Here is a 61,114-nt window from a genome sequence, read left to right as displayed (position 1 = left end):
CCTGGATGCAGCCCTGCATCTCCTCTAATCCTGCCTGGTTCTGTTTAATCTCTGCCAGTAAATTTGCCAGAAATGGACTTCCAGGCCTTTCCCTCCATACTGAATTAACCTACAGCTCCTGTCCATGGAAGTGGAGCCAGCTGGTGAACTTTTAACAGAGCAGGATCAATAAAATGAATTCTTTGTACATCCCTTTGCCTCGGGGAAGCTGCCCAAAGGTTTCACTATAAGCAAACAGCACGTTTTTCTTCTTGGACAGAGGAAAACCACTTTATTTCTTTTATAAAGGAATTAATAAAGTATTTTCCTGGCAGTTTGATGCTGCTAGTACTTTAATTTGTGGGCAGTGCCAGGGGGGTTATGATTGAGGTGTCACTGCGGGGCTCAGGAGCTGTTCACCCAAAATCCTCAGCCCTTGGTGAGAGCTCAAATTGAAAAGCTCCTGGAAAGGAATAATTGACAAAAAACCAGGTTGGCTTCACTGGTGCACTGTGCAGACGTGGGACAATAATCCTTGGAGGTGGTTGAAGGGCCTGCAGGCTGAAACTGTTGTTTGCTGTGCTCCAGGGAACCAGTGCAGAGCAGGACAATCGCTTCAGCAACAAGCAGAAGAAGCTGTTGAAGCAGTTGAAGTTTGCAGAATGCTTAGAAAAGAAGGTGAGTGGGATGGGGGAATGGGGAGTCAAACTCACCAGTCAGTTTTCAGTGGATTCGCTGGGTATCAGGTGCAGCAGAGGAATGTGAGGAATGTCTTCCCTTTTAAAACCATACTGGAGGATATTTGGGATGTCCTCTTGAGCATCAGATGGAGCAGTGACATCAATGGTCTGCCTGATGTACTAAATACCACCAGCAGGCTTTTGTGTAACATACAGCTTCAGAAGAAGCCAGCTTTCCAGCAAATACTGGTTAATTTGAGATTCTAAGCATCCTTAAATGCAGCCCCCCCAAATTGCTGGAGTCTGGTAGGGGAAGCGGTGAGCCTAGATCAAGACTTCCTTATAATTCAGTTTCAATTCATTTAATTTCATCATTTACTTGGGAGTGACCAATAAATTCTACACAACACCAGTTCACTTTGGTTTTCCCCCCTCTCCTCCTGCTGGTACTTTATTAGAGTTTACTAGAAACTATGTTTTGACTTCTGTTATTATCTCTAGGTTCTATTTTTAGCTCTCCAAGAGAGGGAAGTCTATGTTAGGAGAGAAATAAAAGGGTATCCAAAGGTGTGCTTTGATCAAAATGTAACCTCTGTTGAACACCAGCAGAGTGATTTGAAACAAAACTAGGTAATTATGAAGCAGCACAAAATTCAGTTTTCAAGGAAGGAATTCAGGATACCCCGAGCTCTTGTATTTAGTGAAAATGTTGTGTTTCTCCTGGCCCTTTGATACAGGTGGACATGAGCAAAGTAAATCTGGAAGTAATCAAACCATGGATAACAAAACGAGTAACAGAAATCCTTGGATTTGAAGATGATGTAGTAATTGAATTTATATTCAACCAGTTGGAAGTGAAGGTAACAATTTTGTTGTGGATATTGTTTCTAAATGTGTAACATAATTATTTATGAATTCTATTGAATCTGTGAATTTCTCAAGTTCAGTTAGGAGGGGTTTTGTTACTTTGTATATTTTTGAAAGAAATTCACTGTGTAACAGCTTTAAGGCTGGAAGTTTAGTGAAGGTGCATAGTTTGCAAACTGCTCAGGTGAAAAATCAAACTTACTGTTTTAATTTTGCTGTTACATGTTAAGTTACTTTGACAGCAATTTTCTAATGATGATGTGATTTATGATTTAAAAGGCCTGAACCAAAATGGAAGTTATTCCTTGCGTCTGAAGTATAGCACCATCACCTTATTAGGTCACAGCAGAGTGAGTGTCCAATGTCGCTCTGACCCAACTCCCTTGATGATGCAGTGTGTGTTTGGAGGTGAGTTGTGTAAAGTGGCCGAACCAAAACATCCAGGAAAGAGCAATTGGGCAAAGCTTTACACTGCTCTTGAAATTACTGTAAAGTAGCTCAGGTTTTGTGTGCAGCATGAGGGGAATTCTGAATTGATCCGATGGTAATTTAATGGAGAGTGCTGGAGTCAGTGTAGACACCACATCTCTAGCTATGTTAATTTTTCCTTTTGCTAATTGCTGCAGGCAGTATTTACAAATAGTATTTCTATTTGCTGTAGTTAATCTTCAGACTGATACATGAGACCATTTAATGCAGTAAACTTCATGTGAAGGCTATGAATAGTATGAGGTGGTAATAAACTCAGTTTTTCTTAATATCTGCTGCTGTGCCACTGCAACCCAAGGGACAGTAAAAGCTGTACAATATGAATTATTGGCAAACATTCTCATGCTGATGTACTTTACACTTAATCTTTCTTCCTAAGAGTTCAACCTTGTGTTTTGAGAGAACAGTTGACATTTCAACTGATAAAGGTATTGCTGTTTAAAAAAAAAAGTTTAAATTTCGCTCTATTTTGAAGATGCTAATATCTGTTTAATGAATATTTAGATACTTTTATGTATAGAGAACAAAAAGGGGAACTAATTTTAAGTACTAAGCTAACTAAAGCCAGGGGTATAGGAAATGTTTTCTTATCATGTGTTAGTGTAATACAATCTGAATACTCATTTTAATTCCCCTTATACTAAGCATGATTAAAGTTTAGAACTTTTTTTAAAAAACAATCTTTTCTTTTTTTGTGGTTGTGTACTCATTATTGCTTGTTCGTCTTTTGCAATTTAGATAAATGATATAACATTAAACTCAAGGTGGTTGAGTTGCAGTAGGGAGTCGGAAGCAAGCCAAGGGAACATCTTTCTCTACAGGGGACTTGGCGATTCCAAACCCCCCAAGGTTCCAAGAAGAAACTGAAGACACCTGGAATCTGTACTTGCTTTGTGCTGTTGAGCTGTGCTTGTTATATGGACCTTGTTGCTTGACCAACAAACGACTTTAGAATATAAAAGCCCATTTTAACTTTGAAACCTTTTGACCTCTTAACCCTTTGTGGACATGACATTGGTGACATTGAGACAATCTGTAAGGCACCTACGTAGCTTGTGCTCCCTCAGGCAGGCAGAGCCTTAGTTTGGGAGAAAGTCAGAAAATGCATGCATGACTCTTGGCCTTTCACAGCAGGAGGAGAGGGATTAGCAGGCTGCCATCTCCAGTGCTAGGCACTGACGCAACTTCTGTCCCTTGTGCAGATGTTAAGAGAGAGATTTCTGAGCAAGCAGAATCAAAACCACCAGGAAAATTATGTTTAGGACATAATTCTGAAATCTTGTAGCAGCATTGTAATGGTGTGTTACATTAAAGGCCCCTGATTTCCTGTAGAGCAGCCACATGGTCCAAAAACTTACACAACCCACAAAGGATTAACAGGCCTTTCTGAATATTTATGGTAAGGCACAAAAAGAAAAAAAAATAATAGTACAATAGACTTACATTGATGAAAAATGACTAGGGAAAGATTTTTTTAAAGTAGTTTTTGAATGTATATGTATTTTAGCCCCCATGGTAGTTTTAATTTAAGTTTAATATAGACTGTCTGTTGTTTTTTCAGATAACCGGTTTGTCTTCCTGTCATATCTCTTTGCAGAACCCAGATTCCAAAATGATGCAAATCAACCTGACTGGTTTTTTGAATGGGAAAAATGCTAGGGAGTTCATGGGAGAACTGTGGCCACTACTATTAAGTGCACAAGAAAACATTGCTGGTATTCCAACTGCATTTCTGGAACTGAAGAAAGAAGAAATAAAACAACGGCAGGTAGGATTCTTTTAAATGGAATTGTGGCTGAGTTGCGAGCATGGGGCTGTTCCAGTGGACATTTTGGGATCAGCAGAACTCTGCTGTCTGGTCAAAATGTTCCAGTCCTGAAGCAGATATTTGCTGGTGTTGGACATGCATATTTGATAAGGTCTGTGTGCTGCCTCTGAGTTAAGTGCTGATATTTGGTTGCACAGATAGAACAGGAGAAACTGGCTTCAATGAAGAAACAAGATGAAGACAAAGAGAAGAGAGATAAGGAAGACAAAGACAACAGAGAGAAAAGAGACAGATCCAGGAGCCCAAGAAGGTAATGAAAATGCACAGGCTGCATATCAGGAGCAGAGGGAGGACACGAGGCAGAGAATAATTAATTGAGCTGTGGAAATACTCCCCTTAGCTATTGTAGCAGGCTGGCCTGACCTACTGCTGGACAGGAACTGCAAGTAAACCAGAGCAGCTCTGACAGGGCTGTTGTTTTTAGTGGTTTATCTGTTCCGGGCTTTGTTAGCTTTAGTTTTGAGGGAGTTGGGATTTTTGTTTGACACTTTAATTTGTCTGTCTGTCAGTCAGCAGCAGAAAGCGCAGTGCTGTGTGTGTTTGAACGCTGCAGGCGGTGCTGGGTGTCCCTGGGTGCAGGGGGCTCTGGGCTGGGGTGTCCCTGGGTGCAGGGGCTCTGGGCTGGGGTGTCCCTGGGTGCAGGGGGCTCTGGGCTGGGGTGTCCCTGGGTGCAGGGGCTCTGGGCTGGGGTGTCCCTGGATGCAGGGGCTCTGGGCTGGGGTGTCCCTGGGTGCAGGGGCTCTGGGCTGGGGTGTCCCTGGGTGCAGGGGCTCTGGGCTGGGCTGTCCCCGAGCTCTGAGTCCCTGTCTCTCCCCAGACGCAAGTCCCGCTCTCCCTCCCCGCGGCGGCGGTCGTCGCCCGTGCGCCGCGAGCGGAAGCGCAGCCACTCCCGCTCGCCCCACCACCGCACCAAGAGCCGCAGTGCCACCCCTGCCCCCGAGAAGAAAGAGGCCACTCCTGAACCAGAGCCCTCCGTGAAACCAAAGGAGACTGTTGTGCAAGAGGCAACTTCAAACAGGTGAGAGAACACAGCGTGTAGAGCCATGTATTGCCTTAAAAAATGGAATTATTATTCTAATACCTCACTGGAGCTTGGCTTGGGCAATGCCTGCTCCTCCTGTGCCCCTGCAACAGCCTGTGCATTTATTTTAGAATCTTTAGTGAGGTTTCTTTGCTCTGTGTAGAATTCTAAGTGCTTTGCTGCCACTCTAGTTTCATTGTCCTTCTCATCATTGACACTTGTGAAAATGTCGTCTTGACTTCCAACTGGTTGTCATCACGTAGCCTCTATGTTATTTATTGTCCTTTTTGAACCATTGTAACACATTCTAACTCTTTCCACAGTTCTGGAGCAGTTTGTCAGAGAATGGGCAGGAGAATGTTTGTTGTAGGGGAATAGCTTGGCAGCTTCTGAAATGTTGCTCTGCAGGCTGTGGTTTGTATATGCTTACAAATGAAGTCCTTATTTTTAACAGTGATGTCCCAAAAGCTCCTAAACCTGAACCACCTGTACCAGAAACTAAGGAAACGTCACCAGAACGTAATTCAAAGAAGGAGAGAGAGAAGGAGAAGGAGAAGACTCGTCAGAGATCCCCAACTCGGTCCAAGTCCAGGTCAAGGTCCCGATCCCGTTCTCCATCTCATTCTCGACCCAGAAGGCGCCATAGATCACGGTCAAGGTAGGGCTTCAGTTGCTGATTGTGAAGCTTGAGAATATTTTCTGCTGAAGGTGCCACTTAATGTTCTTGGTTAGTGATGTTTTTAGAGGTGTTGAGCTGTGGATGTTTTGGGCCAAATAAGAAGGATGCATTTGGTGTACAAATGTGTTTGGGAGTGTTTTATAATGATTTATGAGAAGCTGCTCACAGTGACCAGCACTGATCAGAGAAGGAATTGGGCTGCTTAATACTGATAATGAGAATTGTATAGCCTTTCTTTAGGACATGGGTTTGATGCTGAAAGTGCTGTAAAATACTTTCTTTACCTCCTTTTTTTATTATTCTACTACTTAATAGAGAGATGTTGTTAAACTTCAAAGCCCTGATCGTGTCTGTACATTTGGCATCCTCACCTAAATACAGCCTTAATACAATGCACTTGGAGAAAAGCAGCTGTGCACTCAGTGCCCGAGCATAGATTTCCTCAACTGTGGAAGTTAGATAGTTGCTTTTCACTGGAATTTCTGATTGTGACACCTCTTACTCCCCTAGAAGGCGACCCAGCCCGCGGCGCCGGCCGTCCCCGCGCAGGAGGAGCCCGCCCCGGAGAATGCCTCCCCCACCCAGGCACAGGAGGAGCAGATCCCCCGTCAGGCGGTAAGAGCCCTGCTTTTTGAGACAGCTGGAGGTGCTAAACCCACAAAGTTAAAGGGAGCTGTAGCTGTGTTAGCAAAATTCCCTCGTTCATCTCACCTTAGCACTGGCAGGTGTGTGATTAGAGTGATGGAAGAGCTGCAGTGTCACATTTCCTAAGTGTGTTGTGGGGGAACACAGTTGCAAATGTGAAATTATTTCTTCTGAGTTATGGTAGTGATGAGAATTCCACCTTTTTGAAAAGTGGCAATTTCAGAGCTTTTTTTCTTTTTTGCTTCTTCAAATGGTTCTGAGTAGATCCCAGCACAGGCTGACATGATCTCTTAGGGCTCTTTTACTTAAGTTTTAGTATTTTTCTTTCCTGACTGGGGAAAAAAATGAGAACAAGTTGGGAATTTTACTCGTTGGGAATTTTTAATGATGACTTGTATTTCTAGCACATAAAATTAAATTTGGACTTGAAATATGTTTCTTCTTCATGTTCTCTTACTTAAGATTCTTCAAGATTTGCCCTCTGGTGTTGAAATGCACATTTTTCACAGCATAAGAATTGCTCGAGAGGCAAAGCTCTTAGCTGCCTTGCAAAGTAAATGATGTGCTTTTGGCAGTGTCAAAATAGACATTTGTCTTCATGGAGAGAGAACAGATTCTGATCCTTTTCATAGGAAGAGAATCAAAGTGATGCTTCTTGTGTACAGCAGTTGTTTTTGAGGAAGCAACACTTCCTTTCTGTGACAAGGTGATGACTATTTCCTGAGTTTGTCAATATGTTCATTTCACACAGTTACTGGGAAAACTGTGAAAAGTATCGAACATGTATGTTGCAAAATGTACAAGAGCACCCTTTCAGCAAATGTTTATCTCACTCAAGGTAGGGTTTCTTTTTTCCAGGTTCTCAGGAATTCTGCAGCCAAAGGTGGATTCTGCAGGTACACAATTGCAACAGAACTTGCCACAAATTTTGCCGCAGAATTCTGAGGCCCTGCCTTTTAAATTTGCAAAGTAAAGATGAAAGACTAAAACATAAGGATGGATAGATTGATTTTGAATTGTTAAGTTGTTAAATTGTCTGAAATTTTCACCTCCTGGTGTAAAACATTTTAGTGTCCTTGCACACTAAGCTCTTACCAGATCTGCTCTGGAGATCATTAAGTCACGTATGCTAACACAGACAATTCTCTTAACCACCCAGAAGTTAGAGAGCCCAACCAAAACTAATTGTGTCCAGGGGCAAAGCTTAGCTGTAGCCTGTAGATTGACAGAAAGCCAGTGAAGGTGACACTAACAATTTTTGCTCACAGTTGTAGTTAAGAATAACTGTGAAAGATTGGTTGTTATCCTCCTCTTCTCCAAACCGAGTGTTGCAGGCAGTCCACCATGTTTGGGAAGTGCTGTTGTCTGTGGCTCAGTGTCTGTGCTTGCAAACAACTGCAGTTCTTTGTTTTTTGTGCTGAGATGTTCCCCGCTGTGGCCGGGCAGGACCTGATGTGGGCTTTGATTTGCAGGAGAAGACGCTCCTCGGCCTCGCTGTCCGGCAGCAGCTCCTCCTCGTCCTCGTCGCGCTCCCGCTCTCCACCAAAGAAGCCTCCCAAGAGACCCGTGTCCAGCCCTCCCCGCAAAACGCGCCGGCTCTCCCCCTCGGCCAGCCCGCCCCGGCGCCGCCACCGGCCCTCGCCCCCCGCCAGCCCCCCGCCCAAGCCCCGCCGCTCGCCCACCCCCCAGCAGTCCAACCGCGCCCGCAAGAGCCGCGGCTCCGTCTCGCCCGGCAGGGCTTCAGGTGAGGGACACCGTGGCGGCTCAGCTGCCGCTCGGGGCTTCTGTTCCATCAGAGAGCCCGTGTGCGGTTCGTAGGGACAGAAGGGCGTGAAGGAGCGGTGTGAAGTGTGGCTGAGCTGTTCCGTTTTGTCTTGTAGCACCCAAACATAAGAGTACTGAGAAAAGAGAGTCTCCTTCGCCAGCGCCCAAACCCAGGAAAGCAGAATTGTCGGAATCAGGTACGGCTCTGGCTACCCAGCTCTGCTTCTGGGTGTGGGGTTTTTAGTCAAAAATACTCGGGCAGTGAAGTGCTGGGCCCTCCTGGAAGTCTAGCATTGAAATAAAGAGTTTTCAGGACTCCAAGGGTGATCACTCCTGCTGCCTCAGTCTATCCAAGATTGCTTGGGATGGAAGTTCAGCTACAGTATTCCAACCTTATGCTATCTTAAGATTTGAGTGGAGGAAAACCCCATACCTGATGGTCTGCTCTCCATAACTTTGCTTCTGCCTGCATAAGGCAAATCTGTATCCTTGTTTTAAGTGCTCTGTCCTTGTGTGTTCTTTCAGAAGAAGACAAAGGAGGCAAAATGGCTGCAGCAGATTCTGTCCAACAGAGACGCCAGTACAGGAGGCAAAATCAACAGTCTTCATCTGGTATGGAGCAAAGAAGTTCCCTAAAACTGGGTTGTAGTTTCCTTTTGCAGGAAGTAGCTTAAGTTCAAATACAGATTAAAACTATTTGCTCTGTGCTCTGCAGTGCTATTGTAAACTTAATTACAGATTTGCCACTCATAATGAGGTCACTAATTATTGCTCAGGAGGAATAAAAGTATGACTTTTAAAGGTCATTACATCTTTTGTTAATGGGTTTATGTCTTTAAAATTGCACTTCTAAACTCTCACAAATGTTGTAAGCACACACAAATGTTGTGTGCTGTGGATTACATCATCTCTCCTTACTTTGGACTCGTTTATGCTTGAGATCAGTAAATTCACCTGGATATTTTTGTCACGTTGCTTCAAAAAGTAGCTGCAGTTCACCTTTTAAATTATCTGTCTAGACAGATTTTATAGGAACAGTTAGATCATTGCAAGTATTTTTACCCTTCCCCAGTAGATTTATATATCACTTAAGTTCAGCCAACACCTTCAGTTGATCTGCTTTTAAATTTCGGGTTCTCATTTTGCGGGAGATGACGTTGGTTTGAACTGCAGCATTACCCTGTCAGTAATCGGTGTCACAAGGATCATTTTCCGGAGAGTGATTGTTTCTACATTTGCAGATTCTGGTTCTTCATCTTCCTCAGAAGAGGAGAGGCCCAAGAGGTCGAACGTGAAGAACGGGGAGGTGGGCAGGCGCCACCGGCACTCGCACTCACGCAGCCCCTCGCCCCGCAAGCGCCAGAAGGATTCCTCCCCTCGGTAACTGCTTGAGCTTAGCTCATCCCTTCTTGTTATTTCATGTCTATCTCTGCAACTCTCACCAAACACACATCAAGTCATGCCCACTCTGCCCAGTCTTATTTCAAGGTTTTCTTCCCATTACACTCATTTGGCAAAAATTGCTCTGACCTTTCTTTGATCGTGTTCATTTTTGCCTCAGATCCGTGGCAGATAGATCTGTTTTGTTTTGTTTTCCCTCCACTGCTCTCAGGATGCAGATGGAAAAGAGGTGGCAATCACCAGTGATGAAAAGGTTGGTTAGAAATTCATCTCTTAAACAGGCGGTCATTTATTTTGGCATGGATAAGCATTTGCCATGCTTTTGTCCTTTAGATTTGCACACTCCAGTAAGGGAAATTCAGACTGATGTCTCCTTCATGTGTTGGACCGGGAATCATTTCACTGGCAAAAAGAGAAGGAACAGCACCTACTCTGTGTCCTCACTGTTAACCCCTTGTTAATTCGCATCAGCCTGTGACATCAATAACTTTGTTACATCCCACTGATGCCTGAAAACAGCTGAACACTTGTGTTCCTCAGGGGCTCCTCGCTCCAGATGCCCAGCTTTGGGTGAGCAGTGGTGGGTTCCTGCTGCCACTGACTCAAAACCCTCCTGCATACTTGCAACAAGCAATTAAGATCCTGATCTTGTGGGTCAGAGATGATTGGAGTTTTCAAAACTCATTCCTCAGTTCATGAGATATTTGGAAATACTGGAAGTAGAGGATCAGTGAAACAGCAGTGACCTTTTTATTTGTGACACTTTTTGCTCTCTGTTGATCTAGAAATTTAGAAAGGTGCAGGAAGCTTGATGGGCTTATTAATTGGATGTAATGACCCTTGAGCAGGCTGTAATTAAGCCCTGGCTAGCAGATACTCACAGCACACATCATGATGTAGGAGATAAGGATGATTCCCTCACCAATGCAGACCTTCCTAATTATGGATCCTGTCAAACATTTCTATGGAAAACAGGTTGGGATTCAAAGGCTTTGATCTTGTTTTGCAACACACTAAATTCACATACTGCCTGTTGCATAAATACATGTTTAATTAGGACACTTAGTACATTTGAAGACTGGGGGTTTTTTGGATCATAAAAGAACATTGTATTTTGGAGCAAAGTCTTATCTATAAAAGTGTGTTTCATTGCCTTGGAGAACAATACCCAGCATATTTGAAATCAGATCTCACTTCATGTAAATGAGCTGCTTTGCTTTTTAATTGCTCTCAATTTTCCCTTATCCAGTCATTTTATCTTAATTGCTTTTTTTAAAAAAAGAAATATTTCACTTTACCAATATTCCTCTCCTTTAAAATTCTATGCAAGAATGTGTTGGATTAAAATTCCCCCTTCCAGAAGTCTGTTGTAAACCCCGCAAAACAGAAAATGGCTCATTTGGTGAACAGTTTTAATCCAGAGAGCTGCAGTTTAGCAGCTAGTCTGTTTTTTTTTCACTGCATTGCAAGAAATAAATAATTTTGGATTTCAGATGGAGCACAGTTTCACACTGTGAAGAAAATGAACTCCACCCAAGGCAAAATCAACATGTGATCCATCACTTATTCCAACCATTTGGTCTTTTCTCTGGCTACAAGGTGGTGATGGATCAGGTTGTGCAGATGTGGAGTTGTGTCCTGGCTGATGTGGTGGGCTCATGGTCACAGTCAGACACCTGTGGTGGGCTCAGGGTCACAGTCAGACGCTCACCTTCAGAAAGATTGAAGTACATTTCTTTCCATCCGTGCTCCCAGTAGAATTCCATTTTAAGGTGCATGAAGGAGCAGATTTTGTGTAGTGGAAGCAGAGCACAGAGCAGCTAGTGGCTGAGCTGGCAGTTTCCTGACCAGTGCCTGTTTTCTGCAGCAGGAGGAGGAGGAGCCCCTCGCCGCCCCCCGCGCGCCGGCGCCGCTCCCCATCCCCGGCGCCGCCGCCCCGGCGCCGCCGCTCCCCGTCCCCGCCTCGCCGAAGGTACCGCACCGGGCATCCCTGCCTGCCCTGGCCACGGGGAAAGGGCTCTGCTCCCAGTTCCTGCCTCACTGGGAAGCTGCGGGGGCTGTGTTGTGCTGGTGAGGTTGGGTGTGGCAGGTGCACGGCCTGGATGTCATTGGGCTGCTGCTGGAAATGCTGAATCGGAATCACAGAACCGTGGGATGGTTTGGGTTGGGAGGGACCTTAAAGATCATCCAGTTCCACGCCCTGCCATGGGCAGAGACACCTTCCACTAGCCCAGGTTACTCCAAGTTTTGTCCAGCTTAGCCTTGGACACTTCCAGGGATGGGGCAACCATAACCTTTCTGGATACCAATTAAAGAGTTTTATTTCAAACTCTTACAACCTCTAAAGAATTCCTGGGTAAATTTTGAGAAGTTTAAAGAACTCTAGAGGCCTTTTCCCCCTCTTTGGGTGCACTGCACGCACTGCTAACTGTTTGCCATGCCTGGGTGGCCCCTGAACATTTGTTTTCTTTGCAGGTCTCCATCACCACCCCCGCGCAGACGTTCTCCCTCTCCACGGAGATACTCCCCCCCAATCCAGAGGCGATATTCCCCATCTCCCCCTCCCAAGAGGAGAACAGCTTCTCCTCCTCCCCCTCCCAAAAGAAGGGCCTCCCCTTCCCCGCAGTCCAAGCGCAGAGTCTCCCACTCCCCACCGCCAAAGCAGAGGAGCTCCCCTACTGCTAAACGGCGCTCCCCTTCCGTATCTTCCAAGCACAGGAAGGGGTCTCCTCCCAGCAGATCCAACAGGGAAACACGTTCTCCACCACAAAACAAAAGGCATTCACCTTCACCACGGCCTCGAGCTTCCCACCCCTCCTCTAGCCCTCCGCCGCCGCGCCGCGGAGCGTCGGCGTCGCCGCAGAGGAGACAGTCACCCTCGCCCAGCAGCAGGCCCATCAGGAGGGTGTCCAGAACGCCAGAACCCAAGAAAACAAAGTAAAAAAACCCACCTTGTCTGCTCTGGGGTTGATGGGGGGGTTGTCGTTTAGTTGTAATGCAAAGAAAGTAGTTAAGCAATCCTAGAATCCCGGAATGGTTTGGTGGGAAAGGACCTTAAAGTCCATCCAGTGCCACCCCTGCCATGGCAGGGACACCTCCCACTGTCCCTGCTGCTCCAAGCCTGTCCAGCCTGGCCTTGGGCACTGCCAGGGATCCAGGGGCAGCCCCAGCTGCTCTGGGCACCTGTGCCAGGCCTGCCCACCCTCACAGGGAAGAAGTGTTTCCCAGTATCCCATCTAACCCTGCCTCTGGCAGTGGGGAGCCATTGCCCCTTCTGCTGCCTGCATAAAAAGCCCCTCTCCTCCTCTTTATGAGACCCTGAAATGCTGCCACGAGGTCTCCTCAGATCCTTCCCTTTAATTGCTGACTTTAAAGAAAACTTAACTTTGTCTTTAAACCTAACTGTGGAATGGGACCAACACTTCTGATTAGCTCAGAGATAATTCCATAAGTGACCATTCACAATAAACTGCTAAAATTGTAAATATTTTTGTCTTTAGTGAGATGCTGCTTTTCTGAGCAGACTGTGAGAAGTGTGGTGCATGGCTTATGAATTTTTTCAGAAGGAAAATGTAACTGAATGGAAAGACTTGCACAATTAAATAGCATTGCTGTTCTCTTGATATTTAATGTGATTATAACTTAGTTAAACCAGAAAGGCAGCAATCAGTTCTGAGCAGCAGCAGGGCTGTTAACAGCTCTTTGGGCTGCATTATCCCTCTGCATTATGGATCCACTCTGCTACTGGATTGTTTTGCTTTTTTTAATCACATCAGCAAAGCAATTAGTCTATTTATTTTTTAAATCAGTTTAAATCTTCTAAGTGCAGCCTGACCAAGTTAAAGCACAGGTGTTCATTTGGCTCTTGTGTTGGTATTCCCTTGTTCTGTCTCACCTCTGACTGTGACTCTTGTGATCCCCAGGGCTTCCACCCCCAGCCCCCGGCGCGTGTCCTCGTCCCGATCTGCATCAGGGTCACCTGAGACAGCTCCCAAAAAACACCAAGGACCTGCATCTCCTGCCCGCTCTCGCTCTCCTTCTGCAAACTGGTCACCTGCAAAAAAGGCCAAGAGCCCAACTCAGAGCCCATCACCTGCCAGGGTATTTGTCTGCTCATGAAGCAGAGCTGCTTTTGATTCTGGGACAGGCTCTGGTTGGGAAGGCTGAGCTGCTGAACAGCCCCAGAGTTGTTCACAGAGGGGGAAACTGCTTGGGGTCATTCTTTATAGCTAAAAACTTCTAAAAATAATACATAACATAATTTTTTCAAACTTAACATCTCCAGGTGTGAAAGAAAATTATGTTCTATAAAAAAATCGGACTTCTGTCCCATTTCATGAGTGTATATGAGTTTTATGGTCTACAAAGGAGGGGGGCTTATTTATAGTCAGTATCCTCTGTGCAAACTCAGAGTATTCCCAGTGGGAAGAGAACAGATTGTTTGGTATCTTCACCTCCTCTTCTGAGGCGTTTCCCAGGGGCAGTTCCATTCTTTGCCAGAGAAGTTTGAAGCCTTAGAGATGAGTTGTAACATCTGTTGAATTATTTATTACAGAATTCAGATCAAGAAGGTGGTGGCAAGAAGAAGAAGAAAAAGAAGGATAAGAAGCATAAAAAGGATAAAAAGCACAAGAAACACAAAAAGCATAAGAAGGAGAAGGCAGCTGCGGCTGCAGTAGCCGCTGCTGTGGCTCCGGCAGACACCACCTCAGCACAGGGAGACCAGGAAGCAGAGACAGAACCCAAAAAGGTGAGGATTTGGGACTTTGTAAAGGGCGGGTCTGCACTGCTTTGCTGATGTTCTGACTGCCCTAATTCCAAAGTGAGATTCGGGGGGTGTGATTTCATGTGGGGATTTCAGTGCTGGGAGGGCTCAGCCTGGCCAGGCCTGGGGTGTTTGAAGCAGCTCTCTGTGTTTGTTTGAAGGAGACAGAAAGTGAACCCGAGGACAACCTGGATGACCTCGAAAAGCACCTGCGGGAGAAGGCCCTGAGGTCCATGAGGAAGGCGCAGGTGTCCCCCCCCTCCTAGGCCAACCCTTTGATATAATGTACATTTTATTTGGTTTGTACTCAGAATTCAATTTCAAATTGCTAAATGTGTTTGAGCTTTAGAATATAACATTTGTTGTAATAATTGCTAGGTTGAGGTTCACCATGTACAAAGGGTATGGATTTACATTACAAAAGGTGTCCACAGTGTACTAGTGACATTCTTTCATTGACAGCATAATTTCATTTAGAGTGAGACTTTAGAAGCAGTAGGAGTTTGTTTTGGAGGTTTGAAACATGACCGTCAGTTCCCTCGTTTCTTTGAAGTCCAGCAGAGCCTTGAGCAGAATTTGTGAGGGGCTCATTTGACTTCCTTTTTATCACTTACATGATGCTACTAACCTTTGTGGTTTGTAGGCTTGCCCAGGAGTAAAACCACTGCAGAATTCAAGAAGTACATCTCTATTTTAATGCTTTCTACTGTTGCCTGTATAGTCTCCATTAAAGCCAATCAAGAATAGCAATTTAGAGTGGTACATAAATGAAAGCATGTTATTTACCAGGACACTGTGGGTTTATATTGATGTAACATGTTGATTTGGAACACTGGAATTTCATTTGTATTTTTATGTTCTTTTTTTAAAGGGCAGTTTCCATGATCAGCAGACCCAGAAAAAAAAATAATTCCTTCAGTTCCATAAATTTTGTTTGTGAGCTGTCGTTGCCCCATTCATAAATCTTGTCTCGTTACGGTTCTTCAGAATGGTCTGAGCAACTTTCAGAGCTGTGTTCTTTGAAAGTTTAGAGGAACCTGAACTTTGGATATTGTCATGTTTTCACTGTTCTTTGTTTTTGTTTTTTTAACTAAAGCTATATAAAGCTTGTGGATTAAACAAAATAAATTTCTAAATTTAAACAGATGTTGGCTATTTTTATCTGGACGTTTACATTTGCTAATCAGCTTTGTTTTGTGCAGGGTTAATGGCTGCTCAGAGATGAGAAAGTGTTTGATCCACTGTGCTGGCTCTGGAAAAATTGGGGCTTTTAACTGGCCTGGTGGAGCAGGAAAAGCCCTTTAATTAGTGATGCTCCTGTGGAGTTCTTGTCAAGCAGGAGTCAAGCAGCCGTACCTGGGCACTGCTCTGAGAGGATGGAGAAGCTCAAACTCGATATTTGCTGTGAAAATTGCTGGTCAGAACAAGTAAAGTGTTTGAAGGCCCTGCAGGAAATGAACAGCAGGTTTGATTAACTTGGAGAAGGAGCTGCAGTGGTGTGAGAGCTCTTCTGAGGAATCCTGGGGGCTCCCTGCCTTTCCATAATCATGGAAACACAGAGTGGGAAGGAACCTTAAAAAGCACCCAGTTCCAACCCCCTTTTAATCCCTGGAAACTTGCTGGGTTGCTGCTGTGGAATTCTTGTAAAAACTCCAGCTGTGTTTGTGAAATGAGCTCAGTTCTGAAGCCTGAGGTTCTTCTGGAAGGTGCTTTTGAATTATTTTAGTGCTGTAGCTGCAGTAGCTGTGATGTACACGGTGAAGTGTGCAGCTTGGTGAGTCTGTCCTTGCCCTTGTGCAGGGTCTAACCCGAGGCAGGGCTGCTCCAGGTCCTGGCTGGCAGGGGAGGTTTCAGAGCAGCTCCTCCTGCACTTCCCTCTGTGCTGAGCCTTTTGCTTCGTCACACAAATGTCATTGTGTGCTCAAGTGCTTGTAAACCTCCTCCAGAGCTGGAATGCTGAGGATCACCTGTTACTAAAAATGTGTGATAAATTCCAAGAAGCTTCTGGGCAGAGGCATTTTACAAAGTCCATCTGGGTGAATTTGGTGCTTGTGGAGCCGCAGACGTGCTGATCCTCATTCACTTGGATTTTCCCTGGATGTCCTGCAGGGGTGCAGCTCCTCAGGGTTTAATGCCTCCTCCTTTATCATCCCAATCTTGCTTCTACCTGGGTTTAGTGACCTCTGAGTGCCTTTTAATCTTAGCACTAATAGAAGTTCTTTAAATACATTCAGGACCTGAGTCACTGCTTATCTTCCCTCACACCTATTTCCATCTCCTGCCTCCAGGACTGATAAAGGACCTGTGGATGGGCCAGACCTTCCCTCCACCTTTCCATCTCCCTTGGAGTTCCTATTGTTGATGTTCCCTCTGCCTTTTTTTTCCATCTATCCATAAAACATGGATAGGCTTGAAAAGAACAATTAAATGCAGTGTTTAAAAAAATATATAACTTCTAAATTATATTTAGCTTAGTATTTTAATTCCTTCCTATTTATCCATTCAAGTAGTAACATTTTATTTAAATACTAATTGGGATAATGAGCCCTCTCCTCTCCTGAGCTGTCCCTGCTGTTGCACAGACCCTTTTTAGCACAGAATCTTTGCTGGGCTGGGTTCCATCTGTGTCTCTGCTGTTCATGACACCACTGAATTCTCTCCTGATCCTCTGAGCTCCCCTCATCCAAACCCAAACTTGTCTGACCCCTTCCCCACTCCAGCTTCTTGGTTAACCTCTTCTCTCTGTTTTTAAATCCTTGTATTTGTAGTTCAGAAATGACCCTGCAGGTGCCTGGTGTGATGAGGCAGGAGCTACCTGGATCTCACTTCTTTTTATCCTGGATCTGCTCATGCTGAATTTTGGCTTCCTGACCCAGGCCACCCTCGTGAAGTGACAGACACAGGGTTTAGGTAAGGGGCTTGTTGCAATGATTGTGTCCAACTCCACAAACAGTTTAATTGGGCTGTGTAGTTGAAATGGAACTGAGTCCTCAGCAGTGAGTGTGAGGCTGAGGTGAGTCACAGGTCAGTCTCTGTAGCTGCTTCTGAAGAAAATGTGTTTGTTGTGTCAACAGGTGGGACAATGGCAGGTGTGTATGTACAACAGTTCCAAGCTTATAGAAACTCAGGGCTGGATTGTTAAATTTTTCCACTTGTGTGACTTTGGCAGTTTGCCTGGGAGTGCTGCGTGGAGCTTCCTGAGCCGAGGGATTTACTCTGAATTGCCCCAGGACACAGAACTGTTCTGCTGCTGCTCCCTGGGAGCCCAGGGTTAAATCCCAGCACCAGGGCAGAGTTCTTTGCTGGGAGCCATCCCAAAACCTCCCTCACCTGACACAAATCCATGCCCTGAGCAGTGAGGACTGCAGGGAGGGACCTGGGCTTGGCGGAGCAGTTGTGTGCTCTGACTTCATTTCTGCAGCACCAAATTCCAAATCCCTGTGTGTTGGTGTAAAAGCATCTGTGGGAGGAGCAGCTCAGCAGGGCACAGGGCTGTATTTTGGTGGAGTTCCATTCCAGCTGTTGTGTGTCATAACTGATGATCTGTTACAGGATCATCTCATAAACCCTTGATTTGTCTGCTTGAAGTCCACTGTGGATGTCACCAATGTCTCAAAGCACTGACAATTCAATGGAATTGTGTTTCTCTTAAAGCAGGTCTTACTCATAAATAACTATTGGAAGTAATTATATCTCTTCCAGGGTAATAAAAATATTATTAAATCTCAGCACAATGGGATGGGGAGTTGTGCCTTCCCAGACTAATCAGCAGTTTGACTTTTGAACTTCATGCAACAATCCTGAATGAGTTCAAAGAGGCTGGGACTGCTGGAGTCCCTTCAGCTGGGTGAGAAACAGCAGCTGGGGATGGTTCCCCCCCACTGGCTGGAGGCAGAGGATGTCCTGTACCAGCCACTCTTATCTGGGCTCCCTGTGGCTCAGGATCAGATAGTCCCTGTGAAAGTCCAACAGGAACTGGACTTCTTTGTGTGGCACTCAAGGGATGACAGCTCAGCTGCTCTGAGCCAGGTTCTGGGGGAAAGAAGTTCTTGGCTTTGTTATCACTTGTTCAGTTTTGTTCTGATGTGAGCCAGAGCATTTCCTTCTGCTGTGAGTGGAGCTCAGGGAGCTTCCAACACGGTTAGAGATCTTCTGGTCCACTTGTGATGGTTTGTGTTTGCTGCCTTTTTTTGTTTGTGGCTGGAGGCACTCAGGAGGTGAATTTTTCATTTGTCCTATACTGAGTGTGGATTAAGCCTTGGGAAGATGGCTGGGAAAAGTGGGGTTGATTTTAATTGCTCTTAAAGTAGGAGAACAACCTACAGAGGGAGATGGTGTTCACAGGGGTCCCCAGTTCTCACTGTAGGTTTGTACATAAACATCCCCAAGTGGCTTTCAGGATTTCACCAGGCTGGGGGTGGACTGGAAGCTGTTCTGAAGGGATGAGGATCACAGTTTGTTGTGCACCTGGAAAGGAGGGTTTGGGTTGTTCTTGCCTTTCTTCCCAATCTTTTATTTAAAATCAAGAGCCACAAAGTGCCTCCTCTGGGGTTTGCCAGTGTCTTGTGTAGGGGCTGTGTCTGAGCAGCAAACAGGAGTTGGGTCTGGGTTATTCTTGCCTTTTTTCCCAATCTTTTATTTAAAATCAAGAGCCACCAAGTGCCTCCTCTGGGGTTTGCCGGTGTCTTGTGTAGGGGCTGTGTCTGAGCAGCAAACAGGAGGTGTGTGGCTCCAGCCCATCTCCCAGGGAGAGAAAACACTGCGAAATTCTTCTTTAGCTGGGAGTGTCGGATTTTGTAATGGGAGCCGGCCAACTCCCGGGCAGGTGAGTCAGGTCTGGGTGAAGCTGGCACTGGAGCTGGGGTGGCTCCCTTGTGCTGTGCTCTGGGGCTGCGCCGAGCCTGTTTTGGGGTTTGGATAATCCTAAAGATCAGCGGGAGGGAACGTGCCACCTCCCGAACCAGGGCTGGGGTCAGTGAGGGGGGCTGGGGTCAGTGCCAGGAGTGCAGCTCCCCACGGGTGGGGTTTGCTGCAGGAGAGAAGACTGAGCCTTCAGTGCAAGGTGTTTTAATCACCAAGTCATTAATTATCTTCAACGTTCATATTGTGGCAGATTCTGTAAGAATTGTGCTTTATTCTCATTCAGGATCCATCCTTGGGGAATTGTGTGGTCAACACCTCCCAGGGCCAGGTGTGGGACTTGACCTCTGGGCCAGGCCCGGGGGAGGCTGCCCAGCCCAGGATGGGGTCAGGAATCCTTCTGAACTCCCACATCTGCTTCAGGAGCTGAAGGCAGGAGGGATGTGGGTCCAGAGCGTCCTTCCTCCCACACAAAGGCAGGATGCAGCCGCCCTGGGCAGCTCCTGGAGTCAGTGTGGGCTTTGTGCTCCAGGACCGGGCTGGGGCTGTGACCCCCAGAGCCAGGGCTGCTCCTGCATGGAGCTATTGAACCCCGGGAGAAACGGGGAAGGACCTTGTCCAGCAGATCCTGGGGAGCCCAGGTTGATTTGGCGTGGTCCTTGTGCTGATCCAGGCAGGGGGAGGATGATGCTCCGAATCCCAGGGAAGTGCAGGATCCTTCTGTTTCACTTGAAAGAAAACACGGAAAACGGCTGTCCTGGGAAAGCAGCCCTGGAGGAAGGGAATTGTGGGGAATTGTTTGGTTCCCCCACAGAGGCTTTGTGTTCAGTCCAGGGGCAGAGCTGCAGCTCGTGTAAATTGTTGTGGCTGTGAAATACGTGGAATTCTGCTGGACGTCAGCTGGGAATGGCCCCTGGAGAGGAGGGTCAGCGTGAGGGGCAGGACTCTCCAGAGCACGTGTGGTCCTTATCTGCCCAGCCAGAGCTTCCTCTGGGTTTGTCCCCTCCCCTGACCTGTGCTGAGTGTCCTGCTCCGGGCTGGCCCCAAGTGCACAAAGCTCTGTGGGGTCCAGCCCCTGACCCACACATGCAGTGGGAGAAGGGGATGGCTGTGGGGGCACAGCCTGGGAAGCTCTCAGGAGGTTTTTTACCTGGGGGGGCTTTTTGTAGTTCCTCACTCAGGCTTTAAAACTTGAGCTTCAGATGAAACCAAAGCTGTTGGAGTGGTTGTGAGAAATGTGGATCCCTTTTAAGAGTAACCCCCCCAGGCTTCCCCTCTCCAGGAGGGAGGAAGCTCCCATTAAAAATTGATAGTCTCCCTGTCAACTGGATTTTAATTCAGCAAGTGGGTTTGACTACTGATGTGAAAAAAATTACCTTTGTCACCGTGCTGATATTTTTTTAATGAGGCAGAAATGGTTTGGCACCTTTCCAGCTTATTAAAACCTTTGTGAGTCCACAGGCACCGGCACAAGGGGACGAGAAGGGAAAATTGCATTAAGTGCATGATTGGCAAAACAAAATTGAGCTCTTTTTTATTTATTTTTAATCTGTTACAAGCCTGTGAATGAATCTTCTATTATTTATGGGGGAGGATAAAGGGAGCCGTCCCTGTGGCTGCAGGCAGACTCCACTTTCAGTTCAACTCTTCTTTCCAGACAGGGAAAGTGGATACCTACTGTTATCCAGGACAGGGATTAGTGAAGAGAGCAGTGTGAAAAGGGAGAAATCCCCATGTTCTGTGGGAGAACAGGGCCCTGGGTTTGTGTCAGCTGTCTGTGGGTTCCCAGCTCACCACAGGGTGAATTTCTCCACTGGATAAAAGCCTGCTCCCCTCCCAAGGGGATCAGACCCTTTCAGCCACTGCATCCCACGAGCTGAGCCACCCCAGGGTCTCCATCTGCGCCGGAGCAGCTGCAGGAGCTGCTGCAGCCCCGAGGCTTTGCTGCTCTGAGCCCTCCCAAGGCCGGCCGCGTTGCCAGCAGAGATCTGGCCCCTCTCCAGCTCCTCTTCCTTCCTCCTGCCCCCAGCCCAGGCCCTTCCCAGCCCCGCTGCAGCCGGCGTTCATCCAGGCCCCTGCTCCCCGCCCTTCTCGGGGGGATCTTTGCGGGGTGGGCGCTGAGCTGGGAACGCTGACACACTGTGGGAATCCTCATGGGATCCTCCTCCTGCCTCAGTGTCCCCTCAGCACCACGGCTCAGCATTCCCAGTGGTGACGGAAGGGAGATTCGTGTTGATAAAGGGCTCATGAAGCTCATGTGATGAACAGCGTGCTGATAACCGAGACTTTTCCAGCAGCTCAGAGGCCACGTTGCTGCAGAGGGGCCGAGGAGGGGCTGGCACCAACCCCCGGGGAAGGGGGCTGTGGAGAGAGGGGTTCCCCCTGCTGCCAAGAGAGGATTTGGGTTTATCCTCTCCAACTGCACATCCCACTATTAATGAACAGCCAGGGTACCCTTTGAATTTTAATGACATCACAGATGCAACGCTGCTAATTGCTCATTTGCTTATCTGGAATTAGTTTTAAATCTGTGAAAGAAACCTGAATCATGGAAACCTCTTGTGCAGCTGATCAGGGCAGGGTCAGAGAAGCAGCTGTCTGTGCTTTAACCCACTCAGTGAAAATTCCTCCCCTTTCCATCCCATTGCCCACCTTGCTGCACTGATCAGCTGGGATGCATGGCTGGGATAAAAGCAAAGGACTTAAAAAGGGGAAAATCTCCACAGCCTTGGTACTCAGAGAGATGCTCTGAGAGCCTGGCTGGGTTTGGACATCCCTGGCTGGGCCGGGGGGCAGAGGGATGGCTCCAGTCCTCAATTATCTCTCCCAGGTTTGTGCCTAAGTTTTTGGCTCTAACTGGCTCTTATCGTTGCTCAGTAGGAGCCTGAAGAGCCTTACAGCAATCATTACACAGACAAACCACCGGGGTAAAGAGGTGATAATTAAAATTGCAAAAGCAAGGACCTGATGATCTGAAATACCAGAATTTCAGCCTCAGCAGGTCGAGCGTGTGCTGCAGATAAGGAGCAGAGAGACAGGAAGATTTGGGAGCTCTTTGGTCCTGCCCCGCAGGATTGTTGTTCTCCCCATCTGCAGGGCACAGTGGCTTTGCTGTGGACCGCAGCTGCTTTTTGAGTTGGTGACTCAGGAGGTTTGGGTTCAGTTCCCTGTCCTGCTGTGGGTATCCCAGGGATTTGGGATGTCATTCTCTTGGCAGTGCCTCAGGCTGCGAGGTTTGGAGAAGGTGGAGGAGTTTCTGTCCCTGTGTTTGGAGAGCTGGAGCGCTCTACATGCTGCTGCAATGCAAATAATTTTATCAGAAAGATTATTTCTAAATCCTGCTAGAGCTGCGACATCTTGGCCTCTTGTCCTGCCCACAATTCCTTTCCTGAGTACTTGGAAAAAAAATCTGGCTCCTTCCAGTGTGACTCAGATTGGAGGAAATAAACCCCACATTCATCATGTCACTGCTTGAGTCAGATCAGCATTTACGCCATCGCTTTGGAGCAGGGTGGCTCTGGGAGAGGTGTTCCCTTTGTTCCTTGGGATGAATGCCATCCCTCCCAGATGGGGACTTTGCCCAAGGAACCTCCTGGAAACTTGGGGGATTTGGGATGTACAGCTTCACCCCACAGGCAGAGCAGAGATGTGAAACTTCAGATGGTGCCCAGCTGTACAGAAGTGGTTTGGATTTGTGGAGGTGACAATCCTGCCCCAAACTGGGATGGATTATCAGGTGCCTGCACTGATGGAATCAGAGAATCATGGAATGGTTTGGGGTGGAAGGGACCTTAAAGATGATCCAGTTCCACCTTCCACCATGCCAGGTTGCTCATCCTTGGGCACTGCCAGGGACCCAGGGGCAGCCTGTGCCAGGGCCTCCCCACCCTCACAGGGAAGAACTTTTTCCTAATGCTCACAGCTTTGGATCAAGCCAGCCTGAAGATAAAAACTTGGGGTTTTTTGTGAATCTCTTTCTCTCTGATGTTGGGCTGCACCTCAGAGAGAAAATCGAGCATCTTGGTGTCATTGCTGTGACTGGATCGACCCCTGCAGATCCATGGGAGGGGGGCTGGAAGCTGTGAAGGTGCTGCTGCTTCCCTTTTCCCCACACACAGAGCCAGCACTGCCTTCCCTCAGCTCCCCTTCCCCGGGTCCCTCAGACCTGCAGCCCATTAAAAACCCACAGCAAACAGTTTCTGCATTTCAGCTCCGTGACAGAAGCCAGTCCTCGGAGCTGAATCCCAGCTGGGATATAATGGACAGGGTTCATTAGGGGAGCCCCAGCTACCGGCAGCTTCCAGGCTTTTCAGATGATGGGAATTCAGCAGGAAACCTCAGTGGTGGTGTTTGATTGCTGCTGCAGGGGACTGTGGCTGATTTAACCACTTAATCAACCTCAGCCAGGCAAAGCTGGGGTTGTTATTTTGGGAGAAGCAGGTTATGTAGTGCTTTTTTCTTCACCAAGTCTCCTTATCAGCCCAGGTGTTTGAATCACCTGGGGACTAACCTTAAAAGAAAACAGACAATACCTGAATTTATTTACTTTCAAGCAACTTCTATACATAAAGGTGGGGAAATACAGATTTTAATCAGGCTCACAAAACTAGTTTTTATTTTTCCCCAAGTAACTTTTCAAACCAGGAATGCAGTGGATTTGGGGTTTTTATTGAAGGACTCCTCGTGTGTGTGCATCTGCACAGTGCTGCCATGGGAAGGTTTCCCAGCACTCAGCCCCAGCTCCATCTCTGCCTCTTTATCCTTTCCAGGTCTCTTCCTGCAGAAGGAAGAAGCCCAAATCTTTGTTTCTTGATGCTCACAGCAGAGGACAGGCTGACACCTGAATTTGGAAAGTAGGGCAGCAAGAAACCCCGGGCAGAGCACAGCAACAGCGTCCTGCTGAAAGGGGAGAGTCAGGCATTCAATTACTCCTGTCGTGTGTGTGGTCCTGGGAGCCAACTTTCCTTTTCTCCCTCCTCGGGTATCACCTCCAAAGGCAGGGAGGTGACAAATACTTCAACTTCCCTGTGATCCAAAGGAAGTGAGGTGAAAGCTGTGCCTGTGTCAGCATTCCCAAAAAGCTGCCCCCGGTGCCTCTGTGAGGGGACCCACGGCAGAGGGAAACCTGCAGACAATGCCTGCTTTGTCCCCTCCCTGCTTCTCGGCCACCCTGAGATGCTGAGTCCAAACATTTAACCACAAAATGCATTAATTACCATCCAGCTCCCCGGGGAAAGGACCATATGCCAGTATCCAGGGGAAACAAAAAAGGAAGAAGCACGGAAAGGCCATTGATTATTAAATTACTCCAAGTGCAATTACTGCCACTGAAAGTTCTTGATGAACATTTCCTAGAATCGTCGAGTTCTCCAATCTCTGTGCTGGGAGCGGTGCTAACTTGGACCATGGAGCACAGGAGTGACCCAGAAATTGTGGGATGAGGTCACCTTCCCACATAAGGCCACGGGATGTGTCCTGTGCTGCTGTAAGTGCTCAGCCCACAGCACAAAGCTGTTTTCTGTGGATTTCTCCCCAGTGGCAGCTGTGAGCTCCGGGGCCGGCTCCACGCGTGTCCTCAGCTGCTCACTGCAGCTAATCCTAAAGTTTGGCAGCCACCCCGGAGGAAAATGAGCCATCCAGGGACAGCTGCTTGGGAATCACAGCAAACTGCAAACAGTCTGACACCAGCAGAAGCTGGGTTTCCCCCGCAATCCTTAGAAATCTGGCAAACCAAATCCTGCTTGATGCAGGGGCAAGAAAAGAGGAATGAGCCATAACAAATTTGTCCCTCTCAGGAGGCAGGTGACGGATGGAGCCCAAAACCCCTCTCGGTGCCTGGATGGGAGGGAGGAATGTGGAGCTCCTGGGATTTCTCTTCTGAGGGGGCAGCAGCTCAGCAGAGCATCTGTGACACAAGGGCTGGGCTGTGGTGGCTGTGCTTCCGCTGCTGCATCCCAGCCCAGGATCCCGAATTAGCTGTGGAATGGGAATGCTGGTATTTATATCCAGGGTGTGGCAGTCCTGCTTTCCTTTAATAGGTGTCCCTAGGCAGGTTCCTCTCCCAGCTGTGTCCAGCATGGCTTTCAGGAGCTCTAATGAACCCGGCAGTCAGGACAGGCTCCTGCTTCCAGCCACAGCCAGCACTCCTTCCCAAACCTCCTCAGCATCTTCCTTCTCACAGCAGTTTCACTGTAATTTAAAAAAATGGGATGTTCTTACATGTGACCCCCTGAGTGACAACCTGACCTTTGTGCTGAGCTCCTCCCGTGCCTGAAAAATTCCCTGTGGAAATAAAAACCCATTTTTGAGCCCCAGGGTCAGCGTGGTAGAGAATTCCACCAGAGGAACACGCACGGCCAGGGCAGGAGAGGGCCTGCTTTGATATCTTTAACATCTGATGCCTCCAGTTTCAAAAGCACTTGGAAAGTCTGAGATGGAAAAACTGCTGCAGAAAGGCCAAAACTGCCAGAGAAATGAAACAATCTCATGTTGTTTTGCTGCTCGGCCAAATGGGGACAAAGCTCCTGAATGCAGCATAAAATAATATTGAGGGAGTGACCCACTGAGCACACGTGGGGGGCCAGAGTTGCTTTGTTCCCACTCCAGGGCTTGGTGCAAATTTAGCTTTGAGTAAGTCACTGAACTTTCCTGACTCATTCCTTGCTGCTGTTAAAGGTGGGTGATGCTCATTTCCCTATGGATTGTTAGGAGCACTGGTGATTTATTATGTAAAGCATGGACAAATTCATTCTAAGTGTTCTAGAAAAGAAATAAATAAATCCAGAATAATACAAACAGCAATTACTGAAGAAGGAAAGAATTGAAAGCTTTCAGACTGAACATTGTTGGAGGTTTCACTTGAATGGGAAGCATGAGGGGTTTGGTAAGTGGTAGCTGGAAACCAGGAAAATGTCATCTGAAAGTGAAATAATTAAAAAGATATTAAAGCAGAGCCAGGGCTGGTGCAGCTGGGTATAAATGAAATAAGCTATTAGCTGCTCTGCGAGATATCAGCAGGGGAGAGCTTTTGTTGGAGCAAAAATGCAGCAGCAGTGAGGGAAAAACAGCCCTGGCAGCTCCTTTGTGGGGCTGGGAAACATAAAAAGGCCCCGAGAGCCTCACAGACCTCAAATTTGTTGCTCTACACCCACTTTTGCGGGCGCTGTGGGAGAACTGTTTCTTTGTGCTAAACCACTGCCTGTTCTCGAGCAGGTGGGTCTGTGCTGTGGGAAGCCCTGGGAAGTACTGCAAGTTTGACAAAACCCTGAGATTTTAAACTTCTGGTAGAGCAGAGAGGGAGGCTTGGTCCTTGGCTCAGTGTTCCTTGTCCTGGAATAAGGATTCAGCTCCTGCCTTTCCCAGCAGACAGAGGATCCAACTTTTCTTTGCCTCTCATTAAACCAGTCCCAGAATCCACATTTGGCCCTAACTGGTGCAAATTTCTTACTCTGCGTGCAAAAAAGTGAATGCAAAGCCTCAGACAGATGCTTGTGGAGTCTCTGGGACAACCTCATTTAAGGGAAGTTTCTTCCCTTCTGTTGGAACCCACGTTCCAACAACAACAGGAACAGTGGGACGGTGTCCTTTCATGGTACAGGCTGCAATTAATTAACGCGTAATTACCAAGGGAGGTTCCTGGCCAGGGCTGGACTGCACAGCCCCACATCAGTTTGGTTCCAGTGACACACCAATTTCCAGCCCAGGCTGTCCCACCCCATGAATCAGCGGGATTCCTTGCACTGTAAACCAGGCAGAGACAGATATTCCACTTGCTCCTGGGGAGCTGGGGCTGTCCAGAAGCTGCAGGAATGGGAATGAAAAGGACTTTGTCACATTGGTGGCCCATCCCTATCGGCTCTGGAGAGGGGCTCGCAGCAGTTTTTCCTGCTCCAGATGAATCCAAGGGCATTCAAAGCCGATATTTGCGTAAAGACATCCGGTTATGCAGAACCTGGAGAGACAGGAGGTTTTGTTCTTAGCAGCGAGCGCTCCGTTGGTAACCATTCCATGTGGAGGCATGGCAGGCTGCATTTGGGTACAAATTACAGGGACACAGACGGCATTGAAGTCACCCCGGGCCACCTCGGGGGATGCCACAGCCCCGGCCTGCCCTGGGAACGGCTCTGCCGAGACGCTCAGGTGCAGCTCCAGACTATTAAAAACAGAGTCTGGGCTTCCAAAAGAGCAGCGAGGACTGCGAGCAAGGGCGGGAGGCGCCGAGGCATGAAAGCCGCTCTGTTGTGTGAAGCCGCATGGGGAAAATGTGATCGTGGCTCTGCTGTTTCGGTGGAAAGCCTGGGAAAAGCGCGGTTTCCTCTCTTTCCGGCGTTTCACCCACAAATTTTTTTTTGTCCGGCTCCTCAGTCCCTGACCTTAATAGTGAGGGGAAAATTAGGCCGCAGACTCAGCTGCCTCTTGGGATGGATTTTTCCCCCTGCCAGGAAAGGAGCCGTTCGTGCTGCTCTGGTGTGGTGGGTCTGTGAGGGGGAAGTTTCTAGATTTTAAGTTTTCCACTTGAGGGTGAGGCGGGCTGAGCCGATGGCGGTGGGGGGGACACACACCCCGGGGCCGGCAGCACCCACGGGGCTGTGGCCCCGCCAAGGCCGCTCCCACGCGTTGTCACCGAGCACGGCAGCAGCCGCGGGCGGTGTCTCACACCCGGGGCCGACCGGGGGTGACCGCGGGGACCCCCATCCCTGAGGGGACGCCGCCGCCGCCATCATGGCCGGCGCTGCCCCTCAGAGCTGCCCCCTCGCGGCGGCCACGCCCCCTCGCGGCGGCCACGCCCCCCGCGCTGCCCAGCATTGTCCCCTCAGGGAGGCCACGCCCCTCGCGATGCCACTCAACCCTTGCCCCGCCCACCCCGCGCGGCCCCGGCGGGCTCCGGGCGCGGGGCGGGGCCGCGCTCAGTCGCGCGCAGGGCGGGCGAGGGGAGCGGAGCGGCGTCGCCGTCCCGGCTGTGGCAGCGGCGGGCGAGGCGGGGCAGGGGCTGCAGCAGCGAGAGCAATGGCGCTGTCCGTGCCGGTCAACGGGCTGAAGGAAGGCGACAAGGAGCCCGTCATCGAGCTCTTCGTCAAGGTACGGCAGAGGAGGGGAGGTGGGGCGGGGGAGCCTCGTCCCGTCGGAGCGCCGAGCGCGCGCGCGCCGCGACCGTTGGGCGCTGCCGCCGCTCCCCTCCCTCCTCCCCCCGCCTTCCCGCCCGCGGGGCTCCGGGTCCCCTCACGGATCCCACGGCCCCCGCTCCCCGCCCGGCACGGCGGGGCCAGCCCCTCCGAGCACCCCCGAGCACCCGCGGCGCTGCGCTCGGGGCGGCTCCCGGCACAAAAGCGGAGCCGAGGGCGTGTGCCCGGCGCCGGCAGGGAGTGCGGGAGCCGCGGTGGGTCAGGGCGCGCAGACGGAGCGGCCGATAGCGCCGGCGGACCGCAAAGCAAAGTCACTTGGTTGTTTTTGAGGGGGGGCTGGAAGATTCTCCGCCCGGAGCAAAGGGTGCCGCGGGTGCGGGCAGCACCGCTGGCACCGGCGAGCAGCGATGGATCGCCCATTGTGTGCCCGGCCGAGCGCTGCGAGGCGGCGAAAACAGCAAAAACACGAGTTGCTCCTCGCTCCCCGCCCCAAAAGTCTACTTTTTACGACGGGAAGAGACTATGTAAATTAACACTAGGTTTTTATACAAACTGGAAGAATGAGCATGTGTTGTACTGCCCTTATCTGGCGAAGATACCATATGGTATCTCCACATGTTTTGCATTCATTTATTGCTGTATGATGCAATATTTTGCATCCTCCGGGGCTCTGGTGATGCAGCATCTTACTTTTACTTTATATCAAAAGTAGCACCAATTACCTCGTGCAATCTTCTCTTTCTGTGTTTAAACGTCCTTTAATGAAAGCCTCTGCAGAAAAGTATTTAAATTCTTCAGATGAAGTTTCTTCCAACTGCAGCGAGAAAATAAGAGATCTCTTCATCTGGGAACTTGGGAATTGCTTTGTACAAAAGCAACGATGACAAACATGAAAATTTCCAGCTAGAGCTTTGGAAATAACTTATAAAATATCGATTTTATTTCTTAAATTATACTCTCTAAATGTGTTGAATTTTCCCTCTTTTCATACTTCTTAATAGTAGTATCAAGAGCTGGTAATGGGACCCCGGGGAGAGCGTTGCAGTGGAGGATTCCAGACCTGATTTTTGTCAGAATATTTAGGCTCTTAGTGTAGAGGTTAGAACTTACAACTGCAGCACTTAAGTTACAGATTACTTTGAATTATTTATAGCAGTGTATCTTTAATATAAAATGCCAATTTGTCTTCATCTGTCCTAAAGTTCGTCAGCTGATTTTTCTTATTTTTAAACAAATTCGAGCAGTGATTAATGGCACAATGGTTTGGGGGCAGAGGGAAATCAGCTTTGTGGGTGTGTTTAAAGATAATATTTCATGCGTGAGGAGTGGCATGGAAGAAGCTGTAAAAATAGTTTTGAGAGAGATGTGTTCATTCTGATTAAATAAGAATTGGACCAATAAATCTGTGAGATTATATGAAAGGGGGAAATCAGGGAAATTTTCTGTACTTTTCAATTGAAATTTCTTCATTGACATAGGTTTAAGAAGGCTAAATTTGGGGTTATCAGTGAGGATTTTTTCCCTCAAGGAAACCTTTCCCCATTGTTATGGATGACTGCAGCACACTGAGCACTGTCTGCCCTAAGGATAAAGTTCAGGTTAAAATAAGAGGTTATTATTGCCTGCCTTCATGATCTTCAGGTAAAGGTTATTTCCTATAAAATCCTTCAGATAAAGGACAACCCCCAACCCAGCAGACAGTCTAAAATTGTTGTTTCACCTGGGTGTTGCTGCCTGTCCCACACTTTATTGAACCTGTTGAGGATTGTCAAGACAGCATTTTTGTAAGGCAAATAAAATCTTGTTTTCTGACTCATTTCGATGCTCACTTCAGAAATTGCAAGCAGAATATGTTTATTAAAGAGAACCAACGGTGTCTGTCTAAAGGATAACTAAATTTGGATTTTAGTAATTATTTTTCCCTCCGTGAATGCGATGCTCACTTGGAGTTTTTCCACATGGTTGTGGAGGCAATCTAGAAAAAAAAAAAAAAAATTGAAGTTACTGAGAGCTTCTCCATGCAGATAATCACTTTTCAAGCCGTGTCTGGGATCTACCTGTGCCCTGTTAGCCGGGGAAGCGCTTCAGGCAGAGGTAGTGGGAAAAGTTCTGGACCAAACTCGAGCTCTCAGCCCAGCCCCGGCCCAGGGGCGGTGACTGCATGACCTGAGCACAAAGGATTGTAGCAGCCAGAACCCAGATGGAACAAAGGTAGGGATTAAAGCTTGAGAAACAAACCCGTGAAGCAGGAGAAAGGGTCTGGCTCTGTGCCCACACTGTGGGGTTTGAGCCTTATTAAATTGTGATCAGTAACAAAACAGGATGGGCTCTACTCCCGGAGGAGCACGCACATGGTCGGGAGTGGCTGTCACAGTGTTGTCACCAGCACTTTGATACGATTTTTCCCACCAGACAATGTATCCACCTACTGAAACCTGTATTTTCTTCGTCTGTGAGAACTCCCTGCAGGATTGGGGTACTTAGGTAAGAAAGCCTGTTACAGTGGTGATTCTGTTTCTAGGTGTCACGATGAAAACTTCCAGATTTATTTAATTCCAGAGCCGGTGGGCTGCCTGTGGTCTCTTTTAAACCAAGTGTAAATATTTTCCAAGTCTTTTCTCTTGAGAGCTGACTAGGACAGAACCAGTGATGTATCTGATTTCATTTCGTTTCCTTGTCTGTTCCGTGTTTTATTAATGAGGGAGGCTTCCATTGTCTGAGAGGAATATTTTTATGTGCCCTAGTGGCATTTCAGAGCAGTGAAGGCTGCATTGTGGTGAATATGCTCGGAGAAACCTGAGCTCTGGGATTTGAGTGCAACTCAGACAGGTCACTTGGAATAAGTTGATGGTGTGTGGAATTTTATTGTAAATAAAAAACATGGTGAAGTGACTTGGTCAAATAGACCCAGTCACCTGTGGAAGTCACAGGACAGAGTTACAAAACTGCCTGTGCAGTTCCTGCACAGGGAAGGGAGTGTGTGAGGATGGAGCTGCTGAAAGCTCAGCCCTGGGTGTTCTGGAGGACACTCAGTGATTGCATCCTCTGCTCATGCCAAGGCGAAGACACAGAGGGTCAACAAGTTCAGTTTTAAAGGAAACAAACAACAGACTCCACTAACGAGAAATTCAGATTATCCAGTAGATAATGGTATGGCATGGGTTGGAGCAGATGTAGGGAACCCGTGAGGAAGGTCTCCCCTCTCCACTGAGTAACGTGTGTGTACTTGCTAATTAATCAGACCCTGGATTTCTGGCAGCTCTCAAATAAGATGTTATTGCGAAATGGGGCACCTGTGCTGAAAATCAGAGTCTACTATCTGTTTACCTTTGAATTGTCTGTCATTACAAAAGAAAAAGCTGTGATTTCACATTTAATAAATCCCCCACTCTGGAGCACTCACAGTGATTGTAGCAGAAGCTTGTCCATGTTTTTGTGTATCTGAACCAGAGACTTAGCAGGTGAACTGTTTGTCTTCTGGGCTCAGGGTCTCTTTTGTTCAGTGCAATGCTGGGGCCGAGGCAGGAAGGGGATGTGAGCATCTCCAGCAGCAGCTCCACGGGATGGATTTGTGTGGATTCAGGTCTGCCTTTGTCTCACCCTGTGCTCATTCCCTTATGTAAGCTCTGCTGTGACACTGCAGCTCTGTACATTGGTGTATAGCAAACCATCCCTGAGCTTCTTTGTCATCAATTTTTATCTTTTTTTCACCCACAAAGTAACTGTGTGATTTAAAGGCACATCAGTACAAGGAAATAACAGGACTTGAGACATGCAGTGCTGCTTCTCAGAGATAGTCTTGGCAGGGTTATTGCTTGATAATCTTATTAGAGAAGTCTCCTCCTGATGCACCAGCTCATCCTTGGAGGGTTTGATGTAACCTCAGCAGCTGAGAACCTCCTCAGCCTTTCTTTGATACGTGTTTGGTATAGACAGCAAAATGTCATGTGAGGGTTATTTCTTGGGAGTGTTGTAAAGGAGCCCTTTGTAAACTGAGGTGTAACCACTTAGTTATAGCCTGTGCTCAGTGGGTATAAATCAGGTGTTTTCCTTCTCTGGCCAGCAAACTGTAATTCCTTTAAATTCTGCCTGGGAAAGTCCTCAGAGCCAAAAACATCCTCAACTTTTTTATTTGAGTCTGGGTGGTGATACAGGAACTGGTGCTCTTGGTACAGAGTTTAAAAGTATTGAGATGGTCTCAAGTGTAAATGTTAAATTTTTTGCAAATCATTGGTAAGTAAGCTTAAAGCCTCCTGGCAATAATTTCCAGAGGGATTGCACAGATGAGTTAGCTTTCCTTCAGTCAGGAATTGCTTCTGAGTAACAGTTCTATTCCCTGGAATCCCTTCTCTCCTTCCCAGTGATTCACATCCAGACAGCTCTGATTGTCAGGAGAACTTGTGTTTCACTTTGCAGCTGAAATGTGTCTCAGGCAATTTTCCTCTTTTCCCCTCAGAGGGATCTAAAAACTGTGAATTCCCAGATTTCAGCTGGTGGCCCTCCACAGGCTGAGGGTTGGGCTGTATGGTGGTGCTTGTGAGTCACTCCCTTCGTGGGACTCGTGCCATGGACACATTCCTGCAGCACAGATCCTGCTACAAAAGACAAGTCTGTCCTCAGCTTTCCCAGCTGGGGTTTCTCGGGGTGTGCACTGAGGCCTTGGAGTGGAAGGAAAAGCCTGTGATCAGAGCACACGTTGTGGGGCAAACTTTAGGGCCTGGAGGCTGCCAAAAGTCAGGGATAAAGGAACACTGAGGATCCAAGGCTTGTCCTGAGTTTTTGTGTCAGTCTGTGACAGGGTGAGTGTGCAATGATGAGTTCACCGAGAGGGAAGGGCACTGTGAACACCAGCATTCCTGTGAAAATGGGTAAAGAGAGTGAGATCCTCTTTAAAGAGAGGTTTGTGTGGGCATAAAGATGCTTGATTGTTGAGAAGTAATGAGATAGGAGAAATCCTTACATCGGTTTAGGGAGTGGGTGGGAGGCCCTCCTAATCTGGCAGTGGGCAGCCCTGGGACAGGATTAGCACGATGAGAAGTTGGTAATCACCCCCACCCAGCCTGGAGTGACTCATGGCACTGTCTGCTCCTTCCATGGCTATCCTGACCTCATCTTGGGCATGGAAAGAGTTCTTTATTCGAGGAGCAGGCCTGTCTGTCTTGGAATGGGGAGAGAAGTCGTTGGTTCTCTGCATGTTGTCTGAAGGCTGAGTTGTCCCTTCCAGAAATCTGTGCTTGGAAGAATCTAATTGGGGAATTCCTTGAACTCCAAGCTAAACAGTAAACTGTGTACTCTGGGAAGCGACTGTTGGACTCTAAAGTTTGATTTTTTTAAAGTGTGCAAAGGGACAAACAAAAAGCCCTGGACTGTTATTTTCTCACCAGCGTGTGTTCAGATTGTGTTTAAATGAAACATTTGTTGTGATGTGACAAACACAAGGCCTGGAAGCCTTTGTACCAGTGCCTGCATCAATCCCAGCTTCTGGCCAGGCTGGACATACCACTTAAAAATCCACAAGAACAACTTTTAAGACTGGATAACTGTACTTGGCAGTAATTGGATTTGTTGCCTTGTTTTGGTAGATGTTCTCTTTTCCCAGTGAACTGAGCAGTGCAGTTCTGTAAAGCCTGGACTGGACAGCATGGGAGAAAACAAGGTGGTTTTTGTCTGCCAGGGGAGGACTTGGTTTGTCTAAGACAACAAAATTTAATTAAGGTGGTGCTTGGTTGCAAATTGATGGTTCATGGAAAAATAGTTTACATCTGTATTTGTTATCCATCTAATTTGATTTTTATCTTCAAAGTTCTTGGTAAATAAGCTGTAACAAACAACTTATTGTCCTAATCAGGTCTGTTTTTTTTTTTTTCCTGCATGTTCTTCAGTGTGGAATAATATAGTTTTAGTCTTAAAATAGATGCTAGGTGCTCCTTTGTGGAATTAAGAGTTTGTGCATATTGTAGCAGTAAAAACACTCAAACCCAAAATTGTTACGTTATCTTCTCAGAAGTTTCAATAGAGGTTTGACTTCAGGAGCCTTAAATCCTATATTTACAATATTTTTCCCTTAAAAAAAAAAATGTAACAGTTAATATTTTTAAAACTTGCATTGTAGTTGGGGTTTTTAATTCAGGTCAGATACATTTGTGGCACAATCTGGATTTTTAGGGTGTTTGCTTCTGCTGAAGTGAAAAACATAAGGTAAACTGCTGTTAATTACAAACATCTTTGTGTGGGAATTCTCTGAGAGTTCAGACTTATTCCTTGTATTGTTGGCCAGACAAAGGGCAAAGAACTTACCCGAGGAAAGGAAATGACTGAGTTCTCCCCACTGAATCTCCATATTAGGTATAAACTAAATATAGCAGTGTAATCCAGGGGTGAAGTCATATCTGTATATTTTCCCTGAGAAGAGCTAATGGGATCAGTCAGTGCTACTGGGCCAGCCTCAGAGTTTTTTGGCTCTCTTGGAGCTTTACTATTTTGGCTGTCCTTTGGAGAGCTGCTTTTCTGAAATAAAGGAAATAGCTTTTTTACGTGGTTTGGTCTAAAAATAAAATCAAAGCAAGCCTAAGGAGAATTCTGTGGCCCTTCAGGGTGCTGCATTAGGTGAGACACGGTGTTCTGGAGCTCAGGGAGATCAGAACACAGGTCCCAGAGGAGAAACTCGGGTTCCATCTCCCAGGGGAGGGGGAATTCAGTCAGGGAGGTGCCTTTTAGTTGTGCATTGCTTGTGTTGGACAGAGAGCAGGCCTCCCTCAGTCCCATCACTCTGCAATAGAAACTCCAGCCCCACTTTTCATCTCAGGTCATGCTTTTCCTCCCCAGAGCTTCTGAATGTTCTGCTGGCAGGGGAAAACAGGTTCAGGACTGCAATGACTTTTGAGAGGCTGCTGAGAATTTGGGCGGTTTGTGCCCTCCCTGCCACCTCCCTCGTGGGCACTGCTGCTCAGAGCCCAGGCTGAGGCAGCTGCACATCCTGTGTTTTGCCAGGCCTTGAAGCCCTCAGCTGGCACCTTTTGGGCTGGGATTTTGGCATGAAACTCCTCTGGGTTTGCTGCTCCTCAGAGGGTTCAGTCCAAGCCAGCTGGGCTGGGATGACCTGGAGGAGCAGGAGCAGCCCAGGGTGAAGCTGGAGCAGCTCTTGGTTGTTCTCTGTGCTCATCTGCCCAGCCCCTGGCTCATCTCTCTCTAGATGAGGTTATAAATACCACAAACATGGCTCTATCTTTTCCTGTCCCACGGAAGTGAGGCACAGTCAGAGGTTTATTTGAAGAACTCTGAAATGCCACAGATAGAGATTTGACTGGGCTCTTCTGAGCCCCAGTGACAGCATTTGCAGTTCTTTCCTCTCACTTTGGTGCTTCATGATTTGGTGGGGGAGGTTTAGAAATGGGTCCCTTGGGCTGTAGCCAAAGCACACACTGTACTTCAGCAAATTTAATAAGTCCAGGGAGAGAGAATCACTGTCATCAACAATTCCTGCTCTAGGTTTATATGCTGGAGACCCAAAGGCAACTCTCAGGCAGTGTAAAAGAAACCCTCAGTGCTGCAGAGTTAATTGTCTGCTTACAGTTTCCTACCAGAAAAATTGCAGGATTGTGTCAAGATGTTATCCAGCACGTTTTAGTCAGCGTGGTCCCGCTGATGGGGTGGGGTTTGTTCAACACGAGCTCTGTTTGAGGTACTGCCACAGCAAAGATGCCAGGCTTGTGCCATTAGTGAATAATTGGATTTTCCTGTGCCAGGCCAGGAAGTGTCCTGAGTCTGTCCACAATAACCCCAGGGTTTTGTGTCCCTGTCATTAAGCGCACTTCTTCACTGAAGAAAATTGTGATTTGTATTTAAAGCAGGTTTGGGGTTCTCCATCTGATTCTCCCAAAAGATGAGCATGGAATAATTCCTGTTCTCCAAAGGACTAGAAGCACTTAATTAAATTCTGCTGAATTGTGGATTTACTTCTGTACACCATGAGGATCCCACAGCATTTTCCAAAAACTTTTAGTGAGAATTAGGCAACAATGAGCAGGAGCTGCAGGAAAATGTGCAGGATGAGTCTGCTAATGATTTTCCTGGGAGCAGCATCACAGGGCTAAAAACAGCATCATCCTAAAATGGTCAGTGGCTGTTCCAGTCTGGTGTGACACAGAGGGGACTTATCAGAAAGGTAATGACTGAAGGGGCAGCTTGGATGGGCTGGCAAACATTCCTTTCCCTGCTGAAAGAGCCTGATCTCAAGTAAACACAGGCACTCAAGTTAATTATTTTGAAGTATTTTTTGAGTTTAAAGGAATTTCAGCTGAAGTGGAACTTGGGTTGGTTACAAATGGTGATAGAGGTCATGAGAGGCAGTGGTAACTCAGGTTGGTTTAGCCCTGGGTGTGTTAATGTCAGTCACCATATAACAAATGTACACTAATTATCGTAGGCTAATTATCTTAGGGAATTCCAGGTGTGAGCACTGACCTGACACTTTTTGTTTTCCATTTTCCTATGTTTTTCTCAAAGGAATGGCTATTTAAAGTTGCAGTGATGGCCTAAGTTGTTCAGTAGAGGTAAGTTTGGGTAGGGCGTGGTGGTTGTGATTTGAGAGTTTACCTTCAAACAGTGTAACCAAATAAAAAATTCACTTTCAAAAAGGCACTTCTGATGTCCCGAACCCTCTGCAGGATGTGCAGTTGGTTTTTCTCTGATTCCCACCTTTCCTGGTTTTGTTCATCGTGGCAGGGAAGTTCTGTGGGCTGTCAGCCCAATTTTTGTGCCCTGTGTTGAAATGTTGTGTTCATCTCTGCTCTGCCTGGTGGCACAAGGAAAAGCTTTGCCCTGGAGGTCGTGGCCCTGTCCTGGAGAGGCAGAGGTGACAGGAGGAAGCGTCCCTGTCACTCAGCGCTCAGATTAAATCTGGTTGAACCGGATTTAGTCAGGGCTGGACTCTGCCTTGCTCCCTGACCTGTTCCTCCCCTAAAAACAAACCAACTCCCTTCTCAAACTGCAGCTCTGGGAGGCTGGCAAGGAGGGGAACACTACTGCAGATAAGCTTTTCCAGCCCTGCACCGCACTACCTTGTCACTTGGTTTGCTCTTTGAGTAAGAGGAGAACATCAATATTCATCAATACTTGAGCCACTGGGAGCCTTTAAGGTCTGCTTTGGTTTGCAGAGTGAGTGTGAGCTCAGAGCATCCCTGAGGCTCTTCCACGCCCTGCCCGAGCACAGGGAGCAGTTGCACTAATGGCACTGTGGGGAGCATTTGTTCCATCGATTGCTGTCACTCCTTCCATGCCTGTAGTTCTTTACATCTCATCTGAAAACCTTCAGTCAGCACCACGGGATTCTGCCTGTTCAGCTTGGCAAGAGAAAGGCCCAAGGATTTGGGCTGATACAGCCAGACCCTTTTCATGTGTGGAACATCAAACCACTCCTGTCTGTATCCTCTGTTCCTTTATCCCAGACCTGCTGCAGGTTTTTCACTTGAGTTGCTTTGTTAGTTCACCTTAAACCATTTCCTCTCAAAACAGTAATCCTTAAAGGATTATTATTAATTACTCACTTTTGGAATGAGCTTACTGCTCATTAAACATGCAAAATTGATTGTTATCTGCTGGTTTGAGGCAATGGCTTTGCATCATGCTGGGTTGCTCATACAGTTTTCTCAACAGGTTTGGTTTTCGTTGTTAGGACACAAGACATATTTCAAGATTACTGAGTTCAGAACATACCCTCTCTTTCATTTTCATTTTCCCCCCAGTCTGTTTATTGGCTGGAACATTATTCTTCTAGACTTTGCAGAGTGCAGATTTCCCACCTGGGGGAGTGGGGATTTCCTTGGTGCTGCAGTCAGATGGCTCCAGTCGTTGTCTTTGGTGAAAAGTATTCTGTGAGATGCTTCTAAAACATCTTTATCCCTCTTCATCCAAACTTCTTATACCACTTCTGGTATCAGCTCTGGGAGAAATTCCCTTGAGAGTTTTAGGTAAAGTAAGAAATGGTCTTCTGGTGTTCTGCCCTTTCCTTTTGTTCTATTTTTGCAGGCAGAGACTGAGCTGTACTACATTACTCATCAGATGCACTTTATTCTTTTTCTACAGTTATTTGATCTAGTTTGGGAAACTTGTAGTGGGCTCCTTTTAACTGGTTAATATTTGAAACAATTTTGTAGAAATCTTTGGGACCAAGGATTTCTAGAATTCTCAGATCTGTGCTGTATAAGAAGGGTTTTGTGCTCTCTTAATGTTTCTTTGCTTGTCTGGCTTTTTGTTAGTCTTGCAATAAAATTCAGCATTCCCTTGCTAAGGTAAATCCACTCAGGTTCTCATGTCAGGACTCAGGTTAATTTTTATGCAGCTGTAGAGACAAACATTTCACAATTTAAATGGATTTTTTTCCTTCCCTTAGCTTATTCAGCCACTCAAACAGATGTTTGATTACTTGTACTCTCTGGGGTTTTGTTTTCTTTTTTTGGAAAAACGGTCTCATTTGAATGAAATCACTACTCAGGAGAAGAGAAAGGGAGGAGGTGGCTCCCAAGCTAAGCTCACTCTTGCAGACAGTGGGATAAGCAGATTTTGGGGGTTTTTCCCTTTCCCAAGGGCTGCTCTCGGGCATGGGCACTGGGAGTTGCCAGGAATTTCAGTGTGGCTGTGATAAAGCAGGCTGGCTTCTCAATGAGCAGCTGATCTGTGTTACTGCCTTGGAACTCTCCCATTCTTGTTTGAACTTCCTTTCTTATTTAACGTTTCTTTAAAAATAGCTTTATTTGTTTTCATAGAACACTGTAGAGCTGTGTTCTGGAGGGTGTGTGCTCTGCTCTCCCTGTGCCATGTCTTACAATTAACAAGGTCCTTTTTGCCACCTTTTCAGAAGTTTTTTGAATTCAATTCAGTTTGTAGAGGGTAACATGCAAGTGAGAAATTCCATGTTCCTTGCTGTGTGAGAGGTGTGGCACTTTTCCCGCTGTCTGATCCTAATCTCTACAATTGAAAACCTGAAATTCAGTGAAATTTGATATATGGTGAGGTTTTTGAGTACATATCCCTCAGTGGATGACGGCAGAATTGGAAATTAGCCCTAATTGCAGGCAGTTTGAAATTAGTAATATTACCAATATTTCTTGTAATAAAGTATTTTCGACTGGTTTTAAGAAGAATTTGCAATAAAACCCCAAAGCTTCTCAGTACAGAATGACTATAACCTTGTTAAATAACAAATAACCTGTTATTGCAAAGAAGTCAACATGAAATATTTGCTTTACTCTGATGGTGATGAGGATTAGACACTGAAGAGATCCTGGAATTTTATGGCCTGAATTCAAAGACACGGCAATGACAAGCAACAATTATTCTGTGATTAACCCCTGCATGACAAATCATGTCAGATTTCAGAATATTCTTCTAATATGTCAAGTTGAGAGTTTACTGCCAGCAGAGCCGTGTTCTGGCAGAGAAAATCAGAGCCAGGAGTGACTCCTGCAGGAGCACCCAGCACAGTGGGGACCCTCAGAAGAGAATCCATGGACCAGGGAGAATCCAGAGCTGGCTGCTCCCAAGGAGGGGCTGGAGCATCAAACACAGCCACAAAATGGGCCTCTCGGGCAAACACAGAGCAGAATTCCTTGGCTCCAGAGCTCTGGAGCCAAAGTTTCTTGGCATTCTGAGTGCATTCCTTCTGCAGTGTGTGCTCAGAATAACTTGGGGCTTTTTGGAGCAGAAGTGGGACAAACGTTTGCAGACAGAACAGTCTGGGCTCCGTTTGGGCTGCCGGGCTTTGAGAGTGCATCAGGCTTTGTGCATCTCACTGACTGTTACTGGGCTCTAATCCCCTCCTCTGACTCAAATTATCCAAACAGCCTGTCCTAAACTAAAGCAGATGCTGCTGGTTGCTTGTTCACTTTGAAAGTTGCACTTGAGTTGGGAGAGAAGGAAAGTTTCAGGATAAGAAAATGCATTTGACCTTTTTTGGTCCATTTGATTTTGGCTTAGGAGGATGGACCTTAAGGAAAGCCACAGGTCAGCCTGAAATTTTAAACAACTTTTTGTGCAGTTCTATGATTTTAAAGTAGCTTTGGTTTGGATTCCAGTGAGCCAAGTAAAGTTTAATGGGATGGGGATTTCAGCCTGTGCTGTTGCTGCAGTGTAACTCAGGCTTTGCTTGACGTTTGAGGACTCAGATCAGTTCTGAGTCAGAGTTATTTCTGCTTCAAAGCATGAATTACCCTGGGCAATACAAAATATCTATTTTCCTTAGATGGGATGATGTGTTGTTTTTCAGTCCCTTTTTTCCAAAGGTAGATCAGACCTGACACGTGGCAACAGAAAAAGCAGATGAATATAAATCTATAATTTACCTGTAGGAAATGTCAGTTCCAGTGTAAACATGGTGGAGGGGAGGGAATTGCTGAAATCCAGCCTGCTGTGTGCAGGGACAGTGATGGAGTTAAATATTAACATATTATCCTTTTTCTAGATTCTTCTAGAATTCAGTCTCCTGAGCAAACACATGGCAGAGTTTAAGACAATCCATCAATAATAATCTGCTGCAAGTTTGACTCTACTATCCAAAGATAAAGCTGGCACTTTGTAATTTATGGCAGAATAACAACTTCCTTTTTCTGTCAAGTCTTCATTAATGACACTAATAAAGGTTTGAAGAAAACTGACTCTATCTATAACCAGGGCTTTGGAAGCTCTGACAGGAGGGACACTTGCAGGAATGAGTCCATTCATTAATTTAAAAATCCTCAGCAGCTGTTAAAGAGACTCAGCTTTATCTGCAAATAAAGATGATTTTACAAAACCCAAAACAGCTTTCTGAATTCAAGACAGTTTCACTGAAAAACTCTATTTTCCTGGCCTTTATTTTATGCTTTGAAAATCCTGCTGTTACTCTTCTTAACTTGCAAAGTCTTTCTGAATTCTCCTCACTGTGATGATGAAAGAGTTGGCCAAGCTTTGAGGATTGCATGGATGAAAATCCCTCTTGGAAGGATTGTAATAATAACAATAATAAACCAAATCCATTGAAACCCATCTAATATAAAGTACATGTCAGAATAATCGGACAAATTTGGCAGGTTTAAGAACTGAACGAGTTCTCAGAGGATTCAATTTTATAACAAAGGTTTCTAGTGCCTCATTTTTGCCCAGAAAAAACTAAAATTTTCCAAGTCAGCAATGCATCCTTCATTGTCAGAGCGATGATGAGATGTGTGCTATCACTGGGAGCTCACTGCTGCTTTCTAATGGGCCTTTGTTGTGCTGGGACAAAGACTGATTGATAAATTGCCTATAAAAAGTGGCTTTGGGATATTATTTAATTGTCAGTGAAGTCTCTATGTACTCACAGTTATGTCTTTCCTCACAACACCTGCAGTACAATCAATTCTCAGTTCCTGGCTGCAGTTGGCTCCCTGGAGCACTGCACAGGCAGAGATAGAGGCACTGAACTGGGAGATGACTCCAATAAATTAGCTATGCCTTGGAGAAGAAAGAAAAAAGAATAATAAAGAGCAGAGAACAGCATTGCCATTGGAAAGCTGCCATCAGAAGGTGTGGCTGCTCAGGAGGATGTTCAGCTGCCAAGGGCAGCTGCAGCCCTGGCAGTGTCACAGATAACTGAAATATTGCTCCATAGGTTGTTTGAGCAGCTAGAGGACATGACAAGTCAAAACTTGACGAATGCAGCAATTTCAGTTGTACTGAGTGTGTGTTTAACTGAAGCTGTTGCAGTGGCTGTGAGATGAGCAGATGGCACAGCCCTGACCACATCGTTGCTCTGTTCTGTCCTGCAGGCTGGCAGTGATGGTGAGAGCATAGGAAACTGTCCCTTCTCCCAGAGGCTCTTCATGATCCTGTGGCTGAAGGGAGTCGTGTTCAGTGTCACAACAGTGGACCTGAAGAGGTAAGAAATCCTTGTTTCATTGGACCAGCAGAAGTTCAGCACCCTTGGTGGAACAAAGCTTTGGCCAGAGCTTTTATGGCTTACAGACTGGTTTTGTGAAATTAAAATGTGTTCTAATAATTAACTGAGGCAACCTGGATGCAAATGGTGCTTTCATTGATGATTTAACCAAAAATAATGGTAAGTTCTCTTGAATTTGTTCAGTGATTCTTTGTAAAACTCACACAAGTCTTTTGTAACTGAACATTGACTCCTCCTTTACTGATTTCACATCAAGATGCCCTAAGTGGGGACAGATGGATATCTTTAGTCGACCACCTTCTTGTCAAATCTCCAGTGATGGATAATTGTCACAAACAATGTGCAGCCTCCTTCTTTTCTTAACATTTTTAAGATGATTTTGGTTATTGTGCAATAATAATGAAAATACCTGCCCATGAGGTAAATCCAAGTGAAATGGGTAGGAATAAAATGTAGAATGTTCTGTGTCAGCCAGATAAGCCATGGTGCTGTCACCTAAATTGCAACTGCTCCTCTATGAAATGAGTACCTTGGTGGCTAAAAACAGTGAGAAGTGAATCCAGAAGTCTTAATTTCCTCAGGCTGGGCATTCTTTTTTATGAAAGGGCTAAATTCAGCAGGGGCCTTGTGTTTGCTTTGGGTGTGAAGTCATGTTTTCCCAGCACTGATGGAAAACTCTGTTGGTCACAGCTCTGCAGAGGGGAGGCTGCCAGTGCCTCCAAACCTGAATTTCAGGAATAAAGCCAACAGAAACACAGTGTTCTGCACTGAATCCAGCATAGGAGGGAGAAATCACCCTGCTGCTGGACTTAACCTCTTGGGATTTTTTTGAGGGAGGTGACTTGTTTAGGTTTTAAAATTCACTGGAGTTTCTGCTTCAGTGCTGGCAAGGAGTGTTAAAGGCTTCCATGTGTGGTGAGGGGCAGAAAGCAGCTTTTGTCAGCTCTGGGTGCATTTGGAGCTGCTCAAAGAGCTTTTCTGGCCAGTGTGGGATTTCCCTGCAAATCCTGGTGCTGCCAGCCCCATAAACCAAACGTGTCACATCTTCCACCGAGCCCTGCCCGTGGTTTGTGCAAGCTCAGGAGCAGAACTGGTGCTTGTGGCTCTTGGTAGTTTGGGATTTCCTTTTCCTTTAATGATGGGGTTGTTTAACCTATTGCAGTTACTGGGGTGGGCAGGAGGAGGAGGTGAACAGAGATATTTCAGGTTTGAAAGGCTTTTTACTGCTGAACCAGTTTAGATATCATTAAAATGCCAAATATTCCTGATGAATTGGTTTTATTTTGCGTCCCCCTGGCAACTTGCAGTTAACTGGTTGGGGGAATGGGATGTAAGACTAACTTTTAGCCTATAAATTGGTTGCAGATGTTTAAAGTTGACCTTTGTTAAACAAGGAAAGCTTTCTTTCAGTTTTTTGTTGTTTTTTTTTTTCCTGTTGAGGAGGGGAAAACAGAAAATCAGTGCAAAATTAAAGATCTGCAGAGGAGTAGGTCAAATAAACCACCTTTGTGTTGTGCACTGAAGGGGTTCTCTGGGAAAGGAAACAAAAGACCACTGAAGCTAGTTCAGGTTGGAATAGATATTGATGCAAACTTAATTCCTTCTAGACTTTATTTAGATGTCATTAAATACAACTTGAACACTGTGGACTGATCAATGCCCAGTGGCAGAGCAGTGCAGCTTGCAGAACCTCACATCCAGCCAAGTGCTTAATAGGAAATGTTTGATACCACGTGGGGCTGTTTCCCCTTGTTATCACTGCCAGAATGATAATAGATGTTAGGTGGTGCCTTAATGTTGCTACAAGAAACTGCTTTTGTGAGCACTTTATTCAAGCCAATTATCTCCTCTGCTCCTTGTTCCTGTTAGACACAAACTCAAAGAGCAGAGCAGGAATTGTTTAAAAAAACTGAATTTATTTTGTTGGCCAAAACCAGAAGAAAGGCTTTGCTTGCCTATGCCTCATAACGTCAGTGCTGCACAGCAGCAAGGCCAGTTCTGTCTGTTTGTGAGGCTGAAAAGGTCATGGTTGGGTACAAAAGTTCACAAGTGAGGGACATGGGACACAGGAAAATCTGAGCCTGCCTTGCCTGACTCTGCCTGTGCTTTCCCCTCCAGAACTGCCCTGTGCTAACAAAGGCACATTCTGCAGTGCTCCCCTCTGCTCTCAACACACAAAATATGCACATAGGCCAAGAGGAGGCAGTCCCACCCTCTGCAAGGAGTCAGGCATTTCTTCCCTCTCTTTGGGCACACAGAGGCTTCATTCTTCCCTTCTGGGCAGCAGCGTTTCTGTGCCCAGAGCTCTGGCTTGTTCTGGAGGCCAGAGCAGAGCTGCACTGCACAAACCATTTGTTGGGCTTGGAACAGCACTCAGAGCCAGCTTGCCTTCAGCTCAGCACTGAAATCCTGTTAGAAACATCTTCATTTGGAGCTTTTACAGTTCCTTTGACAGGCAAAGCTTAAATAACGATATGAAATATTCAAATTGAATATTAAAGACCACCCAGAGGTGAATCCAACTTCGGCAGTGTGAAATACTGCTGAGGAACTGGGGTTTAGTGCTGGCTTTTCCCCATGCTACCCTTCAGATCCTCATTGCAATATTTGTGTAATTTATAAATGTATTCCATTTAGGGGCTGAATTTTGTCTGCTGTACAAGAAATAATTTGCATGCTAATTACTATTCTGGTTTGTGGCAAAGCCATGAGGTGTTTGGCCATGAGTGATGGCCAGATAATTAATGTGGCCCTGCCTCCAAAACCCCTGGTAAACTTTGGGGTAGGCACAAACCATCTTGGAATTACTTGGAGTGGTTACAGAAAGGTTTTTTGTTTGGGTTTGGTTTCTAAGCTCTCCAGCTTTATCTCTGAAGTAAAACTGTTACAGTAATTGCCTTCTTGTTTGACTGTTAAGGGAATTTGTACTCTGAGCCTTTTAAGGCTGTTCCTGTGTGCTTTGCTCCAAGGGCTTGGTTAGGATCTCCTGGCAGGAGCAGCAAACTGGAAGTCAAACCCTGAGTTGTGTTTGGGCCTGGCCTGTGGATCTTCATCTCTGCTTTCTTTCTCTTGATGAAAGATCCAGGTGGTCTGCCTGGATGGCTAAAGTACTCCGAGATGCACTCTGGTTCTTTGGAAAACTTTTCTGGGTAGTTCTTTGGAATAATCTGTTTCTGAACTAAAGCTTGCCTTTGATAGTATTCCTGCAGATCCTGTGGTCTTGCCCCTGTTTGTTTTTAAAATAACATTCCTTTTGAGGAATTTTATCTGGCCAACATGGGGAACTGGAAGGGAGCCACGATGACTTCCTGTAATTGTTGGGAGTTACAAAGCTGTATTTAAATGAAGTGTTAAGCTACTTAAAGCATTACCCAATGACAGACTCTAAATCCTAAAAGTGAGAGAGTGGTGGCAGCTCTTAGTGAGATATAACTTCTCAGAAGCTTGCAAATTGAAAATAGTTAAATTCCTGTATTCATAAGGTTTCCATCCCCTGGCTTAAAGCAGGGTAAAGTATGAAAATCACTTTTCTCATTCAGTCTTACAAGTAAGCACCCTTGGCTCTATAAAAGGGGCAGCAGCGGGCAGGACATGAAATTCTGACTGGGGTTCTTAATTTTGTAAGAAAAGGAAAACAAGATGGATTGTAAGCTGGGCTCAGTTTAGAGTCCAGCTGCTCTCCCTGGACGTGCTGCTCTCTCATGCTGCCCTGCAGGACTGGGGCTGTGGATGTCACCAGTTCAGTTTCCCTGTCTGGTGTTGTCAGGAGGATTTCTTGCACTGCACTTGCAGTTTCCAGGAAATCCAGCTCCTGCATGCCTGGAGCTGGCTCAGGAACGTGGCCACGCTGGACAGGGCTCAGTCCCAGTTCAGGGTTATGGTCCAGTCTGGATTTGTTCAGCAGGAACCAAGGGGCAGCTTTACCTTGGCAGAGTTTTCAGCTGGGCCAGTATTTGTTGTGGCTGGGCCAGCAGGATGTGGTTGCTCTGCTGAGGGAAATGTTACGTAGAAATAGAGCTAGAAATGGCTGAGTAATTCAGCTTTTTGCTGTTTCTCTCATGTCTAATCCTAATGTGGGATTCCTCTCCGAGGTGTCCTGCTCTTGTTTGTAAATTCCTTTTTTCGCTGGAGGAAACTGAAGCATCTGCCTGGACCCAAACTCCCTGGGCACGTAATAAATGCTTTATACACTGGGCTGAAGCAAAGTTGCTTCTTTCCAGAGCAGCTCTGTGTGAGGGGGAGGATTAGCACAGATTATGCTATATATAAACTCTTCTGTAGGGCTGGGGAAAGAGGGAGGATGTGTGGTGTGTGTACAGGTATCCCTCTTCTAGTCAACGCTATTGATTTGAGAATAAACACAGCCAGAGGTAGGAGGAAATTGTTTTTAACTGTTCTAAATTGTTAGGAAGTGTATTCAAAATGTTTAGTTGTAAACTCACATTTTAGAAAGTAAACTGGTGGTATCTGTTTAAAACTGAGGATGTGGAAACCTCAGCAGTGCTTTTGTGGCCGAAGCAATGAAATTTTGTCCTCTGCTTGCTCTTCATGGGTTTGCATCTCACCCCAGGAAACCAGCAGACCTTCAGAATCTGGCTCCAGGCACTCACCCACCCTTCATCACATACAATGGGGAAGTGAGAACAGACGTGAACAAGATTGAAGAGTTCCTGGAAGATGTTCTGGCCCCACCCAAGTAAGTGTGGTTCTCACAGGGGATTGCTGCCCTAAGTAAGGTGTTCTTCAGCATCAAGAAACTGAAGACATGGAGGGTAGTTCTTGCTTTCATACCTTCCTCCCCTCAGCTCCCCCATCTTTAGATCAAAAACTGTTTTCTCACTTAGATTATTTTTAAATTATTCTTTGTATACCCTGGTCATCCTTTCTGCACTTTCAAACTCTTCTTTTTGGTGACAGGCACATTTGTGTTCAAATAATGCAAATGAAGATGAGTCTGCTGTACAAAACTTAGTCCTAAACTACAATGGGACTGTTTTTTAATGTGTTCAAACTTTCTCCAGACTCTTGACTTTCTACTCTTCAGCTGGCAGGCAGATCCAAACGCTGCCTTTGACAGACTGAACTGTTTTGTCTTTTCAGCATGGCAAAACTTCAGGCTTTTTTTGAAAGATGTGGAGTCCATTATTCTCTGATGTTAATTGAAATGGAAAACCCTGTATTTTGCTCACAGATGTGTGTGTGCCCCCTTGGCAGCACTGGATTAAGGGAGCTCTGGTGCTCCTCAGACACTCTGCTTGTACCAAGTGTCTCATTGAGAAAGCAGCAATGTGCTTTGGTGTCCCTCTGGAAATGCTGGGTTTAAAAACCTTAGTGTGCTTACTACTAAGTGTGTTTACTACTTCTATACTACACTTCAGGAGCCAGTCTGGAAAAGGATAAATCAGTAACAAAGTGCCATTTTGTGCTAGTTCATGGATAATGAGCACCATTCTGCTGAAAGTGCTGTAGATCTGCTCCTTGCTGCTTTTCAGGTACCTGAAACTCTCACCAAAGCATCCAGAATCCAACACTGCTGGAATGGACATATTTGCCAAATTTTCTGCTTTTATCAAGAACTCTAGACCAGAAGCTAATGAAGGTGGGTCACTGGGGGGACAGTGCACTCCTGCTTTCAATCAGAATTTCAGTGGGGTGTGCGTGGTTCATAAATATCCCCAGCATTGGATCTTCTCTGTGCAGCAGCCACTCAAAACTCTTGAATGAAGGATAAATATTTCCACATCCAGAAGCAAATTTCAAATAGAGTTTGTGTCATGCCCCAATGGTTGGATGTCTGTGCATCTGCTGCTCTTATTTCACCTCTCTAGGACTGAGGGTTTCCATTCAGAGTTCTGAGCTAAGCTTAGTTTGTGTCACTTCCATTAAAGGATTAAAACCTTTCTGTGTGGAGGGAAAACAGGAGATTTCACATGAGGGATCAATAAGGGGTAAAGAACTCACAGCTGGGCCTTTAAGTAGCTCAGTACAAATCAATTTTGTCCTCAAAGTACTTAGAGAGAAAACCAAATTCAGGGAATCAGGGTTCCTTTCTGCTGCTTTTCAAAGGGAGAGATGCAAAATATTTGTGAATAGTTGGGAAATAAACGGGGATTTTATGGGGTGTGCTGCCCTCTGCTGCTGCATTCCATAAACCTGCTGTTGCTTTCCATATCCTGCTGTATTCCAGCTCCAGCCTGGGTGCTCTGGGTTGGTCAGGGCTGTTTGCTGAGCATGTGACATTAAACAGATTATGTTTAAATGTATATAAACCCCAGCATAGCTTAATTCTAATCAGTTTAAGCCAGTTAGGCACAGTCTTAAGAAACTGACATAAGCCACTTTTTAAACCAAAAATAAACCCTTGTGGGCAGTCTTACAGTATTTTAAATTAGTGCAAGCTCCTATATTAGCCAGCTTTTAAATAAACTGCATATGTGAGATATTTAAAGAGATTTTGGTCCAGTTTCAGTGTTCTGGTGAGCACAGAGGCACAAAAAACTGACCAAGAGTTACAAATCCTTCAGGGCCGTGGGGTTTGTATTTCAAATCTGGTACCAGTCTCAGTTTAATGTCTGTTTTGGATCATCCCTTCCTGTGCAGCCTTAGAACGTGGCCTCTTGAAAACCCTGCAGAAGCTGGATGAGTACCTGAACTCCCCTCTGCCCGACGAGATCGATGAGAACAGCCTGGAGGATGTCACAGTCTCCACCCGCAAGTTCCTGGATGGCAACGAGATGACCTTGGCCGACTGCAACCTGCTGCCCAAACTGCACATTGTCAAGGTAAAACCTGGGGAGTGGCAAGGGAAAATGCAGGAGAAAATATTTGTGGTTTGTGCCGTTCCTGAGCCCAGCTAACTGCAGCTGTCTGTAAGCTTAAGTGCACTGTTAGCTGAATTTGTGCAGGGTTTGAGGGCTCTGAGCAGTGGAGTTCAGTGCAGGTGTGAAACTGGGGCAGGCTGGGCAGCAGAGGATGTGAATGGCAGGGGCCAAACCCCATTTCCCTGCACTGACCTCGTGGTCTCAGATCTGCAGAGCTCACAGGAGGAGGAGGAGGGTGAAGATCAGGGGAGCAGGTAATGGCTGAAGTGGGTGTCTGCTTACTTCTGTAGAGGAAACTGCTCCAGAACAAAGTACATGACACAGAGGGAAGTAGAGGGATTGGATAAAACATGCAAGTTGGAATCTTGGAAGAGGCAGCCTGGGACAAGCACAAGAGTGCAGGTGTGCCCACATCAGTGTGGTTTGATTCCTTCTCCAGCCTGCAGTGATCTGTGTCAGTTCTGTACTGCAGATGGAGCCACAGGCTCAGTTTCTGCCTGCCTGCAGAAGAGTTTCCCTGGGTGAGCACTGCCCCAAGGGGAACGAGGCAGGAGCAGCCCTGAGGAACAGCCAGGGCCAGGGGCATCCCTCAGAAACAGCCTCTGGGAACTGCAGGAACCATCCCAAGCGTCCAAGCCAAAAGGATAACTTCACAAGAGAATGGCCAGGGCTGGAAAAGTATTTAAAGTCAAGGATGTAAATTCATAGCGTAATTCTTGTGTTCCAGGTGGTGGCCAAAAAATACCGCAACTTTGAGATTCCCAAGGAGATGACAGGGATCTGGAGATACCTGACAAATGCTTACAGCAGGGATGAGTTCACCAACACCTGTCCTGGAGACAAGGAGATTGAAATAGCTTACAGTGACGTAGCCAAGAGACTCACCAAGTAACCAGCACTTGCAAAGGACCAGGTCCTGCATATCCCATAACAATGCTTCTAACAGACTGCTCTTTTCATATCAATAGCAATTGTTTTTTGCATGAACTCGCAGTTACTCCAAGTCACATGGATAGACCAGGTACAGTAATTACCTAAAGTTTGCAGACTTAATTACAGGCTTGTTTTTCCTGACCTCCTCTCACAACCTTTGAGTATGATCGATGCAGTCGTGTTCCCGTTGCACTGGGGTGACTCTGGATTCTTCAGTGTGAAGGGTTGGCTTGCCCCTGCTGCTTTTCTCTGTAAACATTTAGTCTATGATTTGTCCAGGAATTGGTTTAGGATCCTGTCTCACTGTATGGTACAAGGAATATTTATGTATTTTGGAATTTATTGCTTTTCCAGAAGATCTGTACACACCTGTCATGCCTGTGACACGTTGAACTGTACCTGCTTGTCTATCCTATTTACATAGAGAAGGGAACTTAGTATCCAAAAGAGCCATTTGCAAAATATTTGGCGATGTTTTGTTGGTTTGTTTTGTTGTATTTTTTAAAAATTTCTTGGATTTGAAGTCATAGTAATGGTTGAGAATGGACTCAATGTCAACCTTGGATTTGAATGACCTCAGCATCAGAGAAGTTTGAATCCAGGCTTGAGAGCTGGGGCAGGAAGCTCAAAGCTCAGAGTTTATGTTTATTGTGTCTTCAAGAACTTGAGGAGATTTAAACACCTGCATTGTATGAATTTTGAGTTGCAGCAAACAAATAATTGTCAGGATTTTCTATTAGGAACAACAGAGTTGGAAGCTGCCCTCTGTTCCTTAAGAATTGCAAGTGGCTTTCTTTTTGGTAGTTAAGAGCCTTTTTGTTTTGTATAGGTATTTTTGGTGATTTTTACTTAAAAACCTGTTCTGTCATAGCCCAAATCCACGGAAACTGTAGTGTCCTAACTCTGGGTGGGGAATAGCAGTGCAATGATTAGTGATGCAAAATGGACTGAGAGCCATGAAATGGGAACTTTTTAATGCCCTTTCTTCCCTGAAGAAAGCTAAAGTGACCTTTAAAGAGTACATTTGCCTTAAATGATAGTAGAATTTTTTTTCTGAAAGGAAATCTTGGAATTTTGTAAAGAAATGGTGGTGGAATCCAGTCCTTTCCATTGAATTTATCCCAGTTGCTTTTGTGCACCTGGACTGCAGTTTTGCATACTCATAATCATTGCACTACTATGCATAATTCTTTTTACAGCAACACTGAGGAATAGCACTACAATTTTTTTAAAAGCAATTTTCAAATGTTTCTAAACCAGGGAATAGTTTTCTTGTTTAAAATTAATGGTTTTGATGCACGAAATAAACTGCTAGGTTATTTTTAAAAGACCATCATAAACAACTCCAAAGAATGCTAGACTTATATGCCTATTTTTTTGTAAAGATACTTTTATATTTAACTGATTTTAGAAGCTGGAAAGTGCTATTCCTGCTAGGTTGTTTTTGGAATATTTAACATTCTGCAATAACGTGGAAATGCTCACACAAACACTTTTATACACTAAATTTTTTTTCTTTTTTTTTTTTTTTTTTTTTTGGTAAAGCACTGGCTTTCTGAAAACCAGCCTGACTTTTCTAAGCATCCTGCTTTTGCTACTTTATGTACCCATGGAGTTAGCTGGACATAGAAGAGGTAGAGAAACCAGATCCATATTTGTATACCTGGCTTGTGGTGCCTTGCCTTCCTAGAGCTAGAATTCCAATATAAAGGCACTTAGCAATCCTGCCACATCTCTTTCAAAGGCAACTCTCTTAGATACATTTAATCCCTGTTCTGATTTGTTACAGGAATGTTTAGGCACAGAGGGAAATCCTGGGGAGTGACCTGGTAGGAGAACCTTGACTGCAGCCCTTTAATAATTACTGTTCTAATGTCACGTTCCCCTCCTGAATAAAATTCCCCAGCCATAAGAATCCTCTGTAGGGCTTCAGTCTCTGCTACAACGTGACATCTAAAAAAAGGAATGACTTTTTTATTTAGAGAACAGCATTTTTAATGCCACATGGGGTGAAGAAACCCCAAACCCAACCCTCCTTGGTTTGGTGCTCTTGGCCACCACAGGGTTCACAGAGCTGTAGGAAGCACGTGATTGTGGGCATATCTTTGTCAAGTTTTCAGCTCTCCTTTCAAAAGCAGATCAGGATGGCCCTTGGAAGTTGTGTTGGTGGGTTGTGGAGTCAGGCTGTGCTCCCCTTCCCAGGGAATCATCCCTGGAGTGCAGAGAGCAGGGCACCCACAGCTCCTGGGGTGCTGCAAGCAACCCCCACCTCCTTCAACGCCAGCTCAGGCTGCTTCTGACATAATCCATTCCCTTTGCTGTTCAGGCAGCCTTCAAACCATTCCCCTTCTCCCTCAGTGATTTCGTTGTGTCTGAGAGCTTGTAAACAGAGTTCAAGCTCTGTCTGTGACCAGTGGCTTCCTTATCTCAGCACAGAGCAGCCTTTCCCTCGGAGGTGGAATTCCAGTGAGCACCAGCTTGGCATGCTAACTGTCCTGGGTGTCTCTCAGGCTTCCTGCTGCAGTTTTGTTGTGGCAGGAGCTGCCCAGCCCCTCCTGGCTCGGGAGGCAGCAGGAATCTGGTGGAGAGGAGCAGCTCCAGCTCCGTAGGTGATCCCTGCAGAGCAGCGGGGAACGGCAGCGTCTGGTGTGGGCAGAGCACTTTCATCTGGCCCCAATCACCAGCTCCACACTAATTAAAAAAAGCCTTTTCATAACTATGTAAATTCTTGACTTCTGTCAACTTGTTTACAATCTGATCTTTAAATGCATTTTTAATTTCATCAAACAGCAATTAATCTACCCCCTGTTTAAATTTAAAATGCTGCTTCTAGCCCCTTCTCCAATTTAAAAACAGCAGTTACCCTTTCAAGTAGGCATTCCAGTTTGCAAGTTGGTTGCATGTATTAGCATGCTGAATAACTTACTTTATTCTCAAGCTGAAATATGCTTAAATTCGCATTAAAACAGGTGACTTGTGTATTCCCTGAACACAAGGGGAAAATCCATCACCTGCACCCTGTTTTTGTGTGGGAGAACAGATTATCCTAGGTGCATTATTATTTTATTTTTCGCCCCTTAACAAAGCTTTCCTTCTTGAGGAGATCCCTGCTGTGGAAAGGCTGCCTGTGGAACAAGAGGCATGTGGGACTTGTGGAACAATTCCAACCCCTCCACAGCTTCCCTGTCCATCCCTTCCCTGGATGTCCCACAAGGGCAGCCCCAGCTTTCAGCTTTGCATTTTCCCATAAAATTGTGTTTTCTCCACACTGGGCATGTCCAAACTGATCGAGAGCTGCGTGCAGCTCCCTGATAAGGAGAGAGATGTAATCAAATTTTTATGCTAAAGCAGCAAATTAGCATTTGGTATCAAAGGAGCACAGACAGGAGTAAATGGGAGCTGCTGGAGCCAAACCCACTGATGCCTATCTGGGTGCAGAACAAAAAGTGGTGAAGTGCAGCCAACTCTGCTGAGCTCCCTTTGCCACTCAGAACCACCTGAACCCATCCTGTGAACGTTTTTCAGGAGAAGGCTGAAACCCAAGTGAGAAATGCTCCAACTCCCTCAAAACCTGTGCCACCAACTCCTGAGTTTTGCTTCTGGAGGGGGTGGGAGCAGGATGAGGGGATGGAGACTCCCGAGACAGGACATCAAGGATTGGAGCGTGGTTTGCAGAAATACTTGAAGAGTTGATACAATTTGTTGTAGTTTGCTTTTGTCTTTCACTTTCTGGAACATCTTTTACAGATATACCAGTATACTGCTGGCAGCTATTGTTAAATAAAATTATATTTTCACTACCAAGCAGATCTTTCTCTTATTTCTGAAGATTTCATGTGTAGTCCAGGACTGCAGGTTGATGGGCTGAACTGCATAACACAACTCATTAGTAATTATATTCTCCATTTTTGGCCTTCAGGTTTAGGGTTTTTTCAGTGGTGATGTGATTTAAGGCAGAATTAGTGTTATTTCTAACACTATAACCAGCTGTGGTGCCCCTGAAAATTTAGAACTTCCTTAAAATTAAGATCAAGCTGAGATATAATGACTTTCCACAATTTCTTTGGGAGAAGTGAGATGATTTATTTCAGATTTTCAGTGGAATGTTAAGGACAGATCTTGGTAGCTTGTTTTTCTATGGAATGCAGGTTTTCGGAGATTTGTGAGATTTGATTGAAAAGACACCAAAAAAACCCCTCAACTTTGGTTCAACTCTATCCCCTGAGTGGCCACTTCAGGAGTTGAGATTGAATTGATCCCATTGCAGAATTCCTGGATTTCAGAGCTCTTGTTCTGAATTTCAGATGGGTTTCTTTGCTGTCTTTGCTTTCAGATAAGATGCAGCAGCTCTGGCAGTACCAAAGTGTTTTAATCTGGGTCAGTGTTTTTCCAGGATTGCCAAAAGCTGTGACTGAGCAGGCTGGGGTCGTGATGGCAACGTTTGAAAGAAATCACAGCCATGGAGGTGAGTTAGTCACCAGGTAATTATTAAAAACCTTCATTTCAGCACCCAGAGGCTGGGCTGTTCCTGGTGAGCAGTGGAGGGGAGCAGCCCTCCCCACAGAGCCTCCTGCACTGGGCCTGCCTAAATTTGGGATGAGCTCTCCAGGCTGATGCTGGATGCTTTCCAGAGCTGGGAAAAGAGAACTCATGATTCTTTGACTCAAGAGAAGAGCTGCTGTGTTCTTACCACTGGACAGGGAGATGAAAACAGTTGCTAAACAAAGATCAAACATGTGAACTTTATAAATAAACAAACAAAATTGATGCTAAGGGACGTCTCAGCTCCTTTGCCTACGGCGAAGGGCTTGGCAGGACCTAGGGAATGACTTTGTCAGTTTGCACACAGAATTGTTATTTTAAAGAGGCTGATTAAAGTGATACTGCTCTTAATGAGTCTGAAAACATCCCTGTCCATGTGGGGGAGAGGAGAAATCATTTATGGGGCTGAGCTCTGGGTGCAGAGCACAGCAATGTTCTAGATCTAAATGATCCTCAGTGATTAAAACTGCTGATTGGGGCAGCCAGACAGCGACGGCAGCAGGGCTGCCAGGCTGCCAGGGAGGGAGCTGGGGCAAGGCTCAGCAGAGGGGCTGCTTTGATCTGCTGGGCTTTGCCAGGAGATGGGAGATGGGACCTGGACCACGCAGGGCGTGCTCAGGGTCTCACGGGGGGCTGGTGCTTGCAGTGAAGCAGGAGCAGACAGATGTTATTTGTGGTTTTCTTTCTTCTGCCCAGAGTGCAGAGGGACCTGGCTCCCCACTCCAGCATCAGGGACCCTCCCTCCTCTGCAGCTTCTCCTGTTTTCTGCCTTGCCTCCATGCCCCTGCTGCTGCCTCTATCCTGATGTTTCTGAACAGCCCCAGCCTCCTGCAGGGAGCCCAGACAGCTTCTCCCAGCTGCTGTGTGCACACAGCTCTCCCAGGGGACCTCCAGCTCCTGGATCCTCCTGCCATTATGGGATGCCAGGAAAGAGATGACGACCCCCCAGTTGTCTTCCTGAACCATTTCCTGCCTGAGGCTTTGAGCTGCATTAGAGGCTTTGCTGCCTTTAAACACAGAGCAGAGGAGCTGGACCCTGTGAACAGCCACGTGGAGCTCCTGCACAGCTGTTGGAGGTTGTTTTTGGGGTAAAGTTCTCTTTGGGAACAGCCTAATGAGGAGTGGGATGAATTGGATCCCTGGAGTTGACTTTAGAGGCCATGAGTTCATTTCTTGTCCGTGTCAGGCAGGCTGTTCCCATTTGTTGTGAAAATGTAGGGTAATTAAAATGTAGGGTGAACTATTCCCCTTTCCTTCATTGGGTGTTTTTCCATTTCAATTAATTTAATTTCAGAAATTCAAAGTAATCATTTCCTTTGGAAGGTTTTGGTGGTATTTCCAATGTGTAGCTACAATCTGAGAGCTGAGGGGGACCCTTTGGAGGGCAGAGCTTGGCTGCTGAGCCTGCCCTGGCCCAAACCCTCCCGTGTGGCCCCAGACGAGTCCCAGCACTGCTGCACCTCCTGTCAGGAGGCTCCTGGGGTGAGGAGGGGACCTGAGGTCGCTGCCCTGGAGGCTGCTTGAGGACAAGGACACGTGCTCTGAGCAAACTGGCTTTTCTGAGCAGTGCTGCTCGCAGTGCCTGCAGTTTATCAGCTCCTCTGGCTGCTGGCAGCAAAGCTCCAGCAGGGTCCCAGAGCTGTGTGAGCAGCCAGCCCTGCTCTGTGCCTTGGAGCTGGGCTTTTCCATCCAGCCTGGCTGCCTTGGTCTGCATCTCTGGATGTGTTTGGAGCTGGAGAATGGAGCCTGTGCTGTTCTTTCTGTCACTCAGGGCACCTGGGCAACCTCAGCTGCTGTTTGGCTGCCAGGTGGCATCACCTGTGGCACAAGGATGCCCAGGCAAGGACAGAGGGCAGGAAAGTGCTGGGAGCTTTTGGGGATTTAAAGTGTGGGCAGGCATGTGCTGCTTCAGCTACTTCTGAGTTTTAATTTCCTCAGGCAATAGCTCTTGTAGGTTCTGGGAGTTCCTGCAGTCTGTGTTTGGTTGTTTTTTAGGGCAGTGGTTGGCTCTTCATCTTGCTGCACCCACTCACCCAGGAATCAGATCCACAACAGCACAGGAACATTTACTGCAGGCTCCATGCATGGGCTTGATGGGTTTGAAGTGTTCAGGGTGAGATTTCTTCACGGGGCTTTAATTTCCCAGCTTTTTGTGGCCTTGGAGCCAGAGTCAGCACCCAAGAGGAGAGGGAAATAATGCTGCTCTGACCTTTGGGTGAATTGTTCTCTGTGAGGTTCCTTGAAGAGAAACTTTGCACACTTGCAGGCAGCTCACAGGATGCAGACTGTCCCTGGCTCCCTCCAGGCACCAGAGTGTGACAGCCCAGCTCAGGCACTCTGAGATCCTTTTGTCCCAGCGGGCAGTGAAAGATGCACATGAGCAAAGCTGCTCACAGCGTGACTTGCCCGAGGGGGCCATGATCCAGAGGCAGCAGTGGCCAAACTCCCTTCTCAGGCTCCCTCTGGCCTTCCCCTCCAGCCCAGACTTCCCTTATGGGCAGATCTTGTTCATCTTTCCCATGAAACCTCTGGGACTGTGGTGGTGCTGCCCTGCCTGAGCCAGCTGGCATTTCGCTGGCTGGGGGTGATGAGAAACCTGCTGGGGGCTCCTGAGGGCAGCTCCTGCTCCAGAGCTGAGCTGCAGGTGCTTGACTCTGGCTCCAGTTGGTTTTAAGGCTGTGCCTGAGGAGGGAGAGGCTGCTGGAAGCTCTGGGTGGATGGAGGAGAAGGATCCCGAGTATCCTAACGCGACTCTGTCTCGGCAGCCTTTGAAGTGCTCTCCTAACATCCCTCCCGGAGCAGCACCTTTCATCCCTCGCCAGCGCTTCCCCAGCTGGAGCCATGAAAGGGAAACTACAGAAGCCATAAATCCTGGCTGCTAACATCTCCAGTGGGGAGATTTCACAACGAGCCCGAGCTGCCACAGAAGATAAGAGAGGGCCTTGAATCCCAGGCAAGTCGGGGCTGGTTCCCGGGAAGAGCTGAGCTCCACGGCATCGTTGGGGGTCCCTCCGGCTTCCCTGGGCACAGGAGCTGCCTCTGGGTGCCCTGGGGTGAGCCCCCAGCCTGGGGCAGAGCTCTCCAGCCCTGACCCCGGGGCAAAGCTGTGTCTTGGTTGGGACAGCCCCTCTGCACGGTCCTGCCGTGGTCTCGCTGCTCCCAAGGGTTGATTTTATTGTGCCTGCAGGAGCTGGGCTGACAAACCCCTGCTTCAGCAGAACCCCTGTGCAGAGGGGCCAGGAGGGAATCCAGCACTCCTGACCCCCAGGGTCGCTGCTCTGGCCACGCTGGCTGGAGCAGAGGGTGAAAGGCGAGGGAGAGCAGCCGGAAGGTTCCCGGCTTTATCAGGAGTGTTGGCTCAACAGAGGGGAAAAGCAGCCTGAGCTGCCAGACAGCAAATGAGAGCATTGCTGGGAATGTTTCCTGGAGTGAATGGGAACGTTGTGAGTGGGCAAGCTGGAGTCAGTGCTGGACTCTGATTTGATTTACAGCCTTGCTGTGCTGCTGATCCGTGCCCAGCCCAGGGTGCACTTCTTGGCTCTGCAGGATGTGCCTGCACATCAAACTCTGCCAGGGGCTTCCTCAGCTTTCCATGAGAGCCTTTTCCTCGTGCCCCCACAGCACCAGCCCAGCGAATCCTCTTGTAAACTCAGGCCAGGCAGGGTGGGTCAGTGAGGCTCCAAGTCCAGTGGCACAGCAATCCCAAAGGTCTGGGGGCTCTGTTTTCCCATTGGCATCACTTGTTCCCGCATTAGGAGAGGGAAAACCTGGTCCCTGGAGTGCTGGGTGTGCTGTGGGCACAGCTGCCCTGCAGCTCTCCGAGGGGACATGGTGGTCACAGTGGTGGTGGGACAACTTGGGCTGGGCAGCTCTGAGGGAATCTGGGGCTGCCCCAGGGCTGGGAAATGGGGCTCAGCGAGACCCCAAGGCCTGGGGAGAGGCTGTGGGGTGAGGGACACGGAGCAGCCCCCGTCACTTCTGGCCCGTGTCCTCAAGCACAAGACCTGCAAACCACTCCTGTGCCCTTGGCTTTGCTCTGCTTGCTCTCCCCCAGGCATTAAATCGAGTCTCTGGCTGATCCTCCTTTGATTCCCTTGCTCTGAAGCCCCCAGCAGCAGCTCCAGCTGCCCTTCCATGGGGCCCTTGCCAGGTTTCCCTTCCCGTCACAGGCAAGGGCAGAGCGGATCCGCTCTGGAATTTGGCGCTGACACCCAGACAAACCCCAGGCTCTGAGGAGGCAGAGGCTGTGTCTAGGAATTCACAGCAGCAGCTGTTGGTGCAAACCTCAGCCAGGCTGGAGCTGCCCTTGCCCTCCAGGGATGCCTCAGCTCTGGCAGGGCTGTGCTCGCTCAGACTTTCTTGGAACAGGAGCCTGGTATCAGCTCCACCCATGGGGTCTTTCCCTCTTTCTGAGGGGGAAAAAACCCCCAATCCTCAAATTGCTGCCTTATTATTATTGGGATATAGGATAAGCCTTTCCAGTAATGCAAAGGTGTAAGCAGCCCTTGCCTGCTGTTGGAGCAGGTGATGTGGATTTGGGGCAGTTGGGATTTCTGGATCAGCTCCTGGCCTGGAGGCTCCATCTCCTGCAGATCCTGTCAGAGCCACAGCTCTGTGCACTGCAGACCTTCCCTGTCTGCAGCATTCCCATCTCTCACACTCTCTTAATTCCCAGGACAGCAGGAAACAGTGGGGGAGAGTCCCAGGAAGAGTCCTGAATGTAGCAGAAAGATGGAGAGCAGGAACCAGCCCGGGATCTCCCGTGTCTCCCTGCCCTCCTGGGACACGCTGCAGGAATTCCCGGCCCCCACGGGTGTCCCCAACTTTGGTGGCACTGGGACAGGCCGGTGGGAGCAGGGCCCAGGCTGTGGGCAGGGCTTGGGGACGTTTCTGGGTGCTGCTGGTGCCAGGAGCAGCCGGGGCTGTGATGGTCCCAAGTTTGTGATGGTCCCAGGTTTGTGATGATGCTGGGACTGTGATGGTCCTGGGGCTGTGGTGATCCCGGGTTTGTGATGATCCCGGGTTTTTGGTGGTCCCGGGGCTGTGATGATCCCGGGTTTTGGTGGTCCCGGGGCTGTGATGATCCCAGAGCTGTGATGATCCCGGGTTTTGGTGGTCCCGAGACTGTGATGATCCCAGAGCTGTGATGATCCCGGGTTTTGGTGGTCCCGAGACTATGATGATCCCAGAGCTGTGATGATCCCGCCGGCCTGTGGAGGTCAGCCTTGGCTCGGGAACTTCCCGGGGCTCCTCTGAGGCTGCACCTCCGACCCGGCCGAGCTTCGCTGCCTCTCGCTGCCCTCCTGCAGCATCCTCCGCGATTTTCTTCCTGATGCTGAGGGGAGAGCACAGCGACGTCTGGGCTTGGCTTGGAGAAATGTTTGTGCCTCCATCCTAGGGTCTGCCACATCTCCGATGTGCTGAGCTTGCACTCTGAGGATGCAGAGGAGACCACAGATGGACACTGGAATTCCTTTTGGTGCTTTGGGGTGGTTTTTTGGGGGGGTTCCCTGGACCTGAACCCTTTGGGGGTTATCAGAGCAAATATTTTTTTTCCATTTCCCACCCAGGAGAGCCAGGAGGGCTTAAACCCCGTGGAGGTTTTGGTGGCACAGCAGCTGCTGCCAGGCTCTGCTGCTCCCTGGGTCACTGTCCCCACTGGAGCTCCCTGTGCTCCAGCACATGAGGAGAAGGTGGATCCCTGTTTTAGACGAGCTCATGTTCTTTGCCATTCCCAGGTTTCCCTGGATGCCACAGAGACTGTTATTAAGCAGATGAAAGGCCAAGGAACGAGTTTGCTGTGCTTGTGCTTGCCCAGGGCTGAGCTTTCTGCCCCTCCCCAGGTTTTTCCTGCATCCATCCTGCACCAAAGTCACTCCAGGGAGCTGCAGGAAGGGTCTGTGGTGGTGGTGATGGAGCAAAACCAGAGAGTGTTTTGCTGCCTGAATGGTGGCCGGGCTGAGCCGAGTGGCAATTCCATCTTTTGCTTGCTGCAGCCTGTTCTTCCCAAAAAAAGGGCAGCCCCCTCCTCCCAGAGCCTCCTTCCCCTGCCCTGCTCTGTGCTCACTTCTGCATTCCTCCTTCCACGTGCTCCAAAGAGGAACAGTCCCAGTCAGAGCTGGCACCGGGCAAGGTGTGACATTCCCTGCTCTGCACCGCGGGGTTTGGGGCTCACCCTGGCCAAAATGTGTGGGCAAACCCTGGAGCTGCTCCTTGGCAGGGCACAGAGGGAAGGGCTGCCCTCCCCAGAACCCACAGCTGCCCTTGCTGCACATCCCAAGGATTTTACAGAGGGGCGGGAGAGGCTGATTTCAAGGAGCAGATAAATAAATCCTGGTGGCACCGTGGTCAGGGGTCTCTGGCCTCTGCTGTGCCCGGGGCTGGCTCTCCCTGCTGGTTTCCACAGGCTCTGGAGGTGCTGGAATCACTGCCAGAGCTCCTGGGCTCCTCAGCCCCTGGAGAGCTCTTGGTTTCTGCAGCCTCCCTGCAGAGCCAAGGCAGAACTGCAGGGATCCTCCTCCAGCTCCATCCCTCAGGATGCCCAGCCCCGGAGTCAGGAAGGACATCCTGAGCACGGGGAGAGGCTGCAGAGGCCGGGCCAGAGCTGCTGCAGCTCCCCCGGGCCTTTTCCTGCCCTGTCGGGGCTGGAGGCTGCCAGGTCAAACCTGAGAGCTTAAAGTGGCTTTTCCTGGAATTCCATAGAAGAGAGGAGGGACTGGGAGCCCGCTGTGGGATAAATGAAGGGAGAGGGAGCGACAGCTGGGGAAACAAGGTCTGGGAAGAGGCAGCACTCCCCGTGGAGGGCA

The 61,114-nt window shown here is 47.3% G+C and overlaps 2 protein-coding genes across 2 annotated transcripts; both read left to right on the top strand.

Annotated features, from left to right (window-relative positions):
- Positions 1-44: 44 nt before the first annotated feature.
- SRRM1 (serine and arginine repetitive matrix 1) lies at positions 45-15,264 on the top strand. The gene is made up of 16 exons (XM_077788529.1): positions 45-657; positions 1,397-1,519; positions 3,613-3,783; positions 3,981-4,093; positions 4,661-4,861; positions 5,319-5,522; positions 6,054-6,158; positions 7,661-7,932; positions 8,069-8,149; positions 8,478-8,564; positions 9,194-9,332; positions 11,221-11,325; positions 11,829-12,290; positions 13,277-13,454; positions 13,909-14,103; positions 14,280-15,264. Exons 2-16 carry the CDS (start codon positions 1,403-1,405, stop codon positions 14,382-14,384), a joined length of 2,535 nt encoding a protein of 844 aa, XP_077644655.1. The 5' UTR covers positions 45-657; positions 1,397-1,402; the 3' UTR covers positions 14,385-15,264.
- A 12,629-nt stretch (positions 15,265-27,893) lies between these two features.
- Positions 27,894-53,570, top strand: CLIC4 (chloride intracellular channel 4). The gene is made up of 6 exons (XM_021534968.2): positions 27,894-28,056; positions 41,882-41,991; positions 46,583-46,708; positions 47,505-47,611; positions 48,613-48,794; positions 49,561-53,570. The coding sequence occupies exons 1-6, from the start codon at positions 27,985-27,987 to the stop codon at positions 49,723-49,725; spliced, it is 762 nt and encodes a 253-aa protein (XP_021390643.1). The 5' UTR covers positions 27,894-27,984; the 3' UTR covers positions 49,726-53,570.
- The last annotated feature ends 7,544 nt before the right edge of the window (positions 53,571-61,114 follow it).

Source organism: Lonchura striata, chromosome 26 (assembly GCF_046129695.1).
Source record: "Lonchura striata isolate bLonStr1 chromosome 26, bLonStr1.mat, whole genome shotgun sequence".
NCBI lineage: Eukaryota > Metazoa > Chordata > Aves > Passeriformes > Estrildidae > Lonchura > Lonchura striata.
This window is presented reverse-complemented; position numbering and strand designations above follow the sequence as displayed.

What these genes read in the sequence shown, in the direction of transcription:
- SRRM1 (XM_077788529.1), top strand. Translation starts at nt 1,403, where the DNA reads ATGAGCAAAGTAAATCTGGAAGTAATCAAACCATGGATAACAAAACGA. An exon ending in AGCAGAATTGTCGGAATCAG is followed by an intron (nt 8,150 to 8,477) that starts GTACGGCTCTGG and finishes GTGTTCTTTCAG; the next exon opens with AAGAAGACAAAGGAGGCAAA. An exon ending in AGAGCCCATCACCTGCCAGG is followed by an intron (nt 13,455 to 13,908) that starts GTATTTGTCTGC and finishes TATTTATTACAG; the next exon opens with AATTCAGATCAAGAAGGTGG.
- CLIC4 (XM_021534968.2), top strand. Translation starts at nt 27,985, where the DNA reads ATGGCGCTGTCCGTGCCGGTCAACGGGCTGAAGGAAGGCGACAAGGAG. An exon ending in GATGTTCTGGCCCCACCCAA is followed by an intron (nt 46,709 to 47,504) that starts GTAAGTGTGGTT and finishes GCTGCTTTTCAG; the next exon opens with GTACCTGAAACTCTCACCAA. An exon ending in CCAAACTGCACATTGTCAAG is followed by an intron (nt 48,795 to 49,560) that starts GTAAAACCTGGG and finishes CTTGTGTTCCAG; the next exon opens with GTGGTGGCCAAAAAATACCG.